The 72,089-nt window shown below is 37.4% G+C and overlaps 1 protein-coding gene across 2 annotated transcripts; it reads right to left on the reverse strand.

Moving 5' to 3' along the window:
- Window positions 1–504: 504 nt before the first annotated feature.
- Window positions 505–46,462, reverse strand: LOC127643588 (RING finger protein 24). 2 transcript variants are annotated; one of them, XM_052126374.1, is made up of 6 exons: window positions 46,067–46,462; window positions 23,573–23,722; window positions 16,302–16,344; window positions 16,072–16,113; window positions 8,438–8,517; window positions 505–2,069 (listed from the first exon to the last, which is right to left on the reverse strand). In XM_052126374.1, the coding sequence occupies exons 2-6, from the start codon at window positions 23,713–23,715 to the stop codon at window positions 1,928–1,930; spliced, it is 450 nt and encodes a 149-aa protein (XP_051982334.1). In that variant the 5' UTR covers window positions 23,716–23,722; window positions 46,067–46,462; the 3' UTR covers window positions 505–1,927. The 2 variants fall into 2 exon arrangements, with proteins under 2 accessions (XP_051982334.1, XP_051982335.1); XM_052126375.1 differs by lacking the exon at window positions 46,067–46,462 and adding an exon at window positions 41,204–41,312.
- Window positions 46,463–72,089: the final 25,627 nt, after the last annotated feature.

Consider the following 72,089-nt stretch of genomic DNA (forward strand, 5'->3'; position numbering starts at 1 on the left):
AAATAAAAAAATGAAAAAATATCTTTTCATTTTTTTCTTTTTAGGTAATATTAGTGTAGTTTTTCCACACACGCAGCAAATGTAAAAACATATTAAATAACATAAATAAAAAAAAAAAAAAAAAAAAAAAAATATATATATATATATATATATAAACACTGTCACATTAAATAAGCTTAACTTAAAATTCACAATCTGAACCGCCTCTCTAAAAAACACAAAGATATATTGTGGAACTTGGTGGGCAGTTTGCTTGACAAAGAGTACACCATTCAAACCATGACCAGACAGCACTTAGTTTGGATTCATTTAAAACATTACTTGTCAGATAATTCTACTTGGCAACAATATGAAAGGGCTGTTCATTGCCAGTCATCATTTATGACCCACTAATTTTTTATGATCAATCCCTGACCACCATTCTATATCCAAATACACAAACGTTTTTCCTATTGGCCTGCCATAACACGGAGGCCACAGAGACCCAGCATGACCCATGGGGGGGCTCTGAATGAATGCAGTACAATAGAGCAGAGAGTGGGGAAAGAGCCAGAGCTTCCATTATATTATACAGAATAAAGAAAGCTCCAACCTGCTGTAGAGCAGTGCTGTCTGTATGAGTGGTGTCACTGCTCTTAATATCTGAGGATTCTTTGTGTCTATGTGTAAAAATTGCAGGACTGATATACTGAAAGATGCTGGAATGATACTAGACTAGACATTCTACAAACCTAATACTAAGTATTCTGTTGTCCCAATGACTTCAGCTCAGACTGGACTTTGTTTCTGTAGTGTGTATGAGAATTATTAAGCATATCTAATAAAGTGTACCAGTCCACTTGTTTATTTTGTTCAGATTGTGTCTACAAGTCATTGCTAATTTGTTCTCTTGTCTTAACCTGTTTGGTTGCTATCTAATTAAATATCGCCAAAAATTGCAGACAGCACAGCCTAAGACCAAAAGCTCCCAGAAGTGTGTGTGTGTGTGTGTTTGTATGTAACACATCCCTAACTTAAAAGCAGTTCAAACAGAAAAATTACACAGGAAACAGGTCATATACTGCCGGGTCACATCCTGACTATGATGTAATGTAAATGTTCTTACTAAGACAAGCTCTGTATTAAAATTTTTTTTTGGCCACAAGCTACAAGTTCACAATGAACCATATCTACCAATATACCCCTATAGACACTTCCTTTTTTTCCTCAAATGTACACCTTATATGTATACAAATACGATCCGCTGTGTTTTTAGGGATCTGTTTTGTTCATGTGTGAAACTAAGTTTCTTTCCACTGACCGTCAATATACAAACAATCACGCAAACAAACATACACAATGGAGAGCTGCTGTCCCTTTAATATACAGTATTAATGAAACCCTTTGAATAAAATAAAAGCATTGGTTTGCTCTGTGGCTGTGTACATCAACTAAAAAAGATTGAAATCATAAAATACAAAATAAAAATCTCACTACCATCACACGCAACTAGGCTTGAGTTCGCGTAAAGTGCTTGTTAAAACAAACTTTAGCTTTAAAAGTAGCTGTTTTTGTTTATTAATGCGTTATGTTATGTTAATCCTTGTCTTTTTTTGCCTCACACTGGTGTCCCTTAAAAAAGTGCTTTGGTGTGGAAAGGATACTATAAACATGGCTTGGCCATGTATACTCACATCTTCATTATCCCACAGGAAAAAAAATGAAAAAAGCCAAAATCAAATAGAAGAGATTGTGTAATTCAATTATTATTGTAATTTGAAGGAATCCTTTGTAAAGTCACCAAGGCAGAACATGAACACAGGCGGGTCACAGGTCACCATGTATCCGGGCGCAAATCCTGCACTCTGTCCTTGGATATGAGCATGTACCTGTACAAGTGGGAGTGTGAAGGTAGTGGTGGTCGCAGTTTTAGGAGAAACAGGAGGGATTACACCAGGTTTTCCACCCCTGGCAGAGGCTGCTGCATGGGTGGTACAGGCTCGAGCATGCTCTGCTGCTGTGCCAGCTGCAAGACGGGCATGTTGCACAGCGGGCATACCTTCCTTACCTCCAGCCATTTAATAAGGCACCTGAAAGAGAAGAATATGGAACATAAAATGGCTAATTAGACCATAATATTCTCAAAATTTCTCAGATTAGCCAATAGAGGAGCCCTATGGCTGTACACTACAGCTTGTACAGTACAAGAGTCTCTCTGCTATTGTGAAACTGCCTACTATAATGTGACTACCGGCTCACTCCGACTCTAATGGCTCACTAGAACCTGAGCATATAAAAAGAGACAGTAAAGGGGCTTTTTCACTGCAAGGTACAACTCGACTCAGCTCGACTCTGCTCTCTTTTTTGGGGTTTTTCACTGTGGATAGTTCCTGGTACCTGATACTTTTTTAGTACCAGCTCGGTCGAGGTTCCAAGCGAGTCGAGCTGATACTAAATGTGAAGTCAAAATCCTGCAGATCACTGATTGGTCAGGGAGAATCGTCACTACTAGCGTAACTGGATTTCCGAATGCGACATCAACCCGCTAGTTTTAAAGTTAGTAACAGCGATAACAGTATCATTTGTTCACACAACTTTCGAATTGTGAAAAAAAGAAATGGCTGTGCACAAAACCACGCCGTGGTCAATAAACGAGGTGCAGACAGTCCACTCGTTAGCGTTGAGCGAAACAAAAAAGTCTCTCAGGAAGTGTCTCAGCTGTTGGCCGCACACAGCTACCACCAGTGTAGGGAAAAGTCAAAAAAAAAAATTTAAAGTGACTACAGAACCATCAAGGAAAAGTGGAAGTGGTTCGACCAAATGGAGAGTGCCCTGGACTGGCGTAGATCCACGATGGAGGATGGTATGTTTTGTTATGTTAACTCTATACTCTGCTTGAAAGCTTTACTTTATTTAGTTGACCAGCTACTGGAAGCTTGCTTCTAAAACAACCAGGTCAATTTAACTGTTACACTTGTGTAAAATCACCACGCAACAACTGCTTTATGCAGCACAATGAGCTAGTAGCTAACACACATTTTGTATATCTCCCTATTCTGACACACCCAATTCAGGTCTTGGAGTCTGTACTAATGAGCTAATGAGAATCAGGCGTGTTTGATTAAGGAGATATCCAAAATGTATAGTGTTGGGGGGCCTCCAAGAACAGGGTTGGGGACCAATGCTCTAGCTTATAAGTAAATATTATTTATGATTGATTGTTATCTTTACATTGCGTCATTATGTATGAATCCTAAAGGATAAAACCATGTCAAAATTATTTGCTTATTTGAGTAAATTTCACTTAACTTTTTGAAGCTGGCATTCCCAGCATGCACTAGGCTTGAATAATTAATGAACTTGCATAGCTTCACTGTTTGAAAGTTTATTTACACCAATTATTTGTTGATTTTATTGTTACGTTTGTTGCTATCTCTATTAAAGCAATGCGATGTTGTCAAGCATGCAATAAGCCTTCCAATGGAAAGCTTCCATGTGTCATGTGATTAAGTAAGTTTAAAAAACAAAAAAGCATTGAAATGTCAGTATACTTAATTTACATATGTATATTATTTAAAGGTGCAATATGTAAAATTTTTCATGTAATATTCGCCTTTTTTTGCCAACGTGTGAACGGCTTGTAACACAACTTAAAAAACGAGCCCTTCCCGGACTTCCTAGGTTGCCTATTAAAGCCTGTAGACTGATTTTCACGTGAAGAGAGTGGCCACTTTTGCAGGGAAAATCCAAAGGTTGTGATGTTTATGTGCGCTCCCGAGAGCCTTGCCTCAGTGCTTTTCTTCCACTATTCAACAGGGACAACAAACAGTTTGCAGCACTAGGTAATGTTATCTTAGAGATGGAATCCAGCAAACTTCCAGCTCCCAGCACAATACAGACTCAGAGTAAGCCAAAAAAAAAAATGTTTTTTTAAAAATCTACGGAATCCTGTCTGGCTAAGCGGGAATGTGATCGTGGTTGAGTGACAACTAGAGTGAACATCGACAGGGCATTTGGTTCCTGGAGGGACCTTCATTCGGTTTTGGGGATCAAAACAGACACTGAATTGGCGTTCTTCTTATTGGACAGGTAAGCTTACATAACTGCAAAGCATGTGAAATATAGCGCCATAAGGATTGATCTGTGTAATTTTAGCTAAACTACAATAACACATGAGATGAATGCTAGACAATGTTCAAGATAGTGCAAAAAGACCCATTCATTATTGTAACGTAACTTGGTTATACAGAAAAAAATATACATTCTATTATAATATAACAATAGTGCATTGATGTATCAAAATGACAGTTGTGATGAAATCACATCAATACTGAATTGTGTCAACATATTTATAATGTACAGTCTATTTTATAAACAGCTACTGTCATCATCCAACAAACAGCTACTGATAAAGTTGGCTAGCTAGTTAACGCCGACATAGGCTATCGTATAAATGCAGTCAATGTATCATGCAAAGAAAAGTGATTACTTTAAACTACAGTCTTGCATAGTCAGACATATATCTACACTTTGTTTTAGCCCTGTTCCAGGACTGGAGAGTCAAATATAATATACAGTCTCAAAGTTTGTAGTAAAACAATCATAACTGTGTCATTTTAATTATGCTACCTCATCTGTCAGCATGATGCCGGTGGATCACGCTCAGCCTCATTGTTTTGGCCAATGCTCACGTCCATATAGAGTGTGTGCATGAGCATCAGTTAGTTTTAGGCACAAAACAAAATGTTGCATAGTGAGGATGTCTTAATAAAATAATGAAATAAATACGTTTTCCTTTATTAATGAATGTCATACAACATCCAGTAAACATAAAAAAGTTAAATCAATATTCGGTGTGACCACCTTTGCCTTTAAAACAGCACCAATTCTCCTAGGTACACCTGAACACAGTTTTTCTTGGTTGTTGGCAGATAGGATGTTCCAAGTTTCTTGGAGAATTGGTTCTTCTAACTATTTAGGCTGTCTCAATTGCTTCTGTCTCTTTATGTAATCTCAAACTGACAATGTTCAATGGGGGGCTTTTCTTATCTATTTGCAAAAGTAATGTTTGGGAGTCTAACCTTTATATTTCCTATTGACACTCAAGCTGAAGATATAAATAACCATCTTAAGACACATGTTTTTGTGAAACATCTTATGTGCCCAAGACATTTTTGAGCTTCACTAGTTCATTTTAAAAGGTCCTGCGGTTACACGTGAAGTTTTAAAAGTATACATACTGTATAACATGTAGTCTTTCTTCTTACTTTAGAAGAAAAATACCTAGAGTGAAATCTGTCAAATTAAACTAACACAACTTCTGGACATCAGCTGCCTGTTACAACAGTCAATTATACCGTTTAGCGGTCATTATACCAATATAATAGACTGAAGAATGCTGCGATTGTCCAATCAAAATCACGTCCACCACACTAATCCATTTGAGAACCCTAACGTCAACGTTTACCAAAGTATGCACTATGCTGTTATGGAGAGCATTTTCAAAGGTTTCCCTTTTCGGTGGAGGAAGACACTTTTCTAGTGTGGTTGAGGGGTGTAAATGTGTATCAATGCGTTTTCAAATGAAAATGTATTAATGTGGACTTAACCTCAGAATCATGTATTCCAGAAAGCCATTAAAACACTTTAAAAGTGTTGAAATAACACTGCAACTTTCATCCCAACTACCACAACTATGTTAATGGAAGCAACCCTAAATGGATAACAGTCTCATATGATGTGTGTTTTCGCAGGGTTGAGCTGGCAGTGTTAGCAGAGTGAGAGTCTCCTTGCAGGAAGCTCATGTGGAATGTGAGACTGAGTTAGAATCCTGGGTTAGTCTGAGTGAGATATTGCCATGTCTGCACTGATGAATAATTCACTGTAAGCACAGTTCTATTTCAGGCCCTGGCTCGCCCCCATCGGGAACACAAACAGATCTATGATACAGGAGTACCCATTTGATCACTGACAGAGTCTGGAGTTTTCTGAGGTTTAAAATGAGGGTGTTAGGTAATTTGCCCATCTGTGTTTAATAACACTTAATCTGTACTGTATAATCATAATGCATCCAAACTTATAACTTTTATGAATAAACATGCCTGCTAACCAGCTAAAAAAAAAACAATAAACGGTGATCTAAATACATTGCATATACAAACAGAAATGATCAGTACACAGTTTTCACTGCTCTATTTTGTCAATGTTATTAGTCATTTATTAATGGCCTTGATACATTCTGTTTTCCTGAGGATAGACTGAATTCCTTTCCTTCATTATCTTTTTCTCTCTGCCTGTTACAAATTTATAGTATTTTTTATAGTATACTTTCATGTTGAAAAAAGATATTCATTTCAGGATTGGCTGAGAGGGGGATTTTAGGGGGATTCTTAAAAGGGAAATGCATGTGACTCATATTTCATACAGTGTGACATGCAAAATGATACGCCGACTCATCATGTGATTTAGTGACATATTATATTGTTTCATGAAGTAATGTCAATCTGGTAACTACATCTGTCTATTTTTAATCAGTTAGCACATATGTAGCATAACTATTGCCATATGTGAACAATGCTAAAGAGCTTTTATTTCATCACACTTATTAAATGTATGATGCTTATAAAAGTCATTTCAAAACCTTTAACTTATATTGTCTCATAGAATGTAATAAAATCCATTTAACCACTTACTTAACTCTTGCTGATCAACTAACATGCTTAAAACATGTTTGAATATTTAAACAAAAGCTCAAAAAGTTTGATATACAGTAAATGTGTGTGTAACACATAAAGGACGGGCACGGAGGAGGTGGGAACCGGCTGAACAGTAAACATAAAATGTTATGATTTAAATTAACTTAAAACAACATAATACATAAGGACATAGACACACACATTCATTGCGGCAGCGTGCGTCTCTGTCTGCCCCATATCTCACTCTCCCCCTGATTGGCTGATTCAGCGCCAGCCGTGTTCCATCACGGCCCGGCCACGCCCACCTCCTTGTCACAGTGTGGAACTGAAAATCCAATATCTTCTCTAAATCATTGCTATTAGCATTATAAATATACATTTAGACAGTTTCGGCCGTGTCACTTCAAACATTCATTTATTTTTAAGACCTGTCCTGGATGCCCACAGAGGCAAACTGAAATGTTTAGAAGGAACAGAGCACTACCAACCCCTGTGGTAAGTGTCCAAGCATAACTCTGACATTTACTCTGGCATTTACTGAGACATAAAGCCAGTGCTAATGTCTCACATATAGAAGAAGCAGAAGATGGACGAGGCAGACATATTTCCACAAGACTTCACACTCAATTACACATCGCAGTTATCCAGCTCACTTCAAAGCAACACCCACCAGGCAACCTGACATTGAGTGTACTATTTTTTTTTTAAAGATGACGTAATTTCTGCACCACTAGTGGCACCAAACAGAATGGCAGAAATGGTTTCAAACAAGTTCCAAACACTCCCCCCGTCTTCTTTTGTTCAGATAAACAGTCAGTCCATGAAATTACACTATATTGGTTGAGCAAATGTTGTTATGTTTGGTCAAAGTCCCTTTCAAGGCAAGTCAGACCACTGAGTGGCCATCTTGGGAATGCTCCCAGGCACCTATTTTCTATGAATACAAACGGCATAAAAGTACAGTTTCTATCTACTTGAACGGGGACGACCACAATCTCCAAATCTACTGGTCAAAATTACGATCAAACATCATATTACAGCCTTTTTTAGGCTGATACAGCTAATATGTATGCGCGTTCTCAAGTTAACTGACAGGAGATTTCTTTATCTAAAAGGAGAATGGCTATTTTCCCTGTAAGGCAGGGCTCCCCTTTATACATTTGCTATATTGGGTGTTCAAATTTCTCATTTACTTTAACACAAGTGCTCCATCTCAGGCTAAATCGTCTCTGGTCTGGTCCAGTTGGCTGCTCAAACTAATGTTTGGTGTGCTTGATACTAAATGACACTATTGCTGTCAGTCAATTAAATTCTTAAAATTATTAATTGCATAATTAATTGCATTATTAAATCGTGATTAATTGCATAACTTTTCATAGTTAATCGCAATTAATCACAGTTTTGAAAGTGCTGAAATTTGACTAAATACACTTTTTTTTCCAGTTAAAATGCATTTATTTCATTCTTAGGAAAGAAAAGAAAACAACATGTAACAATATAATGCTTTAAAAAAAATTCCAAACAAAGCCTTCCACAGTATAAATGTAGAAATGCACTAAAATAGCACCAATTCAAGTAACATCAAACGCTTCCCAAAGTATAAGTTGGACTTTGACTAACTGAGGAACTAGTCCCCACATTGGTTGCATATTCATTGCAATATTAATCAGCCATAATATAGGAGCTGGTGTGGTTTTACAAATTTTCACTCTTAAGAAGTGTTTTTTTTTTTATTAGGAACCAACAAATGCCAGGGTACTTACTTTCTGTGAAAGGCATGTTTGCAGGGGCAGATTCCCAGCTCATCTTTCTGCTTAAATTCCTCCAAACACACCGCACAAATCTAGGGAGAGAAAACAATACATTCTGATCAACTAACACAGATAAAAATGTGCACATAAATATGGTATTTCATCTCAAGAATTGGCAGTATTTTGTGGACACAGATGTCATTGGAAATACATTCTGATTCCTGCCTAATGTGTCTAGACCCAGTGCTATAAAAGGCAAGTCAAACACTTTGATTAACGACCTGTCTCACATCAGAGAGCAGAATACTGTGAACATTTGGACTTAATTAAACAGTGATGTAATTTGAAGGTAGGCAGAAGTCTGTAATGGCTACTCCAGAGAAGATTGAGAGTTAAAAGACTACTTTCAAAAAGTAGTCATGAAAATTCAGAAGAATGTAATAAAAAGAAGGAAAGTGAACTTGAGAGAGGAAGGAAAGCAAAGGGTCATCAAGAAAATGAACAAACTAAACCATACAAAGACTATTCTGCTGTTACTGTAATAATTGTCCATAGTTAGTGCTGATTTAGACAATGTTTAAAACCAGACTGATCCAGATTTGTGTACACTAGTGAACAAGTAAATTAGAGGCTATTCCAAATTCCAACTGTGATACAGATTTTGTAGAACTTAAAGGGATAGTTCACCCAAAAATGAAAATTCTCTTATCATCCTCAAGCCATCCTAGATTTGTTTGTGTTCGGCAGAAGAAAGGGTTAGGGTTAGATGAATATCTCAGCTCTTTGTGTCCAAACAATGCTTGAACGGTGACCTGAACTTTGAAAGTCCAAAAAGCACATACCTAAAGGCATCATAAAAGTAATCACACAACTCCAGTGGCTAAATTCATGTCTTCAGAAGCGATATGATAGGTGAGTGTGAAACAGATCAGTATTTAAGTCCTTTATTACTATAAATTATCCTCCCTTCCCAGTAGGTGGCGATATGCACAGAGAGTGTGAATAGCTAAAAACAAAAGAAGGATGTGAAAGTGAAGATTTATAGTAAAAAAAGGACTTAATTTTTTTTCTCACTCACACTATTATATCGCTTCTGAAGTCATACAGATTACTTTTATGCTGCCTTTCTATGCATTTTGGACCTTTAAAGTTCTAGCCACCATTCACTTGCATTGTATGGACCCACAGAGGTGAGATATATATTTTTTACATTTTCTTTTGTGTTCTGCAAAGAAAGAATGTCAAACACATCTAGGATGGCTGGAAAGGCGGGGAGAGTTTTTTTGAAGAACTAATCCTTTAATTAAATTTGTATGCTGTTAAAGCAAACCAATTATGACAGCAACAATTAATGTGCTGTCAATGAGATGTAATTACTCCCTTGAAAAATAAAAGAGAAATCAAGTTTGTAGCACCTTTAAGTAACTTAACGTAACATAGCATAATGTAAATTAACATAGTGCAATCCAACACGTCAAAGTAATGTAATGTTAAAAATAAGTTAACCAACAAAACGTTTTATTACTGGGTTGAAAAACTGGGCTTTTGATACTTGAAAGAACCACACTGAACGCTTGTCTTTTCCAACAATGTTTTATTATAAATTAAAATTAACTTTATAATCCAAGTGAAAGTTAAGACTGATACACATAATAATAGCTCACACTACCCAGGAGTCTAAATAACTTCCAGCACTGTGTACTAAGTAAATAATTAACATGCTTGTTGACAGTAAATAAAGGGGAAGGGAATGAACAACTATTGTAATTGTTAGAGAACAAAAGGGGTTTTGGACAAATGTGCCTAGACACTTCGGTGCTTGTCATTATAGTGCCATTAGAGTTCTGTACTGTGTATCATATAACAAGATATAGTTTTGTATACACTCAGAGTGCTTTAGGTGCCACTGACTTTGCACAGGGGGGTTGGCGAATGATGAGCCACAATGGTTCTCTGTATGAAACAAGCGTGTTGTGAGCAAACATCTCGGCATAAGAAAGTTGAATACACACTGTTGGGTTTTGTGAGGAAAGAATGGTATAAACAGGGTACGAGATGGGACAAAATGAGGCAATGTGTATGTTTGTGCATTTATTTATGCACAAAAAATAGTTGCATCCAGCACAAAATAGGCAATGACTTTACTTCACTATTGTTTTTATACTCCAAGCAAGGACAATCCAGTTATCCTCAATTACCATGTTCATTCTCTATATATAAAACAAAGACAACAAATAGACATCACATTTTTCTACCATGTTGTCACCACTGGCCGGACATATAGGCGAGCATACTATACACCAAAACCAGCGTAGTCTGATTAACAAACAAAAGTCTCATATGAGCTGTTTCCTTTAATGAATCAGTTAAAAGACACATGCATGCACAAGTTATCAGTCTGAATCAGTATAACGATTCATTCGCTGAATCTGTTCAGTTGTCACGGAATTAAAAGTGCACTCATTTTTTCCAACCTGGTCTGATTGAATCACATTACCATACCTACATTTTTGGAAAAAGATGTTTATGTGCCTAGTTGTACGAATCAAGGCAGTATTCTGGTAAAATAAACACCAGAGGCACTAAAACAACAATTAATTGTATTCCCTTTCGCACAAATCACAGGTAAAACAGCATATCAGTTATGCTTTTCGCTCTGTTCCTCACACAACCTTATCACATCAAAATACTTAGTATAGTGCATGACTTGCAAGGCGATATTTTTGACTTGTAAGTTCAATGTCAATGCCAATTTATTTATATAGCACAGTTAAAACAATGACAGTTGACAAAAGTGCTGTACAACCAATTGCTGTTCAGAAATAAAGTGCATCTAAGATTGAATAAAGCTAGTGAAAATAAATGAGATTTGAACTTTGATTTAAAATCATGTACTGTTGAGGCAGTTCTTGAGAAAACAGGTAGGTAGTTCCAAAGCTTTGGAACCACTACCGCAAAGGCACTGTCACCTCTGAATCTCATTTTAGACCTGGGGAACTGGGGAAAAGCCTCTGACTAGAGGACTTGAGCAATCTCCCAGGCTGGTGAGCAGATAATAGATCAGAGAGATATGATGGCGCTATTCCATTTAAGGACTTAAAAACAAATAGTAATATTTTGAATTCAATTATGTAACGAATCAGAAACCAGTACAGGGAAATTAAAATGTTCACATTTGCGTACACCTGTCAAAAGCCTCGTTAGGTTTAAGAAATTAAAAGACACCCAAGATTTTAGATCAGATAAACAGGCCAGTAAGTGTTCTAAGCCATACTTATCATTTTTCAAGGTGATAATGTCTAGATTTAAAAGCTTCTAAGTGTGTGATCAAGTTGCAACGTGATGGTGATTTTAATCCAGGAGAGCACGCAAGAGTCGACACATGAGCCCAAGGTGTCATCACATAATGTTGTTGCTTCAGCAGTTGGGTTTTCTCATACTGTATTTGCTGTTAGGTTAGGTTTAAGTTTAGATTTATGTTGAGGAGGTCGGTTTTGTTCATGTAAATCTCGATAAAGCATTTATCTTAAAATCTCTCCTGTTTCTGAGGAAATTGTACTCGCTTTTAGCACCACACAGTGGACGTTTCACTTTGGAATTGCCTTGATACTTCTAATGAACGATGTAATGCCATTTGCAAAAATGCTGCCACATTTATACAAAGAAATGAACAGTAATTTTATGAAAAGTTTACATTTTTGGTTTAGAAATGATTACACTTTCAATGCAGAATGCATAAATTATGACTTAGGATAGAGCACTTGGAGTAACTAAAAACATTTGTTTAAATAAGACTAGAACTGCAGAGGTATCTCAACATGGATCGCCATGAATTTCCATTTTATCAACATCCTGGCCCTCCATCTACACCCTTCTCTGCTGGGCTTTTTGAGTTCAAAGGGACACCTCTGCAGTTCAAACGAGACTCCCCAGGGTGTTTTTTTAACAGACAGAAATAAATCTTTACAAGCACTGCTTAGTCCTTTGTACACTGCCACTCTCATCTACATCACCTCTCACCTAGAGCATTGCAGCATTGTGGCATCTTATGCAAGTACTATAAAATACAAACCATGCAGCTTTATTTTCGTCAGACTGATTCACTGTGACAGAATTACACACAATCAATCTTACTCAGTGATGCTGTGATATTTATGTCAACGCTGTTCTCATTGGCTGCTAACCGGAGATCCATATTAACACTATCTAGGCAACTGACTGATACAGTATGTTAGATTCCTGCACCACAGTGCTAGCACATTCATTATCCATGCACAAGCTGTACAACATATCCATGTGAATATATAATCACCTTACAGGAACGTTACGTTATGTTCTGAGAGGTTGATTATATTCACTCATTTGGCAATGAGGGGTGCAGGGCAGGTCTACTCTTCCCATAGTTTATGTAAGATGGTGCACAGAGCTGACATAGCAGTGTGAAGCCTTCTAATTCTCCTCATGACATCATGAACCAACCAGATCACCTTTCTAACTCATGGCTTCAAGCTGTTGTCTGACATTCCTTAAAGGGATAGCTCACCCAGAAAATGAAAGTTTGGTCATAATTTACATTACTCACCCTAATGTTTTAAACCCCTGTGATGTTTTTGCATCCATGGAACACAAATAAAAGATGTTAGGCAGAATGCTACAGAATGGACTGACAACCTCTGTCACCAGTTACTTTTATTGTGTGGAAACAAAATATGAAGTGAAAGTCAATTATTATTGAAGCTAACATCTTTGTGATGTTCCCTTAAGGAAAAGTCATACAGATTTACAAACAACAGCATTTTTGGGTGAACTATTCCTATAAAACATAAAACAATATCACATTTTATTATACTTCAGAAAAAAACCTACACTCCTCGGAGGGAACAGTAGCTGTGGCATCAGATAGCTAAAGGTTTCTACAATGGTAACTTTGCAAGTGAAAAACTCTCATGCCTGCAGCACACAATCATAACATTGTTTTTCTCCCACTGGCTAGTGTGCACAGAACGGAGAGGCCAATCAGCTCGTAGCTCGGCCCACGCTCCATTATGTAAAATCTTGCTTTATGTCTCAGCACACATGGCAGGGCAAACCAAACTTACCAGTCAAGACAAGGGGACTACAGACTGCTCATTTCCACAAAATTTCCCTAGACGGTTGTTTGTGTGAACATATGCCTAAAAAGCCTTTTTGATGCTAGGGCTATAGTTTACATCACAAATAGAAAAAAATTTGTCAAAGCCTCGGTAAATTGACCCAATAGTTGGGTATACTATGTATTTCTGTGCCTGTAAGAGTACAGCACAGTTAGCTTAGCAACATGCTAATGCTAAACTCAATTAAATTCAACGATGCGAGAAGTCTCCTGTGCGTTTAGCGTGAAGAGTGTTATTTGAAGTGGGTGCCTATATGTACAGTTCAAAACTGGTAACTATTAAGTTCCGTTTCAGTTAGGATGCTGCCTTTGAAGGCAGCTGCATATGTTAACAATAGACATCAAAGCAGCTCACTAGGTTTTGAAATGAGCGACTGTGTACTTCTAGTTTATTAAAACGAATTATAACAAATAAATAAATAAAAATACAGTGTTTGAGAGAACTTTCATTCAATTTTCTGCAATCTGTTTGGTACGCACTTACTAACTGCCCTGTGCTCAAAGTTTTTAGAATAACAAGTATAATAAAAATGGTTGAAAAGCAGTCACAGTTTGGATAAAAAGTTCAGAACATCACTCAGGTGTATTAGTAGCCTCACAAAATGACACTGACTTCTTAAAACCGGCTTCTAGTTTACTACTTTTCCTACAGCGAACAAACGTGTGCTTCGCACCTCAAATTGCTGAACAGTTTTATCAAAAACAAATGAGAAGCCAGACATGACATGTAATGAAATGCAAGTCAATTCAGCACAAAACAATGTTTTTGTTATTTAGTATAAAGGTTATATGGTGCTTATACCAGAAGTGACATATTAATTCAGTTACATTTTAATTCATTTTTAATTTTTAATTAAATTCATTTAAATTATTCTTTAGTTACAATAACTGCCTGCTCTCTGTAGAGGAATATCCAGCTCTCCAAAGTAGTCAGTGCACTGAAAATACAACACAACCTTAGAGTGAAAACTATTCCTCAACAACAAAATAGCGAGGGAGTGAAGGGATTCAGGAATTTCCAGGACAGTTAGAGCTCTGTTGTCCTCACACCTCAGTATTGTCGCTAGCGTTTCATTAGCACTCACACATGAAGTTGGGACAGTGGCCCATTAACACCAGTGAAACGATGACATTCATGTACTGTATGATGCATTGAGGTGAAGGTGAAACATGTCATTGGCTCTAGTGCATGCTGTTATCAAACACAATAAGTACAGATGTCTTGTACAGGTCCTCTTATTCAATGTAGAGGCTTATTCGGTCATAACGGTCTATCTATATTCTGTAACCAATTAGAGGTTAAAAATGTAACTAATATTTGCCAATGTCAACTCAGTCGGTTACCGTGATTACTGTGTAACTAGGCAGTGATAAGGCTCATTCTCAATCTCAACTAACTGCTTGGTGCAGATTCAAATATGTTGTGTTGTGTGGCTTAACCAGTTAGACACCAGAAATATACCTACTAAAACCATATACTGTACATACTTTTCCAAAGAAAAATGAGCCCAAGAATGCTGTGTAGGTCTAATGGAAATTATTGCCAATAAAAAGGTCACCCACCATTTACTGAACATAATTTTAGTAAATATCAATATCAATATACTATGTTTAACAGCTCACATATTCTTGATTGAGCTTGTTCTCTAAAGCTTAACGTTTTGTAGTCATTTTTGCATCCTTAAAGGGTAGTTCACCCAAAAATGAAAATGTTCATCATTTACTCAACCTCATGCCATCCCAGATGTGTTTGACTTTCTTTCTTCTGCAGAACACAAACAAAGATTTTTAGAAGAATATCTCAGCTCTTTGGGTCTATACAATGCAAGTAAATGTTGACCTGAACTTTCAAGCTCCATAAATCACATAAAGGCAGCATAAAAGTGATCCAGTGGTTTAACATATGTCTTCAGAAGCGATTTAATAGGTGTGGGTGAGAAAGATTAATATTTAATATTTTTACTATAAATCTCTACCGTTACTTTCACTTTTACAATCAGAAAGTAAAAGTGAATGTGGAGATTTATAGTAAAAAAGGATTGAAATATTGGTCAGTTTCTCATCCAAAGTGATTGCATTGCTTCAGAAGACATATATTATACCACTGGGGTCATTTGGATTATTTTATGCTGCATTTATGTGATTTTTGGAGCTTCAAAAGTCTGGTCACCATTCACTTGCATTGTACGGATCTACAGAGCTGAGATATTCTTCTTAAAAACAACACTTGTGTTCAGCAGAAAAAAGTAATTATGTAAATAAATGGAAATAGAATTTTTGAGTGAACAGTCTACTTAACATTTTAAGGACATTTTTTTTACAATTAACATTAAAAGTCTGCTTTCAGCACATACTAAGATAGCATACAACAGTAAAATACATTATTCTTGCATTTAATATTATATATATTTTTTTAAATATAATTATACATCAATTGTCCTGCCACTAAAAGTCAATTTATGTACAGCTGAATGAAATGCAAGAGGGCACTCACCTCATGTAAGTTTAATTCTTTGACCTTTTCCTTTTGAATAACCTGTGGACAGAAAAGATAATGACATAATCAGATCAAATGTAGCTTTAGTAAAATCCTACCACATTTTGGAAGCTCATTCTATAACCTGAATGTTTGAAATTGCATGAAAAAGGAGTAGAAACATCCCTTGCGCCTAAACGGCATCATTCAGTAAAATTACCATAGGTTATAGTAAAATATGATATTACCTGCTTGTATGCATAGAGCTCTTTGTGTGCCTGGTGGCGTAACCTATAGAAAAGAAATCTTCATGTTAGTTTAAAAGGAATTTAAAAAGTTCAATGAGTGACAAAGAATTCTCAAGGACCTGTTTGGAGACATTAATGGCACCAAAACATCAACAAAGGCCAAAATCATCACCTTAAACCATGATTCTGAAATACAGGCACAGCTATAAACCATTTTAAATGGCAGCTATTTTCAGATTTCTTGGGTGTGTAAACACAGCCAAGGAAAAATTCAGTGCATCACCCTTGGTTCTGGACCTCTAAGTGCCATCTGTATAATTATTCCAGATGTATATGGTCAACACATGGATGGATCCTATTTTTCAGTCATAATCCGACGACAACAAATTGTAGCTTTCAGTACTCAAAAGGTCATGATGAACATTTACAAAGAATTTTGAATATTTTTTTATGTTCGCATTTTGTATTAAACATTTACTGAATGCCAACTACAAGTTTATCCTCCGAGCTTGAGCTTAATCATACAATCTCCTCCCTTTACATCCCCTTTAATCTATGTGGCTAACTTAATGGCTTTATCAAATGATAAGAACCTCCTTGAACCCTTTACATTGGCTGCATCCCGTTTGAACAGTACTACGATCTGCCATGTTAAAACTTCAGCTGAATCATTTTAACAAGCTTTGTGTCTTTTATTGTCTGATTAAGCTTGAGCTGACTTCAGATTTCAGCCTGCATGGATCAGATTGTCCAGGCTGGCATGACAACGTTTTACACAATGTGTGACATTCAAACTGGTGTTGTTTGAAAAAAAAACTGGAATGTGTCAGGCACGATGGAAAACTCTCTTAGTGTACGAAAAAAGGCTTTTTAAAGAAAATCAGCAAGCGCCATCCACACTGTTTAGTCTTTAACTTGTGTACATGCATACTGCACCATGAACACCATTAATGCCTGTTAGACTGTTAGAGCAGAAGTATTAATCTATTATAATACATTAGTCTTGGCCTTTTTTAATTGTTTCCTTTTCATTTTTGCATCCACATGACAAAACACATTTAACTATAAACACTTTAGAGTCAGAACCTGACCATTCAATCTATCAGTACATCGGAGAGACGCTTGTGAACACAGCATACAATACTGAAGCATCCTACAAAAGTCTCCTTGGCACAAAAATCAATATAGTTCATGTAAGAGAAAACACATTCAGGGGGAAAAACATCTATCAAATGAAGAAAGAAAACAGTTAGATAGATATGAGAATGGAGATGTGTTGTAAAATTTACCTCAATTACAAGTAAGCTTAACCTCTCCCAGCAGAGTGAGAGGGACCTGTAAAACAGGCAGCACAGTCTAGGAGAGAAACTGACATTCTGAAAAAGACCAGCAGGTAAGGTGCAGACACTCCCTTCAGTGGAGGAGGGGGATAAAGTGGTAGGAAGCAGCGCTTTTTTTCTGTTTTAAGGGGTGTTCACACTGACAGTGACAAAGCAACTGGAAGTCAATCATTCAGTATGTTTACATGTGCAGTTCTAATCGAGCTAAGCAGGTTTTTGAATAGTCAAGCTGCAGTCTTCATCTGTTTGTCCAAGAATACATGACACAATGAGTAATCGAATATGTGATGGCAGGACTTCAAATATGGCAGGTTAAATAAACGTTGTGCCTCACCTATGTCTTTCGGAGCATGCACACTATGCCAAGGCCAATTGTGGGCGGATTAACTTGTATTTATGCTGGACGAAGCCAATCTACAATTGCATCATCTAGGTCTGTTAGTCTGACTTCGCAAAACTCGGACTGTATGATATCAATCAGACTAATGCGTTTACGTGACATCTAGATATTGTTGTTGTCCCACTGAAATCAAACATTTAAATGCACTGAGCATCAGTCAGAGTTAGCCATTTTCAGTACCATGAGCGACAGCAACCACCGATGACCCGAAGTCCAGCGACTCGACAAAGTTAAGAAAAGTTACTTCTCACAAGTATGCATTGACGCGATGCAACTAACAATGGGAGTGAAAAATGTTAATATATACTCACTGAAACTTTATTAGGAACACCTGTAAACCTACTTATTCATGCGATTATCTAATCAGCCAATCATGCAGTGCAATGCATAAAATAACGCAGATATAGGACAGGAGCTTCAGTTAATGTTTACATCCACCATCAGAATGCGTAAAAAAATGGGTGATCTCTGTGATTTTTGACATTAACATGTTTTGGGTTTTTCTGTATCTGTTGATCTCCTGGCATTTTCATGCACAACAGTCTCTTAGTGGCTTCATCTGAGTGAAACTCAATTCCTCCTTTGCGATATATTATGCTGTATTCATTGTCACAGAAAGCTCACATCTCTCTGCACTGTCATTCTTTTTATTTTGAGTTTGAAACACTTTTGCATTGTAGATTCCTCAGGGTTTAATTTAGTTTGTTTGAAGCCATTAAACTATCAAGGCACACTGCATGTCGTTTACTCTTTGAGTGCGTTGTGAGACTTTCATGTTTAAAACCGCATGATCTTGTTACAAAGTATGTTTTACCGGCTAAAGCTAGGTTTTTTACTGCAGTACCTGCATATCGTCACCAGCCAACGAGTCTGGAACTTCGCTTTCCATGACACTTTTTGATGAATGCACAATCTTTTCCGCCACATTTGATGTGCTTGGCTGGGGTTCGCCGGCGCATACACAGTTTTAATTTTTTCTGGATGTTTTAATTAAATGTTATGATCAAAATCAAATGCATACTCTACAGCTGTAATCAGATGAAAATATAAAACACAAAATTCTGTCGTAATGTCTTCAATTTCACACAATCAGTTTAATAGAGCTCTCATTTCAGCAGGACTTTTATTTTGAAAGAACTTTGAAGTTTTCCTGTTTGTGAAGACTTCATTATATCAAGTTCTCTGTGACATGTGAGCTGAAATCTCCAAGCTGCAATGGAGAAAGAGTTAATCTGAGAGTTCGTAGCCATTTATACACTCAACACATTGATCTGTGGCTCTGTAGATGGATACTATTGGACACACTGCATGACAATCAAGCATTAGTGTTTGATGCTTTGTGTATGTGTTTGTGTGCATGCCTGTGTGTGTGTGAAGGAGATGACAGGGCAGATAGGCGCCTCTTATTCATACTGTGACGTGCAGCTCATGTGACCGTATAATATTTAATTAAATTACATCCTTCTGCTGTTTAAAGGTCACACGGCCATATAGAGGATTTTTTTATTATTATTTTCAAATGGTCTTTGATTACATTTAAAAACTCTCACATTATATTACATTTTGCTAATGGAAGCATACTTTAATATGTTTTAATTAACAACAAGAGGATACTGTACCATTTTAAATCCCATGCAACCCTAACCTGGTGAACTCCAGCGATAAAATCGTTGTCAGTGTGAACAGGCCTTTAGGGTGGCTAGGCCAAGATGAACTGCTGTTGGACAAGTTACAGGCAATCGTGACGTGGTCACTTTTCACACATTGTTAGTGTAGTGTTACAGTTCATCACACTGAAAACCACCTTGTGACCATTCCCCCAAGTTGTAAAATAACAAAGCACCCAGCATGACTTGTTAATAGCTGTACCAATGCCGGACGTGTGTGAATTTTGGCTGCGCTAGACAAACACTGCCCCTCTCACCCCTTTTCTCCTCTAAGTGTGTCTTCACCAGACACCAGGGCATTTCACATTCATGTGTTATAACTGGTGTGTTCTTGCTACGTGCCGTTTTGTGTCAGGCTATGTGTGTGTTCTGAATCACGATGTCCTTCACGAGTTTACTCGATCTCATCTTTCACATTTAGAATGCCCACAGAGTCGCACAACTCAACAATCTGGAGGTCCTTGATTCAGGCTCTGATGTTCCTTAATGAAATAGCTGTTTACAGCTACAAATAAATGGGGTCAAGAGATGTGCTCCACAGATCACTTCGTTATGATTTTTTAAAGAGCAGCCTTTTATAAACTGAAATGACTCTGTTCTGTCAAATGCAAAAGTGTGAATAAGCACTCTGCCTCCCCTATTGTTTCAGCGACTCGAAAGGTAAATGTAGTGGTGAAAAATAGCAATCTAAAAATATAGTGAAAAATTTAGCTAGGTGGGGTGGTACTAGTTTGGTACTTGCTGAATGTGCAATTGTTGCAATTTCCATTGTACTATGCTGGTCTACAGTATCAATATTTCAGTGCAGTTTGTTGGATTTACAATGAATGGCCCCAAAACTATGTGGATACTCAGGCCACTTTTATTAATGTATGATTTTCATTGCATGAGATAACAAAATATCATACATGTTTTAATATAAACAGTATTGAAGGAGTTCCCATCTATATGCTGGGCATTTCTTAATTATTCAGTCCAAGTGATCCATTTCAAATACTTTTTTTTTTTTTAATAAAATTTTTGTTTTCTAATTAAATTAATTAATATGTTGGCACAATTATATTTTTGTCTACAAAACTAATTTCAAACAATTAAGCACACACCTTTAGATCAAAAGGTCAGGCAAGTGACCCCAAACTTTTGAGGCAACGTCCACATTAATCTGTTTTTGTTTGCAAAATGGTGTTTAGTTTTTCAACGCAATGCCATTCATAAATTTGAAGTGTGTCTTAATTGTGTTAATAATTTTTGGGGCCATTGTGTGATATTTTTTAGTTATTTTTTGTGTGATTTTAGTTTAGTGTTGTGTGTTTTCGTGACGGGGACATATTCAATGTTAAGTGCTGGTTTACTGAACGAGGCAGTTGCGCATCTTTGTGAAATTATGGGATGCAAGGGAGACTGCATCTTTAGAAGTTTGAAATCTGGGCTAAATACAAACTCTTTTTATCAATGACTTAGTAATCTGACATTTTTTTTTTATTCAGGATAAGACTCTATATTAATATTAAAGGCTACTTGAATAAATAGTGAGGGGGAGGTTTTAAGTAAGAGATGCTACACAATTGCGTGTTAAAGCTGCTGCCAGGAATGACCTCATAGAAAAAGTTCTCAGGACAAATTTGTATGGATGACAGTAGCCCAGATTGCTTCAATAGCCAATGGGGAATGGGCTGCCCTTATCTATAACATAACCTTGACCTGAAGTCTTAAAGGGTTGCTTTACGTTCATGAAGGCCTTTAAAGATATTGTCTCGATTCAACAGTTTGACCTTCCAAATATAGCCAAATTCTATTTGTTAGCCTTAACCCATGAGTGGTCAATTTGGCTGTTTTTAATTACAGGGTTCATTCTAACTAGAAAGAAATTAAAGTCCAGCTATGCTCTTAACACGAGCAGCTGCTGTAGAGTTCACTCAATCTATAAAGGAAGTCTCTATAAGAATGTCACTTCCTCAAAGTAAAAAATGCAACGATGTGTGATTGTGCAACTAAGCCGCTTCGAGATCAGTGATTGTGCAACTAAGAAGTTTTAAAAACCATCTAAATGGAAACTACAGATCAATTTCAAGCAGAGAGAGCTTGTAATGGTGGGGGTTTTATTTTCATTTCAGATTATCAAGTCAGTAGTTCTCTTAGCTTCTCCAAACTGTGCTGTCTGACCTTCTCACTCCTAATGAAAATCTTTGTTAGACAACTTTGCATTGAAAACACATAAACCACCAAAAGTAACAACCCATATGGAAATCTCATATATGGCAATATCTCTAAAACTCCCACTTACACACACACACACACACACACACACACACACACACACACACACACACACACACACACACACACATATATAAACAGTATACATATATATATACATACATATATATATATATATATATATATATATATATATATGTATGTATGTCTATGTAAGGTTTTCACTTATAAAAAAGTCACATACATTTATATGCAACATATATTACAAAATACTCTATAAATGGCTGCTTTCGTATATGAAACATACTGTATATTTCCCATATCATCATGAACTTTGAATATGTACATTTATGCCAATATATAAACTATAATTTTATATAATATAAAATTCAAATGAAGTATTATGTAATTTTCCACTTGTTCAATGACATTCACTATGCTAATTTAATATAATACATATATGGACATGCATCAGATTTCTGAAAAGGAAAACCATTGCAGGCACAAGTAATTTATGAAATTCTTCCAAAATGCCATACAACTAACTTTTTATACAATTTGCAATGCTTAGGACTTTGTTTACAAGCTGAACACACTACCCCTAGTTGCCTGAGAAAATACTGCATTGCAGTAAGAAAAAAACAACAACCAAACAAACTTGGTGCTGTGTTAAATGTTAATGGGATTAGCATTAGCTTCCCATTAGCTTCTCTATAAATAAAAAGGTAGGAATAGAGCAGCTACTGCCAGTTTTATGCCCTATTTCAAAGCAAACCTTCTCTTTATTTAGCAAGCAATATTTGCTGTGGAATTCAATGAAGTTGCTCATTTTTCTCTTTTTACTTTTTTGAGCAAGTGCTAATGATTAAGGTATGGCTCTGAAATTCTAAGTTGGTTCAGACTTAAAAGTCAGCATGATAAATGCTTCCTGGTATGGCGTGAAGATGAAAGAGAACTTCTGTTTCTTCACCATCTGTCAGATTTCTTCTATACTCTCACGGACGTGTTTTAAACTCCCATCATTTTCTAAATTTTCCTTTAAATATGGTGCATGAAACATTTGACTGGATGAACAACGGTACTCCAGTTTTAACCCTAGTGTTTGTGACAAGATAGTGAATAATGTGATTTTCAGGTCAGCACATGACATTCCTAAATAACTATGTTCATTTTAGTTTTGTGGTACATTTGTTGAGGTAAATTAGCTATTTTTTTTTTCCAACCAAATTAAATCCCTTCTGAAAAGATCAGCTCATACCAGTATGAATTTCCATGCTGGTTTGGTGCTGGCTTAGCTTGTGGACCAGCACAGTCATTAAGTGTAGCTGGTTGACCAAGGAAGTCTTGTTAGTAAAACAAATGAAAAAGCATGGTAACATTTTCTGGTGACCAGGAATGCTGGTCATTTCAGCAGGGTTGATAGATTGGTTGGAAAAATGTTCCAGCAATCCTGATGCAAATTACGTTTCAATGTGCTTTGGCTATGAAATAATTCAGTTCTGTATTGTAGCCTGTATATTTAGGGAATAAAGCAAGGATTTTCAACCCAGTAACAGGCTGAAGAGATAAAAAGAAAATGTATTGAATTTTGGAGCTTGTTAAAACAAATTCTCCTGCCGCACAGAAAGAAGAACCTGGTTGACTTACCGAATCAAATAGCAGCAAAAGAGAAGACTGAGAATGAAGACAAAAATGGCCGTCCCAAACACGACGATGTAGATATTGAGGGGAAGGTTTTGGAACCCTATATTTGGCATCCTGAAACTGTAATGCTGAAAATCTGAGGTCATGGATAACCTGGAGAAAAGGACAGCAAGAAAAGGTTTCCAGGTAGGTGGGGAGGGGGGAACAAGTGAATGAGAGGGAGAGGACAGAGAGAAACATCAGAGAGTGATTCATCAATCAACAAACTAAATACCAGTGTGCAACCAAGCTGACCATGTGTCCATTAGTGCAGTAATTCTTCAATGCTGTGTCAATTCAATCTTAAGAGGTTTGATCCACATATATAGGGGAAATAATCAGCTTGCCTGCCAATGCACATATGCTCTCCTCAATATGACTATTATTTGATACTTGGCTAAGCTTGATTTCTGGACCGTTTCCACAACAACTGTTCATGCACCCAACAGACCAATGAATAAACTCATTAATGCATTTTGCTGTGCTATGGGCCCTGGATGTAATATTCCAGAGGAGAGAGTTTGAGAACATTGGTCCTGCTGGAGCTATTAAGCAATACCAACACTATCTATCTGTGGGAAATTAGTGTTAACTAATCTACTGAGATTCAGTGCAGCTTTGATTTGACCCAATCCCTTCTGAACGTTCATGTTTATTTCTATTACACAAGATATTCATTTCTGCCTTGCAAAACTCTCAAACTAAAACACAATCGAAAATATCTAGGGCTGTCAATTTAATATGTTAATTCAGAACAATTTATTATTTAAAAAATTACCACAATTAATCATGTCCCCAGACCATAACATAGAATATTCAAACACTTTGAGCATTTCAAGCTTGAAGTACCACCTGTTTTTAGCACTGGGCTGTAAGCTAAAATCCAGCTGTGAACACAACAGGACCTGTACAGAGAACAAATCAAACTCAGGCTTGATTGACACTAGTGTCAGCACAAGATGGCAACGCAGTCAATCAATCAAACAAAGCTGGATGAAGTGCTTTCCAAATGCAAATGGATCTCAAGATGTGATTTTCTATGTTTAAAACTACGTTTAACTTGGCACAGCGACATTAAAACGCTGTATGATGCGACACAGCCAAGGTGAGACGCTCCAAAAGGGTCGGTCCGACACAGGTGTATATTGACGAGTCCTTAGACAAGCCCTTATAATAAATCTATTTTGGACAGATTGATGAATTCAATTGCAAAATAGATTGCTGTGGATTGTAGGCAAATGATACACTTATGTTCGATAACATGAAAATAAACAACATATTGCCTTCTAAAGCCACTTTTTGATACTGTAATAATGTAATGCAGTGTAATTATATGAATTATTATTTTATATTGTATGTATTAGAATTATACTGTAATTATTGAACTTTTTAGCATGTGAGTTTTTCCAGCACTGATGGATTCCCCAGCGTGAAATCTTTAATGCACGCTGTAATTAGAAATGTTTTACCATACACAGCAGATGCACTGAAGATCATATTATACATTATAAAACATATGTGGTTTTAATTTGTTTATAATGATTGATTATGATAAATAAGATGGGATCGCAAAGTTGCTTGCCATCTATGCACGCCACCATTTTGTATATATTGCAATGCAGCATGGGATTCTGATTTCATCATAGCGTAGAAGCATAGAAGGTTCTAAAAGCCTATCCCTTCCACTTCCCCAGCACCTGAAGTGGCTAGAATGAGATGTGGACAGAATGGGATTAGCCTCAAGTGAACTAGTTTGTATATTCTTTGTTTGACGTCAGAAAACATGGCCACATAGCTACATCAAAACAGTCAGCTCTGAAGGTAACGGCTTAAACATTTTATTTAGTGATTGTTTGTAATACGTTCTTTGAACCTTGAATACATGAGAGTATAAACAATTTAATCAATAATTTCCAAAAGCTTTCAAACACATTTGTCAAGGTAAAGAAATTTTTTTTAAAACATTTTATGAATTTTTTAGTTAAGAATATCCTCCACATCAATTGAACAAAATATGACTTTTCATAAAAATGTCAAAATGAATATCAGATTTTTTTAAAACGTAATGCTCAGTCTTGAGGGTCAAAAGGTGTCCGCTCTGTTTTACGGTTTTGATGGACAACGATGGCTACCATCGACATGGACAAAAGCGTTTTTAATATGATTTAAATTTTAGAACACAAATGCACAAGTGCAAAAAAGTGGTTCTACACACAAAAGTATTTTATTGGCGAAACCATGAAAACTGGTTGAATTAAAAACATGTAGATGTTGTAACTGTACAATCGTCATAGCAATATCTTACCTTCTGTTCTCTTCTTTGTAATGAAAGACAAAATATTTTCTTGAACTATTGAACTTGAAATATTGTTCTCTTGGCCAGTTTTGAAATTGTGCGAAACTTTTGAAAACTTGCATTACTTTAGTGGCGTAAGTTTCACTGTCCTTTTCTGCATACCACGGCGCCATTTTGTGGCCCGTTCTGCATAACGTGGCTGCACTTCGTCCCGGTTCTCCTTGATCGGCCCCAAAGTGCGTCGGCCCACCGGGAAAATGCCCGGTATGCCAGATTACCAATTCAGCCCTGGCCATCACTAAATTTAAAGGTGCAGTATGTAAGATTCAGAAAACCTTGTTATTAATGACACATGTGGCCATTAAATGAACTGCAGCCAGCTACCGGTTGCTCGTGCACACACTCCAGAGGGACGCAAGTGAGTTAGCATCGACCAAAACAATGACGTAACGTACAAAGAGACTGAACCTGATCCACTGGCATAATGCTAACAGATGAGGTAGCATAATTAAAAATTACACAGTTATGATTGTTTTACTACAAACTTTGAGAATGTATATTATATTTGATGCTCCAGTGCCGTAACAGGGCTAAAACAAAGTTTGGATATAGGTCTGACTATACGAGACAGTAGTTTGAAGTAATCACTTTTCTTTGCAAATTGACTGCATTTATAAGATAGCCTATGTCGGCATTAGCTAGCTAGCCAGCTTTATCAATAGCTCCTATATAAATTTGGTGCATGATGACAGTAGCTGTTTATATAATAGACTGTACATAAATATGTTGACACAATTCAGTATTGATGTGATTCCATCACAACTGTCATTTTGAGAAGCACAGATGCAAGTCTATCGGGAGCACACATAAACATCACATCCTTTGGATTTTCCCGGCAAAAGCAACCCGCTCCCTTCGCATGAAAACAGTCTACAGGCTTTAATAGGCAAGCTAGGAAGTCCAGGAACTGCTCATTTTTTGAATTGTGTTACAAGCCGTTCACACATTGGCAAAAAAAAAGGTGAATATTACATGAAAATTGTTACATATTGCACTTTTAATAAAGAACTAAATAATAAACACCGATATATCATCTTTTTAGTCACCCACTACTAAATAATGACCATTTCAAATGTAAAAATTCTAAAGGGTCAGTCTACTATCTACAACCACAATTGTCACTACAATCTACAACAGTAATGAATACATGGTAATAAAAACATAAATTTGTTATTTGTAAATTATATTCACCCTTTGCTTTATTGAAAGCACTACAACTACACATTATATGATGTTTTGCCTTGTGAATTTATTATTATTATTATTTTTAATTTGACCATATTCCTAGAACCTTTTAACTAAATTGTGCACTATAGATGGTGAAATGGCCAAAATCCAAGTTCCAATTTGTCTTTGGGGAACATTGTTCTCAAAGTGCTGGATTATTTGCTGAAGATTGATATTCACATATAATGTTTAGTTGTAGTGCTTTCAACATAGCAAAGGGTGAATATAATTTACAAATCACTCCCTTTTGTTTTTATTAGCAATTCTTATACTATCCCAACTTTTTGTGAATTGGGAAAAATAAAATAAAATTCATAAAATTCATAATCGCTGTTAAAGCTGTCAAAGGAAGGTGCCCACCATAACAAAATAAGCAGAAATGTCTGTGTGTTTGTTAACACATGTGTGTGAAATTGAGTTTTCACTGGTTATTCCTCAGATGTGTGATTTCCCCAATATGGACATGTCTGGACATGCCTTTGGTAGATAAGAGCAGAGTTACAACCATGTGACACTGTGTGTGCAAACAAAGGGGGAGGTAGAAAATAACCATATGTGATGTAACATAAGCGCATCTGGGTGTTACCCTTCATACTTGTGTCTCAAACACATCCTTGGAATTTTACTGACCCTATCATCATTTCACTTTTTGTTCTAGATATGCCTGAATTTGGGTGCTTTTGACACTCAGGGAAACAACCCCACTTTTACACAGATTCCTACTGAACACCAACACATTGCTTACTCTCTCTCTCTCTCTCTTCCTCTCTGACACTAAATTCCAATAAAGCTCCACTCATTCAAAGCATGCTAGTGGATGAGTGTAAATATCCAAACAGAAAATCAATAACTAACTGCCAACAAACACTAAAATATCAATAGCAACTCAAAATACACTGGTAAACAGCACTGTCACTTTTCTTGGCTGTTGGAGGTCTGAATCTCTCCAGTTCATGCTGCTATTTTACCTTGGCACTATTCCAACTGCTACCCATTCCCATTAAAAACTGTTGGTTTACTGTCATCCATTACCTGAGCTCTTGTGGGCTGTTTTATGTCACTTCTCCAACCATATAGACTTATTGACATTTTAATGCCCTCTTACACAAAGATGTACATGCACACTCTAAACACACATGACAACATATGTTCGCATGGCTTTAGAAGAACCCTAAAGTTCAAGACAATGAAAAGAATCTGCAAAGACCTACATATTAAAAGAAAGAGGGGGTTGGGCAAGTTGAAAGAGTTCAGGCTGGGAGAGGCTCTTGGAGCAGCAGGCAATTGCATATACTCCTTTCCCTCTCAATGCCAGAGATCCTGCACTGATATTTCTTGTTTAATACCGGCCATTAAGCACTCGCACTAAGTATTGGTGTCATAATGTATTTATATTTATTGTTACATTAATGATAACCAATCATTTTCCTACTTACAATTATGGGGTCGTGTGGTGTAATAATGGCAAAAGCTCAGGATGCTGTTTTAAACCACATTCAGAACAAATTATGACCATTGTGATGTAAGTTTAAGCCGTAACCCAAACCTAAACCTAGGGCTGCACAATTAATCGAAAACGAATCGAGATTACGATTATGGCTGCCACGATTATGTAATCGTGAAAACCGACGATTACAGCGTTCAATTTACTGTCTGCTCCACTTGCGTCAATGGTTTCTATTTACAACATGATTTTGCAGCGGTTGAGTGTTCTAAACAATCACTAACATGTCCGTTGAGCAATGACATCGCAATGGCCAATCAGAGCCGCTTAGATTAGTCCTCCGTCCTATCTGTAATGACAACTGATCCTAATGCACAAGTTTTAAACCGTCTGAATGCCCACAAGCTCTCTGTTCATGCAGCACACGAAAATTCATACTGAAGAAACATCACCTGACACTTGAAAAGAAGCTGTAGAACAAGAGCGAAAAGCACTTTGTAATTATTTTGGATTCATTGCATATTGAACCGCTCGCTTTCAATGTAGATGTTAAATACACTGCAAAAATGAGCAACACGACAAAACTAAAACGATCCCGTTCTAATCAAGGCACAGACGCCGTGTAAATAATTGAGTTGTTAAGCTGATTAGACAGCTTTGTTTTTAATGAGAGCATTAGTGAGAGTGCAGAAAATTGTGTGGAACGTCACTGAGCTTGTGTCGAAATGCAGATCTCAAACTGTGTAAATAGTGCCATAGTTCCATAGTGCAACCGCTGAGGTCAAAAATGATCTAACGATGATCTTACATGAACAAGATCACCATTGAAGATCTAACGGGATGAATGGTTCCCTGTCTAGCCACCTAAGGGCTTACTGAACACAGTAACTTGGTTGATTCAAATTGGCTGTTAATAAGTTTAAATACTGAATAAGCCATATTATTTACTGTACATGGACAAATAATTTAAGCAGTAATTTAGCAATAATTCAATTTATTCTATACCATAGATCATTTTAATTTGCCTTACCATAACAAACATTATTACAATATAAAATACAATACAATACTTAATAATGCTTAAAAGATGCTTAAAAGAAACTGGAGCGCAGCTCATATCCACCATTGAAATCTGCTACTCTGAAGAACCACACGGTTGCTTACTTTGTGACGTCACAGTAATTAAACATTTTAATCAACATTAATAATCGAGATTATAATATCAAGAGCAATAATCCACAATTATGATTTTTGCTATAATCGTGCAGCCCTACCTTAACTTAACCATAAAGTCTAAGCCCTTACCCAAACCCTAAACCTATCATTTGTGTACTATGGAAGGAAGAAAACATTGGAGTTTATAAAGAAATGAGGGATGCATATTACAGGTGAACAGTCATGAGACATTTCTTTTCATAAAATAAAAGTGTTGGATAGAAGACTGGCTAAAATGTTATGCCTGTATCGATTTGTAATTTAGTTAATTGATTGGTTGGTCTCTATGGGAATAAAAGTCTCAAGAGCCAAGTCATGCGATATCTTTTGATTTCAAAATCTCGCACTAATTAGCCTATTACAAATGTAATAATGTTGTGTTTTCTTTGTAATTTCCTTTTTGTTGTGTATAAGCATTTTGATAAGAGCTATCTGCTCAATGACACCACAGAGATTGAAACTTCTGACTAGTCATTCAAAGAAGGAGAATATGTAAAATGTCTCAAAACAACAGCCACTGTAGCATGTTTTGACAAAATACTTGAACCGCCATATGGTGAGTACAGGTCTAAGTCACAAATCTCTTGTACAGAATGCATAAAAAACTGAGAAGGGAACCAGTTTAGATACTTCTTTCTGGGGACTTTTTCTGATTGTACTATGATCAAATGTACCAGAGCATCTTGACTGATGACCAGAGAAAAATACCCGTGACCAAACAATCCACATGGGAAAATAGTTCTGATTGGCACAGTGACCCTAAGCAAACAAAAAAGACAACAGTTCTCAGTAGCAGACGATGCCTTTTATGAGGTGTTCATTGTCTAAATGTTTTTGCTAGTTTTAACTGGTTTGCCTCTAATTTAAAGCAGTCAGTGTCAGGTAAGGTAACAGTGAGATGCTCAGAGAAAGTGAAACAAACAATCCGAGCTGGCCGCATTTGTCAAAACACTTTCACCACAATTCACAGTCATCGCATTCCCAATGGTTTTTGTGGTTGTCTCCATGACCAGTTGATCACATCAACCAAAATGAGGACAGACTGGCTCCACAAAGGGCTGTCCATCAATCTTGTTGTGTTAAAAACACTGCCACAATCATATTTAGAATACACAGTTTCAACATTGGATTGCTTATTTTACATTGTAGGTAATAAAACACAAATTTAAAAAGGTTTCCCTATTCAGACAGGGCTCCATGCTTCTGTAAACGAATTTCTGCCCAACTTGCCTGAGCTTTTGTTGTCGTCATTCAATTCTACTCTGGTATGAGCTTGAGCTATGAGCTTGAGCCAGCAATGAAATTGAAAGAACCAATCAGAAAACTTGCTCTTCCACATCTAGTTAGACATCTTCAGTGGGATATTTTTTCAGGTAATGACAGCGAGCATTATTGACTTTATAACCATGGGTTGTTTTAACAGATTTTAACAGCTGCAAATCATGCAGATGGAAGAACTGCAGAACTTATTTATTGCATAATGGTCATTGCTGTAATTAAGATACCAGTTTAGGATTTTATGGCACTGTTTGGAGAAAATCCCTAAACTGATTTTGGCATAATAACAATTTCCCTTGTTAGTGTGTTGTTGTGAGTCTGAGATGTTGTCTCTTAAATAAGCAGTAGATGCATTTCCTTCCTCTCTCATACACTGTGGATGGACTGCAGTAAAACAGTTACGTAACTTTGCTTCCATTTTTCCTCTGAAGGGAATCGCAGATATTGGATGGGTAAAACGGTCTAAAAGTATTTATAAATGGGGAGAGGAGAGAAAGCTTTCAAAGTTCACAGTGGGGACACTGTTTGGGAAATATTTTATTCAAACACCTCAATGTATTCCTAGGGAAAGTTTCCTTGGCCACCTTATGCAGATCCTCAAAAATGATCTACTGGGCAAGAAACCCACAGACATCAAATGTGTCTTGGAGACACTATCCCACTGAGATAGACAACCCCAACCACATAGAGAAGGGAAGTGAAACTATACAGCTTCTTTCCGGTACCATAGTGTGCAATGTCTCATCCTTTTCACCCCTGCTTCACCCATCATGCCTCTGTCACCAAACTTACTAGACATGTTCATTCTACTTGCTGCCAAATGGTAATTTCACCTCCACTGAGGAGGAAAAGCGCTTTCAATAGTGTATTGAGTCACTCTCATAGCCAAGAGAAAGTTCAGTCTAATACTCAAGTGGCACTCACTTATTAAAAATTAGTTGCCATTTTGCAATACTTATAGTAATCAGATGGATTGAGTCTTACATTTCTTCTGACTGAAAACACTGAATCGCATTCAGCGAACCTCATGTGCACTTAAGCATGGTTCGGGTTTTTTAAAATACAGCAACGATACCCACTTTTCAGTTCCCTTTCCACTATCTCTTTTCTCCTGTTTTCTAACTTTCAGGATATAAAAAGAGTGAGGCATATCAAGAAACTCAAGCTAGCGTAGCTAGAACACTTGAACTTTGGTAAAACACCCCGTCACTAGAGAGAACAAATCTACAACACAACTACAAAACTGAGAAATATCTATTGGTGATTAAACAAGAAACTGCCTGAAATGAAGCCACAACTGAAGCACATTTGAAGGTTATGCGCTAGTAACTAAATAGGGCACCAATCCTTAAAACAAACTGTTGCAGTTCTCTGTCTTTCGTTCTCTCTCCATATATTACATAAGATCATTGGCCACTATACCACATTCCAATATACGTGCGTTAGCTAAGCGCTGATCACAATTCCAGACTTTTGTGCCCTGTTGAGAACAATATAAACACTGACAGTAATCTAGGCAGCAGAGGAAAAGCTTGATTACCCCTAACCATCCTGCCCAAGGGAGCAAAAACCACCAGCATACAAGAAGAGTGGGAATAATGAAGCATATACACTACATACATTGACCTTTCCTGATTCAAGTCAATGCAGGCCTTCGTTCAACCCAACCTTGCTAACTCAAGAGTTATATCTTCAACCCTGTGTGTTCATCATTCACCTCAGCAGATCACAATCAGTATTTAGTCAGTGCTAATATACATAGTAAAGCTTTCAACACACCCAAGCTGTCCTGGGAAAACTTGTACAAAGCTCACTCGTGAATTCAGAGCTATTGAAACAGCCAGCCTTTAGCTAGAGAAGCCTCCATCAAGGGAATCTAAAAGGGATCAGACTTCTGTATGAAGTAGTCGGCTGAGATGACTCAAGGTCTTCAACTTGACACATACAGACAAGGACTGATGTTGAGTTTTACAGTTTCTAGCATGAAGATCAGAACCTTATTTTGCAGTCAACCCAAGACATCACATTAAAGGCCTAACCACACTAAGACATTTTCGTTGTTGCATTTTCAACACCAAGAACAAGCAAACTAGATTCTGAAGAAAATGAGTGGTGCTTCACTCAAAAAAAGTGATTTTGTGATCCTTACTTAAAGGAATGTCCCCGGTTCAATACAAGTTAAGCTCAATCGAAAGCATTTGTGGCATAATGCTGATTACCACAAAAAATTATTTAAACTCGTTCCTCCTTTTCTTTGAAAAAAAGCAAAACTCAAAATTCCAGTGAGGCACTTACAATGGAAGTGAATGGGGGCCAATTTTCTTTACTGTAAAATACTCACTTTTTCATAAGTATATTCACAAGACAAAGGATGTGTGTATAAACATGATTTTAGTGTAATAAAATCACTTCTAAAATCTTTTCTGTGTAAAGTTATAGCCAATTTTACAACTTCGTTAGATTGCGATGTAATGTCAACAAAAACTAAAACCCTAACATTTCTGTAAAATTATGATTAAACAACTTTACAGTTCAAACAATACACAGGTTTTAACAGAAGATTTAAAGCAAATGCTAAGTGCCTAATTAACATTATGACACAAATGCTGTTGATATAGCTTAACTTGTATTGCACCAAGAACATTCTTTTAATTAATTTGAGAATTGATTTACAAGCAACTTAATTTCGTTAAGTCATTTTCATTGAGCCAACATAATTTAGTAGTAGTTATAGTATAGTTTTAACTCAACTTCATTAGGTTAGTTTCTTATGTTGATCCAACTTAAATTATTTTAGTAATCATTAGTATATGCCAGGTGAGCAAGCGTAAGGACAGTGTAACCGTTGCACTCTCAATTTGATAGAACTACTTTTGTAGATGACACAAGCGCCACAACGGTAACCCCCAAAACTTCAGTCTAACAAACACTCTTTTTAAATACCAATATAACAGAACATTATACATTAAAAAACATCCTCCTATTATACTCATTGTGCTCAGAAGTACATAAAATAACACTTAAATTCAACATTTGTTCACCCCATCCAGTTCCATGCAAAGCATGCTGGGAAATGTAAATCCCCTGCCCAGTTTCATCAATGCTGCAAAAAGTATTCATGTAGTGCCATCATGGTTGGACGCGTTCACAGGGCCCTGGCTGCGAGTGCTCGGTGTCTGGTCACCATGACATCGGCGGTCATAAACACCTATTATGTGACCCAAGGAGTGAGGAAACCGCTCTTTTTGACAATGTGGGTACTGCAGCCTATTCGGGGTGCGGCGAACACAAAATAAAAGGAAACAAAGGATTTACCTTTCGGCCCTCCACCGGAGGATGGAGTGATCTGGGTACCAGCTCCGTAGCAGACTTCTCTCTCCCTGGGTCATCCATCTCAGGAGCGCTTAGGAGCCTTTCAGGTCCTTGTGCCAGACCGTGAGGCAGGTGGTGTCAGCTTCCTGCGGGGGGCTCTACACTGGGGCTGAGAACTGGGCTCGGGCTGTGGCAGAACCAGCTGGGCTTTCACCGGCACAGGGGGACGCCCTTGGCGAGCAGACAGGGTATGGGATATTGAGCCACGCCGGAGCAAGGTGTATTGTATGGCCTCTGTCTGTTTCTTCACTGCCGAGAACTGATGGGCAAAGTCCTCAACGGTGTCGCCGAATAGGCCGATCTGGGAGATGGGCGCGTTGAGAAACCGAACTTTGTCGGCGTCCCTTAGCTCGACCAGATTCAGCCACAGGTGGCGCTACTGGACCAAAAAGGTGGACACTGCCTGCCCGAGTGCTCGCGCTGTGACCTTCGTCGCCCGGGGGGCAAGGTCAGTCGCCGAGCGCAGCTCCTGCAGCACACCGGGATCAGGAATAACCACGTGCATCTCTTTCAGTGCCTTGGCCTGGTGTACTTGCAGGAGTACCATAGCATGCAGGGCGGAAGCACTGAAAGGGAAGCACTTGGGTAGTGAGCGGCGCCCCGAACCTAGGAACCAATCATCTAGCGGCGAGGGCTCAGGGGAGGACGGAGGGTTCCAGTCCAACCCGACACTCGCGGCGACCCGGGCAAGCATGGCGGTCAGCTCTGCATCGGCCTCACACTGGGAGGGCAGACCCGAAGGTGGCAGCCAAGTCGAGTCGTCGGCGTCCAACATCGGCAGTGCAGCCCCAAAAGAGATGTTAAGCTGGCCGTGAGGTGAGCTGGTCTTATCTCGGAAATAAACGGGGGCAAACGAGTGTGCTGGGGAACGGGAAGTCCGCGGGGAAATACCCAGTGAGACCGCGGCCATTGAACTCCCCAAAATACCTCCAGCACCAGCCATGCCGTCCACGTACCCGTAGGTAGAAGACGCATCGTGGTTGGGGCTGGAGTGGCATTCCCCCGGAAGAAGGAAAGCCACGAACGCAACATTGCCATCGTCATATTCTCGCAATGAGAACAGGTTCATGAGGCAGCGCCCGTGGCCATCGGAGGCGGAGACATAACGACCGCATCCAGGAATCACAAAAAGAAGGAAAGGCATCTTTAAAATGAAGCGTCTTTAAAAAGGCATTCACGTCAATGTGCTTCTCTAATATACTCTTTGCAGAAATATATACACTTTTAGTAGTGCTGTCGAAGCGCCCAGGAGTGGAATATGTTCTAATGGTGCAGAAGGAGAGAAAGCCGCTGGAATGTGCTGTATATCCAACAGCGTATACTTCTTCCAGAGGTGAATGGAACAGCAATGGGATTCAGCTCGCTGCTACACAACCACTCAGCTCTGAAGAAGAAATCTGAATGAGAGTGGGCATTCCAGCTGCTTTTATACCCATATATCCGGGGGAGTGGCATGCAAATTCCACTCGCCAATTCTCATTGGCCTTTTCTCAAAGATCTGAGGTGTTTTGGGGCTCTAAAGAGCGACCCCTAGTGTCACTACATCAACACAACATAGAGTGAGTGGAAGGGGAACAGTTAATTTTCCCACTTTTTCCATGTTTTGATGAAAAAAAAAAGTTATATTTCTGTCATTTAGTCACATTGTATTTGGTGTGAACAGGCCTTTAGTCTGACGATTTGATTAGGTTAGTACTCTAAACAAAAGTTGAACTATAAATGTGCGTCATGTGATAACATCTAAAAAAACTACTTTTATCCAAGTCAAAAGTATTATTTAACATCACTGAATCAACTGAATTACAATAGCAGAACTCATTTTAAGGGTTAGATTGGGAAGAATTAGCTCCTCAAGGTAACAACTGGTTACCACTTTTTACAATGTACTTTACAAGAACAAAACTGTGATTCTATTTTATCAAATTAGATTTACCATGCATATGTCTGACTAATGACCAGCAACATTGCAACACATACTTGTACTCTGGAAATGCCTTCAGTGTGGCTGGAACACAGTTATCCTGATTTCAAAAGCTGTAAATTTACTTACACAGGGCAAATATTCAAGTGTTTTTCCAGTAAGGGTAGGGAACTTTCTAAGGGTTAAAAAGTAGCACCCGGGTATTTTTGGAATAGAATATAAAGCTACTTTCTCTTTCTCTTTTAATCACAGACGCTAAAGTCCACAAACTAGGGTTATGCAACTTTCTGGAATTATCTTTCACTTTCAAATTTGCTCATGACTAATGTCTCACTTTAAGTAAAGAGAGGACTATAATTACATTACTCTGATTGCTAAAGTGTTTGCATTGTCAGTCATGTTTTGAAACCCAGTGAGGCAGACCATCAGCACACACCTTTATAATGGCCTGTTGTACGTTGTCTGGCAGCCAACGACCCAACAGCACTTTTCAACCAATGCATAGATGTTTCACACATCAACTGAGCAGCCACATCCTGTTTAAATATCAATTCTATTACAAGGACATACCACTTACATAGCTAATATCATTAAAACATCATCTGAAGAGCACTCATATTGAGCAAACTTTAGCATATCTACTTTATATATAATTTCTTCCCCCACTAGTGTTTATTCACATTCATTCCAAGACAGCAAAATCCATTCAACAACAACAAAAACACAAGTAAACTATAACTCATATTGCTCATACTGACACAACACTTTTGACCTCTCTACTACCTCTTAACCCCCCTCCCCCACCCCCCCAGAACAATAACTATACATCTGTATCTTTATTTACTCTGTCAAGATGCCACCACTGAGCAGAATTATGTTAACTAATCACCAAATTGTTATTAGTTGATCGTTCCACTTATATATCTGTTTAGCCCCACACATGATCAATACATTAGGGAGTAAGATGGTGATGTTGTGGTGTAAACAAACTGATACACATCACACTGATGAAAGAATGTCCGTTACAAGCTATCCACTTCTTAATTTCTGATGAATGTCAGTAAATGGGGTGAACCAATTGGAGTTGGTGAGCAAAACATTATGCTCATGCATTTGTTTCTAGAATAAATTATAGGAAGATAACCCTACTGACCATTCAAGACAGAAATCGGTATAAAACAGTGTGCATCGCTCAAGTCCATTTCCATTATTCACTGAAGACAGCCCTTTAAAAGCAGAATATGTTTTGAGAATAACTTGCGACAGCATTTTAGATTATAGATCTGTTACATGTTCTTTGTTTCTTGTTATTATTTTCAGGAAAAAGCTGCTATTTGCAATGTATTGCAACAGTGTCCCAAGCCAATTTCCAGCGACTTGCCAATGCACCAGAACAAAGGCTGCTGTCTGAATCTGAAGAGGAAATTTCCACTGAGCATTAAGCCCTGACTATCCCAGTTGCACATTTGAAATGTATTATTACAACAAAACTAGAGGGCCTCTAGCTTTGTGAGGGGAGCGGTGAGGGTTTTGACATTACCAGATTAGTTAGTAAATATATGTATTCACGAGTCTATTATCTCAGCTTACATATAGTTGGTATTAACAAGACTTGATTAGCTTGTAAAAGTGTGACAACAGTAGCAGTCAAATGAACAATTCAGCAATAAAACCTCAATGATACTGTAAAATAGTTGAACTTACAACCCTTTCAGCTCAGCTGAGAGATATTAAATAGTATCAGATGGAATCTGTCAACTTCTACATAAATAAACACGCAGAACACTTTTCTTTCAGTGTAATGAGTAAGTCCAACCCTTCACTACATTTCCCAACTCCAAAAAATATTGTAAGGTTTTTAAGATTTACTCATTTCAATTTCATTACAGTGCAGTGGTGGCTCAGTGGTTGAGGTTCATGGTTACTGACCAGAAGGTTGGGGGTTCAAGCCCCAGCACCACCAAGATGCCACTGTTGGGCCCTTGAGCAAGGCCCTTAACTCAGGTTGCTCTGGGGGGATTGTCCCTGTGATAAGTGCACTGTAAGTCGCTTTGGATAAAAGCATCTGCCAAATGCATAAATGTAAAAAAAATTGAAATATAGAACATTTCTCAATTTAATTTGATGGATTTTTTTTATTTTATTGGAATTTGTATAAAAACTTTGTCACAACTTTCAAAAGCTCAACATAAATGTGCATCGATTTGAATTATTATCGTATTTTAAAGGGCTTATATCTCTGTTCTTTTTGGTTTAATTATTAGATTGTAAAATGACTTTTACAGTGCCATCATTCTGAATGTTTAATGCCGTTTCGCCAATTTGTAGCCAAACAAACCACACACTTTGACATGGTAACTTTGCTTTTAATGTACCAATGACAAGCAATATGCAAGTTTAGGCATGTTTGTGTCACATCATTTACTGTAAAATATGCAATTTAATGCTAAAAATTAATCTTCTGATATGTTTGAGCATTGACTGAAACACCCGTCTGTGGCAGGGCGGAGGGCGGGGCCGGGTTGTGATCCTACACACCCGGTCCCGTATTAGGCTAATTATGCCTCCATGAGGGTTAAAGGTCGACTGCAGAGGATCGTGCGGGAGAGAGAGATAGTTTACGTACATGTCCGTCATGTGTGTGTTTATGTTGTCTTTTAAGTTTCTCATTAAAATATTATTTATATTGAAAAGCTGGTTCCCGCCTCCTGCTTTCCATTGAATACGTTACACCGTCTAATATACATTTTTATATACTCTTGTACAGTGTATACGTATGAAACCCTGTACAGCATTCCATAACAACTATCCACAGAAAAAACATACATTGCTGATGAACTTAACAGTTTGTTGTGGTTACAGTAAAACAAAAGGGTATTCTATAGGTTGTACAATGCAGAAAAGTCCTAACAATTGCTTGAATTCTAAGAATTTTTTAATGCCAGGACAACCTTGCCTTGTTTCATTGAGCAAAACCTCTCTGCTTCACATTTCTGTAGGTTGAAGTAGGTTGACTTTTCAAGGCAGACAAGCCAGTTTTGCCTCTTATAGATCTTTATCACATTACATCAGGCATTCAAATTGTGCAAGACAACAGCAGGAAGACACACCTTGTATCAATGCAACAACCTCTATTATAATATAAATAATCAAAGACATAAAAAATGGAAAGGTTCCAGCATTTGTCTTGGCTCAGTGTGCGGTCTGAAAGATTAATGTAGTGGTTAGGCCAGGCAATGGTGTTTTACTCCAAAAGTTAATTAATCCACTTTAAGGAGCAGCAGAGCTGCAGATCAGGGATAAGACAGGAAAGAGGACAGCCAGCTTTTATATATAGATATATTAATGCAGGTGGGGACAAAACTTGTGCCTTAATGGAAAATGTTCACCCAGAAATGTAAATGTCATGATTAAATCATCCTCATGTTGTAACAAAATTGTATGACTTTCTTCCACGGAACACAAAAGAAGTTTACCAGAACACTGATACATTTTTTTAACATATGCAAGCATGAATGGGTTTTGAGTGATGTGGCAGAAGGGAAGATTTTCAGCAACTTAAATTAAAGTCTGTTCCTCACACAAAGCATCATATAGACTCATTCTATGGTCCTGTATTGTTCTTTTTGGAGTTTGCCAGATAATGGTCACTATATGCTTTTTGATGAAATAGTGCAGCGTCAACATTCTGCAAAACGTTTCCTTTTGTGTTCTACAGAGGTAAGATCAGTAAAAACGGTTTGGAGCAAATAATGACAGAATGTTTATTTTTGGGCAAACTAACTTTTTAAGTGAATACATGTCAGCTTTAACTGCCTTGTCAGCATTTTATTTAAGAGAATGCGATTTAGCCTAAATGTTTTAAGATGCAAATGAATCCTGTACATGCAATAAACAGCATATCTTTTCATTACATCTCTACAGCTCTACAGGTGCAAGCTGATGTCTTGCAGTTACTTTGATTAGGAGGTATGTAATCCTAGATCTACACAAGAGGGCAAGTCTTGTGAGCTTAAACAGTAACATAAGATGACACAAACAAGCTGCAGAAGTGACACCAGCAGCTGATGCCCCCAGTTCACCCTCTAAGCCTACATTCCCCACCAGGCTTTCTCCTCTACCCCCATGCAGGCCTCCAACCCTCATAAACAACTTTTTTATTTATTTATTTTTTGCCATAGTTCTTCTTCTACTGGTCTTTATTTCTCATTTTCACATTCTGTACATCCTGTGATACCATGCATACCCACTGTCAGTGTCATCTGATTACAAAGTAATTTGTTACTATTCTAATTATTATATACGCATTCAATTTTGAATTCACTTTCAATGACTTGCAATGAAAGTAATTACTTTTCCTCAATAGGTAATAATATTTAAAGATAATATGTATAATACCTTTAAAATATGAATTCATATGTATGTCTGTTAGCGTTTCTGTGACTGCAGAATGGTGTGATCATTGCTGAACATTTGTAACAAATGTAAATATTTGCTCAGACTGTGAAAATATTTTCCTTTTCAAGCTCTCCTCTTCTACCAACTGGATTTATTCAGTTATGTAACACCCACTTTCATGATCCAATCAATTCCTGGTGGATAAAAGTCCCCATACATTTTTTGTTGAATTTCCTTTTTTAATCTTAAATATGTCAGGAAGTAAAATGGGATGTGAAAAACATTTCACATTGACTTTAAGAATATGGAGAATTCTGATAACTGCAATAATTGACTAAAGGGATAGTTCACACAAAAATAAAAATTCTATTATCATTTACTCACCTTTATGCCATCCCAGATGTTTATGACTTTTGTTCTTCTGCAGAACACAAACAAAGATTTTAGAAGATTATCTTAGCTCTGTAGGTCCATACAATGCAAGTCATCAGGGTCCAAACATTTGAAGCACCAGAAAGCACATAAGGGCAGCATATAAATAAACCATTTGACCTGAGTGGTTTAATTAATGTCTTCTGAAGCTATAGCTATAGTTTGTAAACCTCACTCCCCTGGCTTCAAGAGGCACACTCCCATTGACGCTGGAGGCTGTAGCCTTTAGCCTCCTCGTTAGCGCAACTGCCTCCCATGACAGCTGACGGCGGTTCGAATTCCGATCTGAGCAGGTCAAGCAGGATCAGCTAAAGATGCACATTGGAGATCTGGCCATAAGCAAAGATTAATAGTTAAAAGTTGAAATATAGATCTGTTTCTCTCATGCACCTGTTGAATCCCTACAGAAGACATTAATTAAACTGCCCAGCTTGTATGGATTCCTTTATGCTGCCTTTATGTGCTTTTTGGAGCTTCAAAGGTTTGGAGCCTAATGACTTGCATTGTATGGACCTACAGAGCTGAGATATTCTTCTAAAATTATTTGTTTGTGTTCTGCAGAAGAAAGTCATACACATCTGGGATGGCAAGAGGATGAGTAAATGATGAGATCATTTTTATGTTGGTGTGAACTGTTCCATTAGTTAATCTTACATGAACACGACCTAAGCTATCAAATGTGTTATAAAGCATAATAACATGTTCATTTGTGTTTGTGAGAGGTACATTTGTGCTCTAACACTTACACTGACAGATATGTAATCTCTGTAGGTTTTAGGCAAGATTCAGAATTCAGGAGGCTGCAAAGCATGATGACTAATTCACATCTGTGTCATTTTAAAGTTACCTTCTTTTTACATAAAAGAAGAGAACAAACAGGAAAATCCAGCTGATGAAAAAAAAAAAATAAACCCTCTCTATTCAGTCTGATCTTTTAATATCTGGTCTTTTAAAGAGAGGAAAACACTTAGGCTTTGAATTAACTACAGTTACCACAAATAACCCATGAGTCATATCTGACATGCGTAATACTAAAATCTGTTCAACAGTTCATTTGCATGTTAAGTAGCCTCCAAGTGACAAACTTAATGTATGTCAGTCATAAGCATACAGCTCCACGCAAGCACTGCGTACAAGGTTATTGGTTCTAAATGTCATCATGTTTAAAAGTTAATAAACTTGCATATGTCTAAATGTAGAGTGAATTCAGAGTGACTAAGATTGGAGGGTCAATTGCCCCTGAATAAACTGCTTTTAACTGTGAGTTAAAGGGCTGGGTATTGATACAGATTTACTGATTCTATCTGATTCAGATTCTGATATCGATTCATATGGGTTTATTTCTGTTATTATGTCCATTTTGCTTACACATGAAAAAAAAAGATCTCTCAGCTAAAGCTGTTATTTGCATGCAACCTTCTAACAAGGTGCATTAGGAAAATATTGATTTGTTTTTCATAATTTTGGTCACATTTAAGCTTTATTTAAAATGTACAAATCATTCCATCGAAAAAAAATATGATATTACCTTGCCTATATTATAGTTTGTTAAATGCATTATTTATCCTATTTACAAGAATTTGTTCATTTTTAGAACACATGCTAAAATAAAGTACTGTCTGTTTAAGAAAACCGGCAGCTCTGTAAAGAGTGTCTGTAAATGAGCGCATATTAACAAGAGAGGCCTCAAATGGCTTCTTTACCTCATCCTTGCAATTTGTGATTATAATTAAATGTTTATGTTTGTTGATTTAACCAATATACTTCTCAATCACTAGCAAGTGAAATCTGAACATTTATCAGCCAGTGGCTAATCACATATATTGTTAGTCACATAGAAATGTGGGCTCATATGCGAGTGATTTGTAGAGAGCTGAGCATTTAATAAAAGACTGATCTTTGGATTTATGAATCTATCTATCTATCATCGTAATCTTCATTGTTAAAATGAAGATTAAGATGCATCGGAAAAACGTTATCTACCCATTCCTACTGAGTTGTGGACAAAAGTTCATAGTTTTTAAGTACAGCTTCACATAAGGTCACACTGTTGACCCCTTCACCATAGGGGACTGTTCTTTTCATTGTCTATTTCCGAGCAGCCGGTATGGCATAAGGCAGACTGACATCTCTGGACATTGTGCACAAAACAATTCCCTGATTAGTTCTTAATAGATGCTGTACATGCCATTCAACTAGACTGAAAAATATTTTTATTGCATGGACCTGCCCACATGATGATGTTAGACAGTGAAGCAATTAAAGGAAGTTAATTTGCTACTTGCTATGACAATCTAAGAAGAATTCTGTGCTTTGGATTTCCTAAAAATGAGTTGCATGTCTGTTGCAGATAGGATAAAAACTAAAAATGCTAAATGCAAATAATATAAGTTAACAAATCATATGTTGTAATTGTGCATAGGTATGATAGCAAAAAACATGGGCTTAACAAAATATGTTTTTTTTCTTGTTGAGATCATTGGTGCAACCAATCAAACTCTATGGTATTTTGATGCAAATTCATCTGTTACATAGAAGCAAGCCAAATCAGGCAAATATGCCAGCAAAGACAGGTTGTGTTACATGTCATCCTCGAAAACCATGAACAAAATTAAGGTAAAAGAAAATATGGAACACCAGACCACATGAAATGGTTTGGGTTCATTTGCTACAAGAAAAAGTTGTCTGTGCCGACAGTATGGTTTGCATGGAGAACTAATGGGCGCTAAGAGTGTGAAACCAATGAAAACAAATGTAAATGTTTGATTTTAAGGACATTTATTTTCGGATCATTCAACATTTATACAGTTTTGGTTCGACACTTGATGTCCAATGCCTTGATGCAAAATAAGTTGAGATCCATTTATCTAAATTGACTTGTTTTAAGTAAGAAATATAATTTAATATGACTTACTACATTAGTTTACACCAACTGAGGTCACTTCTAAGGGTCAGGTCAGGCAACAAGTCTTCATCACTTTTTAACAGTGATAATGCAAGCTAGGTTTTCATTATTTTAGGTTATCGGTTTAACCTATTGGGGCATGGGTAGCTCAGCGAGTACTGACGCTGACTATGACCACTGGAGTCGCGAGTTTGAATCCAGGGGGTGCTGAGTGACTTCAGCCAGGTCTCCTAAGCAACCAAATTGGCACGGTTGCTAGGGAGAAGTGTCACGTGGGATAACCTCCTCGTGGTCAAGATTCGTGGTTCATGCTCTCAATGGGGCATGTGGTAATTTGGGCGTGGATCGCTGAGAGTAGCATGAGCCTCCACAAGCTGGGAGTCTCCGTGGTGTTATGCACAGCGAGCCACGTGATAAGATGCGCAGATTGATGGTCTCAGAAGCTTTTTATCAGATTGAGGCGAGTAACCACGCCACCATGAGGACCTAATAAGTAGCTGGAATTGGGCATTCCAAATTGGGGAGAAAAGGGGATAAAGATATTTAAAAAGTTATCGGTTTAACCTTATGATAGAATCTATCAAATCAAGTCTTAATGCACCACAACTATGCGTTATCCCACCTAGAGATGCAAATACAGATTCAAAATGCAGCAGCTAGGCTTTTGACAGGGTCAAGTAAGAGGGATCACATTATCCGTATATTAGCGTCTCTACACAGTTTTCCTTTTAAATTCAGGGTCGATTTTAAAATTCTACATTTTGTTTACAGGTCACTATCTGATCTCACACCCAAATATATTATCTTCTTGTCACTTACTCCCCCACCAGAGCACTCAGGCCTTCTCATCAAAGTCTTTTGAATGTTCCTCGTTGTCGCTATAGGTCTAAGGGTGATCGTGCTTTCTCTGTGGTAGGTCCTAAACTCTGGAATAGTCTCCCTTACCATGTGAGGTCAGCTTCTTCAATAGCCATTTTTAAATCCTCTTTGAAACTGTATTTATTTTATTTAGCATCTGAATAGAACTTTTAATATGTCAAGTAAATACTTGATTCAGTTTTTAAGTTGTATTCTTTTTATCTGTTATTATTATAATTTATTTTCTTTCTTCTTTTTTTGAATGCATATAACTATGTCGTTGTATATTTGTAATTGATTTGTAAAGCCCTTTGGGTCAACGTCTGTTGCTTTTAAATGTGCTATATAAATAAAGGTTGAAAGTTGAATAGCTAAACATTCTCCAGTGCTGGAGTACATAATGAAGTGAATAACTTACTATGTATTGTGTTTATACTGTGTAATAGGTGCACGTGTTAAATAAACATATGTGGTCGGTCCAGCGCGCGTATCGAACATTCTGCTCGCGCGCTTCCTTTTATTGTCATTATGACGTCGAGAAGTTTGACACCACACATGAATGAACGGATTCAGCAAAACAAAAACAAAAAGAAGCCCGTCGCAAAGAAAGCATGAAACACGTCAGCAGATATAAGGCTTTTAAGGTCGCATTAGATCATTGAATCCACTGCTGGATACATTATTCTGGGTTTTTTGTATTAGTAGGCGTTGTCTCTGCCGTCTCAGTCTATACAGAACAGCGAATGATATCTGCCTTCAGAACAAACTCAAATATATCTAACTGTAATTACAATAAACATGAGGTGTCTAACTCCACAAAACACTTAAAGAGACTGATATTAGCGCGCTAGGCACATCGCTAGCCATCAGTATGCTAACGGGAGTCTGTAACTGAACATAAAACCAGTGTAGGGCATTGAGATAGCACGATCAAACACGATAACTTCTGCACTACAATACACATGCACAATGAAGCAGTTATTACAGTGTAATAAAGATAGGACTGTGTTTATTATTATAGTTCGTGTAGAGGTGTAGTATTAGGGACTTACCAGCCTTTTCTCCGCCACACCTCCTGCTCGATCCGAAACCCAAAACGGATGAAAACAACTCAGATTCAGCGCTCTGTAATATTATTTTTGTTTTTTTACTCACAACTGACGGCAAATAAATAAATCACGTCCTGAACGGAGTGCATAAACTCTCGCGCGTTAATTAACAAATATATTGATCATATAAACACTAGCTTCGCAGACTGTTAAGTACTTAGATGCTAGTACAAATGAAACTAGCTTAAATGTACAGCGTTCGCTAATCAAATGGTGTGAGACTGCACTATTGAGGTGTATGAGCTCCTGACAACCGTCTGCATGGGGTAGCCAATTGAGATTTTTGGTGGTGGATGTGAACTCTGCACGTAGCTCACTACACTAGCAGATCCCTCCGCCTCCTCCTTCATCAGAGGGGAATGTCTGTCGTGTAGGGAGGGATGCGGATGCTTTCAGAAAGGGAGGGGTGATGCATACCTAGCTCCTGCTATATTTATCCTCATAGATAGACTGTAGATTACTGTGAGTTTTAAAGAGGTAATGACATGCCTTTTTTTATGCACAAAAAACAGTCATATATTTTTAAAACATGCTAATTTTCCACCCTCATTTTGAACCTCTGTCAGAAATGCTGGGATTTGCTGCCTCTTCTCCTTTAAGACTTGACAGTAAAAGCCCACTGTTATGATTGGCTTGCTGCTCTTGATTGACCTGCTCCTTCTACTTGCCATCTATGCAGGCATAGCTCCAAAGAGGGGCGGGAGCTCCAAACCACCAGCAAAGATATAGGGATCCCCTAACCCAACCCTTAACTTCAAGGCTTTTTCACACCAAACACAATGTGCCCCCCTAGGGAGTAGGTGCCATACCCAGACTGCATACAAAGGCCTTTAACCATGAGTGGAAGTACCGCCCCCTTTTGGAGTTGCTACAACCCCCTTTTAGATTAACTCCACCCCTTTCTGGAGGGAGCTTCCTGCCAGCAGCTATATGTACTTGGACTGCTCACCTCTGCTGGGTGGGATACGGAAGTGATAAGGTAAAGTAGGCGTTTATGTGTTGTTGTGGAAGCGGTCTGATGCAAATGTTTACCACAGTGTGACATCACAATGTGGAGGATGTAGAGAAACGAGTCGATTTGGCGGCTTGGTTTCAACAAGTGCTCTTTTTGCAGTGGGGAGAAAGTTTTGAGTTCTGAAACTTAGCATATGTTTTTGTAGTACAATGACCTCTTGTCAAAAGATTAAGGAAATTGTGATTCTTTATGTCATGACCCCTTTAAATATCCTTAAGTTCAAGCAATTCATTTTAGTCCAGTGTTGTGGACATTTTTTTATTTATGTTTTGACACAAATAAAACCAGGTCATTTAATTTTTCATATTTTTATTTTTTTGTTGGTTAGTGTACATCGATGTACAAAAGCAAAACGTTTTTTCATGTTAGTTGAACTTTTGGCAGTCTTAAAGAGTTCTAATCAACCGTCACTGTAAAGCACGGCAAGTGGGCACACTTGTTTGAGACATATATGCGCGTGTGCCAGTGCATGCCAATGAGGTGCAACTGACAGACACATATTGTACGGCAACCAAATGAGCGGAATCATAGAAAACAATGAATAGCCGTCTGGGGGTGGCTCTGGAGACCACCAATGCTTACAAAGCCCTATTCAGTCTGGCACACTGTGTGCTAGATTGGCACAGAACCAAGTGACATGTATGAAGAGTGTAAGCAGGCAGGACGCATTATGCTTGGTAAAAAATGAAAAAATAGAACCTAGGGTATTGCACCTAGAATTACATTTAAAGATGAATATTTGATAAAATCTCAACTTTTAAGTATTGGTATGCTGCATTTTAACCTGCAGTGATCAAACTCCCATGTTATATGCTTTTCTTTAAAAATGGCTTTGAGGCCCATTTGGTTGCATGTTAAGTGTGTTCTCTCTCTTTCTTTCTCTCTGTTTTTCTGTCCTTGCTCTTCTCATTAAGGCTATTAGAATGTTTGGAATCTGCCCAGTAGCCTATATGATTTCCCTATTTGATCGATTAATTAACATCCCCATTCAATATGCAGAGATTGAATTAATAAAGCCACAAAACAAATAAAGCAATTGTTGTGCTCTTTTGGACACATAAGTGCTGATTTCACATTGTACTTCAAATTACAAAGTGGGCAGACACTTATCTGTGAAACATTTTTGTGTCTTTTTCCTAGCTTAGGAATTCTATTACAGCACAGTGGAATAGGAGAAAAAGCACTACTGTTCAAACCTGCCTAGACCTCACCGAAATTACCGGCATATTGAACTGTGAAGCACCTCAATGATCTCGGCCTGCGTCACCTTGGTCTAACGATGGACTACACTCTTATAATGGAATACATAGACTATCAGTTAATTGCCAACAAAAGCCTTCTTCAGCCAACTAACAAAGGACAATTGCATCTATGTAAACTTCTGCAGTTAATCCAGGATGAACTTCAAAGACATTAGTCATTTATTTTACAGTTAATACAAAATCTTTGTTTAAACACTGGACCTTAACATTTATTTAGTTTAATCATTTTAAACTATGACTTACACTGCACATAAATAAGTAATATTTACATTATATTCATGATGTTAGCCAGAGGGGATCTGGCCCCACAGTGAGTCTGGTTTCTCCCAAGATTATTTTTCTCCATTAACCAACATCTTCTGGAGTTTTGTGTTCCTTGCCTTCAGCTTGGCCACTTAGATTCTAATTACAATTATTAATTAATTACTTATTTTTATACACACTTCATAATCGTATTTAATCAAACTATACAATGATGACTCTAAGACTTTATAGATATTATAGTATCATTGTCTGTTAAAGCATGATTTTCTGTAAAGCTGCTTTAAACGACGAGAGTTGTGAAAGGTGCTATACAAATAAAAATGACGACTTGACTTGTTTAAGTCAGTGTAAAGTTTACAGAAAGAGTATCCATTGACGCTGTTTCATCTGAAACACTGATCTCTAGCATTAACACATTTTTTAAACACACTAACAGACTGTGACGTAATTTTCTTCTTTTCTTTTTCTTTTTAATTATTTATAAGTGAGGTGTGTAGGTGGTGTGCTATGAATAATATTTTGAGCAATTACAAAGAGAACAGGAAATTGTGAGACAACAGGGGAGCTCTTTCTTTAGTCTATCTCCATGGTCACTAGAGAAACTGAAAGCAAAAGTTCAGATCATCCTGCAGGCCTGAAATTAGTCTGAAGACAATTTCAAACACAAACACTGTCCTCTAGTGTTTGAAAACTGCCAATACAATTGGGTTTTGCGTCACAGTAAACATCAAAGCCAACAGGATTGTTTACTAAACAGTAATTTTGTGTTGCAAAATGTAAAATTTCTGACTACTAGTAATATAGTCTTTAGAAACTCTATAAATATCCTTATGAATATTGTGCACTCATACACACATTTTATATATACATGATGTGCATATTAACATACTGTAGCCTAAAGAGCTAAGAAACTATCAAATGCAGAGCTATTTTCTTATACCTTAAGCAATTGAATTCAGATTTTTGTTTCCTACAAGAATGTCATTCAAGTAAAGAGGATTATAATTTCTGGAGATCACAATGGGGCATGGACTTATGGATGTTCCATGGAACGACAAACTTTACTTTATTGTTTTATGGGGAAAATCCTGTTGGTTAAATGTGACCCAAATGGACATTATGTTTGCCTTGTACTTAAAACTGCAAATATGGTACTCATTGTTATTAATGTTAATGGGTTTAATCAGCAAAAAGCAAACAAATATATTTTTGCAAAATAGAAGAGCTTAAACATTCATTGTTAAATAATCATCCCAACTCTTTCTTGGTTTTTGGAGGAGACTTCAATGTGGTTCTGGACAATAGCATTGATAAATGGTCGATAAAATGTAGTAACCCTAATCCTTATCTAATGATGTTCATGCAAAGATTTTAATTGGTTGATATCTGGAGGGAAACTCATCCATCTTTAAGGGAATTTACATGGAGCAATAATTCTCTCACACATCAATCCCGCTTTGATTTTTGGCTTTTTTGGATCATAAATGCATTACTATTTACATTCCTATGTCAGTTACTGATAGATTATGTAATATGCCTGCCTATTTGAAGCTAAATAACAAAATTCTTGCATATGATGCTGGGAATAAAGTTGACGTCATTATTGCAACTTTTTTTAATAAAACAAAGGAGGAAAATAACAATTGTAGCAATGGGAAACTAACTAAATATGAAATTGGCAAATAGGGGAGAGTGGGGTAAGATGAGCCAGTGGGTAAAATGACCCACCACAAAAAATTTTTTTTTTGGCATTTCAGGTATAATCAGTCTCACATCAAAAGCAATTTAGCTCAGTTTAAAAAGTGATATCGGATATGTTGATGAACTGGCAGTGTGTAAAAACATGTGAGTGAATTAGCTAAAGTGTAGCTCTGGGTTTTCCCCAAAATGGTTGCTGTGAGCATTGGGGAAAGTTCTACCAGTGGTTCATCTTACCCCCCTCATGTTTACAATAAGTTACATTCAAATATTTGGTGTTTAAAAAAGTGTTGCATCCTAACAATGAATAACTGACATTATATTTCATGTTAGCTGTAATCCCACTTACTTACAGTAGAAAAACAGATAGGGGCTCCACACCCCTAGAGGAGTTAAAGAGTGTGTTCTCTGAAGTCAAGGGAGGAAAATCCATCAGAAAAGTGCACGTTAAAAGAAAGAAAGATTGATAGTTCAAAAGATATCTACAAAAGGTAGAGGATGGGAAGACATTATCAGGGAGAATTCTTTGACAATCTTGCCAAAGTGATGGATAGATATAAGAACAAAACACATAGCCTACTTAAAGATTTAAATTTGTTCATTATTAAATAAAGTATAAGTAAAACAATCTGATTTCAACTGCCCAGTTGTATAGAATAAATGTTAGAAACTAGAGTGTAATAAATCAATTAAAAACAAAATTCTCTCACATTTCACTATTTTGTTTTCCACGAGGCTCACACGAGGTCAGTGGAAATAGCTAGGAGCAATGGTATCGTCATGTTTACTATCACATCTGCTTCAGCCATCGGATAAGAGTGTATTTGGGCCATTTAGACCTACTACAACCACGGACTTGATGGCTGGATGCAATCAGCCATGACACCTCGGAATATCTCTGGATTCAGGTCCACAGGGATTTTCCCATACAATAGAGATATTTTCTCTGATGCAGATTTGGAGTCATCTATGCTGTCTGACAGGTCGAACCCAGAGCTACCGTCTGCTGCTGAAGTGGATCCACTAGCTCTGGCTACGCTGCCATATTCAAGCCCCTCAAGCTTTGGATGTGCTTCAACCAGTGATGCAGATGAGCAGCCCAGCCGCAGTGGATGCACACCTACTGCTGACATAATTCCACTGCCTACTAGTCAGCATCCCAGGGTGCAAAAGAAACATAAGCATGTAAGAAACAGAATACTAACAAAAACACCTGAAAAGCAAGCCATGAAAAAAGCTCATGAAGAAAAGAAAAAGAAAGAGTAGCACAAAAAGGAACTTGCCAAAATAATGCAAGAAAAGTCCAAGCTAACTAAAAGGAAGGTCAGCAGCTCTGAGGAGAGTAATGATCCAATCCCACTGGCTAACACTTCAGATTCAGAGGGCTCTGAAGAGGACAGAGGTGAGCCAGAGACCTCAGCACTCTCAGTTGGTGACTTTGTAGTGGTCAACTTCGCGACCAAGTGTAAGAACAACCATTACATTGGCTTGATTGAAACTCTAGAGGGTGATGAAGTAGGGGCAAGATTCCTCAGACAACTCTACCTCTAGCACTCTCTAGGGACCACTAGCACTGAGAAATCAACCTTTGCATTTAAGGAGCTTGATGAAGGATTCTTCCCACGTGGGTGACATCCTGAAAAATATACCTCAACTTCAAACAGTAAGAGGAACTGCAAGGAGGGAGCAACACTTCATATTTCCCTGCAACCTAGAGGCATGGAATGTTGAATAATTCCTATAATCTTCTACATTTGATTGTTGTCGTATCCAAGTAGGCCTCATTTTTTTAAACTCCGATCCCTGCATGCAATTATGCGATAGTCATGTGCTTGTAGCTCTAGTTTTTGTTTACCTCCTTGTGGACGGCATTTTGAATAGCATTTTCTGTACATAAGTGACATGTTAGTGTTTGTCATTGCTACAAAGTTTGCAGTTATACAGATATTCCGAACAGTATGTGACATGTTGGTGTTTATGTTATGTTATGTTTATAGGCTAAAAAGTTTCATATTATGCCAAACATACTGTTGAGAGTCTACTCATAGTGTAAAACAAATAATACAAGTTTCATTCAATTTAAGACTTCCATCATGTCTATTTCTTAATCCTAGGGACTTGGCAAACCATCTTCAGGTTTAAGAACTGTAGTCAAATTAGTTGCAATATAAATTTCATAAACACTGATAATATCAGCAGAACGGGGGATTTAATTTTTAATATTTTATTGTTTTTAGTTATACTTTAAAATCTGGTTAATACAATAGTTTGTAATAGTTAGTAGGCCTAACTATTTTCTCAGATGGCTCATGTTACCCTGTCAGCTGGATCAACTTTTTTTGGGGACCCCATATTTTGTTGTCTATTTGAGTTAGGCACACATCCTGAAATTGTGGTGTAGGCCTATGCATTAGTTTTATTCCGGTCTCATATTCCCTTGGCTATAGGTCGACTAAAAAAAAAAACAGCTCATCTTACCCCACTCTCCCCTACCTTTGAAACTTTAGCAGAGAATTAGCTAAAAAGAGAAAACACAATGAATATATTATTATTAATAAGATTACCAATCTTTTAACTAAAAATGTGGAAGAGCTTACAGCTTCTGAAAAAGCTGATCTTGCTGAAAAACAACTTCAATTTCTATGCACCCTTTATATTACAGGTATTCAAAGAGATTAGTGAGAAGACATTGCTTCCACCTTCTTTATATCAAGAAGTAATTACTTTCATTCCAAAACCAAATAAAGAACCTCTATTAATAGATAATTAGTGTCAGATCACCTTATTAAATAATGATTACAAAATAATTGCTTTAGCTTTGGCGAAAAGATTAAAGCGCATCATAAATTCCATTATTGATGAGAAACAGTCAGGATTTTTGCCAGAGAGACATATCAAACCACGTACTGTACATTTAATTGTAGACATTTTAGACTACTCATACTTAATTAATAAAGAAAGCTTTATTTTATTTTTAGATTATTATAAAGCATTGGACACACTAGAACATGGATTTTTGTTTGGAGCTCTACATAGAATTGGTTTTGGGGATTCATTTTGAATATTGATAAGGAAATAACTATTACTCAGTTAGCTGATGACTCTTTTTATTTTTATTTTTTCATGCAAATACCCCAAAATCTCTGCAGCTCAAGGAATTCTTCAATTTTTCTCTCAGGGTTATGTCTTAACCTTAACAAATGTGAATTGCTCCCAATTAAAAATTGTGCATTTTCCACAATTAATGGTACCACTGTCAAAAATTGTGTTACATATTTGGGTATACAGATAACTAAGGATAAGTTTCGATACATTTTATCCCAATTATAGCAAAAACAAAAAATAGACTTTGTTGTTGGTTACAAAGAGATCTTTCTTTGAAAGGTTGGGGTATGCTTATTAAAGCAGAAGGTTTGCCTCATCTAACCTATGCTGTCCAATTACTGTATGTTGATAAGCACATGTATAAAACAATAGATGGAATTTGAACTACATTTCTTTGGAAAAACAAATGTCATTATATAAAAAGAAATCAGTGATACTAAATTCTTACTCCAAGGGTGGTTTGAATTTTATTGAATTTAGTTCCTTAAATAATACACTTAAAATAAATTGGCTTAATCAATTTCTTAAACATCCAACATCTATCTGAAATAGTTCCCCTCAATTTAATTTCTCACAGCTTGGAGGCATTAAGTTTGTCTTAATGTGTATTTATGACATTCAAAAACTTCCCGTCAAGCATTCTAATTTCCACCACTCATGGCATGGCACCTTATTTACAAGCATAACTTTTCTCCTCACAGATATTATATATGGAATAACAGACATATTTTATTTAAACAATGGAATGGTTTAACAATGGAATACTTCATGTCAGCCAGCTGTTTAACAGTGACAGTCAGCTCTTCAGATATGCGGAATCTTTAGCGGAGTATAATATCCCAGTGACTCCCAGAGAATTCGCTATAGTCATGGATGCAATCCCTTTGGCCTCTATATGTTGTGGTGCGAGTGGTGGTGGCATAGTGGGCTTAAAAGCACATAACTGTTAATCAGAGGGTCGCTGGTTCGATCCCACAGGCACCACCATTGTGTCCTTGAGCAAGGCACTTAACTCCAGGTTGCTCCAGGGTGATTGTTCCTGTAATAAGTGCACTGTAAGTCACTTTGGATAAAAGCATCTACCAAATGCATAAATGTAAATGTAAATATGTTTTTAAAAATGATTCACTCTTTAAGGCCAACATTTTCCTATCCTATTGACACACCAATTGGTAATATGTGTTCCCTTTACAAAAAGCTTCACTTTGATGCTGCGCTGCTAATTGCTACGGGGAACAACTCTAGCTGTGAACCGAGCTGAAATAGTGTGTGTAACACGTCAATGAACATTGACCGGAATTTATAGCCTCGGCTGATGTAATCATTAGATGCAATTACTCTCTTGATGTAAGGATGCATGGATGGAACCAGGCAAGATCTGTGGTAAAAGCCAGCCAAGAGAAGAGACAGAAGAACTGATTGGGGATTGAAAAATAGATTTAATTGGAGACACATGAAAAACAGGGTGGACACAATGAAGGGACAGCGGGGGCCTGAGACGCACTGCTGCCAGACTGAGGACCTTAGCAATAGGGTATGGCCCAATGAACCATCTTCGAACGACATCTTCTTGGCTGGCACCTTGAGAGGCAGGTCCTTAGTGGAAAGCCATACCATTTGCCCACAAATGTACCTAGGAGCCAGAGTCAGCATCACCCCAAGCATGCTAGCCCAAAACAAAGCCTCCCTAGCCCTCTTCCAGTTGTGTCGCCACCGCATGGGCTGAAGGGACTGCATTCTCAGGCTCCTGTGAAGGCTGGTAATATGGGCATATTCAGACCACGTGAGCTGTTCTGAACAGGAGGAGGATGCAATCCATCCAGAACAAGAATGGCTCCTTGAGCACATCCAACAATGCATCAATCCATCCAAGGCAAGCTTGACTGCCTGCAGTTCCCTGTTACCAACATAATAGTTCCTTTCAGCTGGGGATAGGTGATGTGAGAGGTTGGCACAAGGGTGCACTTTCCCATCCTGAGGGGGCTGCTGGGAAGGACCACTCCGACCTCGACATAAGAGGTATCCACCTCCACAATAAACTGCTGTTCTGGATCTGGGAAAGAGAGAATGGGGGCAGAACAGAAACAAGATTTTAGCATAGGCAGTTTGGGTCAGGGAGGACCACCAGAAGGAAGGTGAGCAGCATTAAGGGTGCAGCAGTTTGAATGTAGTTGTGCACAAAGCAGTGAAAAAACACAGGAACCGCTGCAACACCCTGTAAGAGTCAGGAGTCAGCCATTCAGAGATGGCCCTTACCCTGGCTGGGTCTACCCAGATCCCCTGTGCTGAGATGATAAACCCAAGGAACAGAACTGAAATCATATGGAACATGCACTTCTCAGCTTTGACAAATAGCTGATTCTCCAGCAGCTGCTGTAACACCTGCCTGGCATGCTGGATGTGTACCTGGAGAGGAGAGAAAATCAAGAAGTCATCCAGGTATGAAAAGATGAATGTTTTGATCATATCCCTCAGCATGTCATTAACAATATTTTGGATGACGGCTGGGGCGAGGTCCCCTAGATCGTCGAACTGGGAATGGAGTTTGTGTGTAGAGACTTCATCCTGAATCTCATCAGAAAGGCTGTTGAAAAAGATGTCAAATTGAGCTGTAGCATTCCATGTGCAAGAGAAATCCAGGTTGCGGGACTGAATAGTGTAATACAAGAATGAATGATCACCCTGGTGGAGAGTGGAAAGATGATGTTTGTCCTCCCTCCCAATATACGGAAAGATGATGTTTGGCCTCCCTCCCAATATACATAAAGTTGAAGATCTTGATCATATCAGCCTCTAAATATTTGAAGGAGGAGCAACGGGGGAATTTAGCCTGCCACACTGTCATAGCCCAATATCGAGCTCGCCCAGTAAGGAGGGTGATTACATAGGTCACCATGGAATCCTCTGAGGCAAAAGTGGTTGATTGGAGGGACAAAAACACAGAGCACTGGGTTAGAAAAGCATGACAGACAGCTGGGTCCCCATTGTAACAGGGCAGGGTGTTCACTCGGGGCTCCATCTGTCATTTTTTAGCCGAGATGTGGGTAGCATCCTGATCTGACCACAGCTGCTGGAGTTAAATGGTGAGGTCAGAAATCTGGAAAGTCATCATCTCCATGGCTTGACTGGAAATGGAGAACTGACTCTCATGATGACACAACAGGGCCCCCTGTTGAGCAATGGCTGACCTCACCTGCTCATCACTTGCTGAGTCCATACAGGCCAGATTGTACTGTCATGACCAGTGAGCAAGAGGTCTTTATTTAGATAAATGGCAAACAGGTAACAGAGAAGAGAAAACTAGGACTATATGAGTCCCGGAGAGCCTTTTAACTGTCTGGCTGGAGAGAAGGCTAAAAGAATAGTCCCAAGGCAGGTAGCCAGAGGCAGTGGCAAAGACCAGTCAGGCTGAACAGGGGTTGAGACCAATGAAGCCAGACCAGGGTAGCAGAAATGGACAGAGGCAGACAGAGGTAAACAGTATCACCAGGGAAAACAGTATCAGCCAGGGAATTGGCAGCAATCAATCACCAGGAATACTAGGCAGTAGGGCAAACTGAATCAGGCAGGGGCAGGTAACTAGGATATCTCAACAGGGCTGGAAAAAGAGACTGGAGCACAGGCACAAAACAGAAAGAGACATCAACCAGGCAGGAGAAAAACCAAAACCAACAGGAAACAGACTAACTGACAGAATGACTAGAGCTTGATGCTGAAAACACAGAGGCAAATTATGATCTGGCACAGGACAACACACACAAGGAGAATAAATAGAGCGCAAACCAATCAGGGAAATGAGAAACGGGTGAGGCTGATCGTGCTGATGAGCAATCACTGAGTTTGCCCCTTTTGGGAAACACCATGATACTGCCAGTACATGGCTGTCAAAACAAAACACAAAAGGGAAGAGGAAAAACACAAAGACAGACAGAACAGAACAAAAACCTGAGCTGATCAGACTGGGGTCCTGATAGGATGGATTGATTATTGCACTCTAAAATCAATAGATACTGAATATGAATGGATGATGGATTGGTGCAAGTATGGATGGATGGCTTATTGCTCTCTAAAAATAAAGATAATGCATATAAATGGATGATGGATGGGTGGATGGGTTATTGCTTATTAAATCTAATAGATACTGTAAATTGATTAATGGATTATTGCTTTCTAAAATGAAAAGATACTGGTTATGGATGGATGGATGGATTGATGAATGGATGGGTTGATTGATTATTGCTCCCTAAAATCAACAGATACTATGGATGGATGGATTATTGCTCTCTAAAAACAATTTATACTGTGGATAGATGGATGGATTGATTATTGCTCTCTAAAATCAATAGACACTGCATATGAATGATGGATGGATGGATGATGAATGGATGGATAAATTAATGAATGGATGGGTTATTGCTCAATAAATTTAAAAGATACTGTAAATTAACAGATGGAGAATTGTTCTCTAAAATCAATAGATACTCCATATGAATGAGGGAATGGATGGATGGATAGATGGATAAATGAATTGATGGATGGATTATTGATCTCTTAAATCAAAAGATACTGTAGATGGATGGATGGGTGGGTGGATGTATTGATTATTGCTCTCTAAAATCAATAGATAATGTATATGGATGGATGGATGGACTGATTATTGCCTCTAAAATAAATAAATACTGCATAGGAATTGATGATAGATGAGTGGAAGGTTGGTAGGTTAAATTAATGGATGGATGGGTTGTTGCTCTCTAAAATCAATAGATACTTTAAATAGATGGATGGATTATTGCTCTCTAAATTTAATAGATACAGTATATGGATGGAATGATGGATGGATGGGTGGGTGGATTATTACACACTAGAATCAACAGCTACTATGAATGGATGAAATGATGTATGGATTATTGTTCTCTTAAATCAATAGATATTGAATAGGGATTGATGAGAGATGGGAGAATGATGGATAAATGAATGGATTATTATTGTCTAAAATCAACAGACACTGTAAATGGGAGGATGAATTATTGCTCTCTAAAATCAATAGATACTGTAGATGGACTATCTAAAATCAAAAGTCAGTGTAAATTGATGGATGCATTATTGTTCTCTAAAATAAATAGATAATGTAGATGGAAGGATGGATGGATAGATGGATTATTACTGTCTAAAATCAATAGACACTCTAAATGGATGGATTTTTGCTCTCTAAAATACATAGATATTATAGATGGAATGACGGATAGATGGATAGATGTATGGATGGATAGATTATTACTGTCTAATCTCAACAGACACTGTAAATGGATGGATGGAATATTGCTCTCTAAAATAAATGGATTCTGTAGAGGGAAGGATGGATATATGGATTGATGGATTATTACTGTCTAAAATCAATAGGAACTGTAAATGCATAGATGGATTATTGCTCTCTAAAAATAGATAATGTAGATGGAAGAATGGATATATGGATGGATGTGTTATTATTGTTTAAAATCAATAGACACTGTAAATGTATGGATGGATTATTGCTAAAATAAATAGAGACTGTATATGGATGGATAGATGGATAGATGGAAGGATGGATTATAACTCTCTAAAATCAATAGATACAATGAATGGATGGATGGCAATTGCTCTCTAAATCCAATAGATAATATGGATCGATGGATGTATGGATAGATAGATGGATGCTCTCTAAAATCAATAATGTATCCCAAAATGTCACATAAATCTTTGAATAAAAGTACTTTGTCCTCGTGAGACATCTTACTGTGTTTTCTTAATTATCATTTTTTCAACTCACTAGAAATTAGCAGAACTTGTCAGTGTCCATTGAAGACAGCTATAACTATGGATGGAGCTAAATGGAAAATCATAGTGTGTACATATGCAGTGTGTTTTTCTTCTGTGATCTGAGTCTGTTTGGAAATCATTGCCAAACAGATAATAACAGCAGGTATCTGTGAGACTCACAGATGTTGGCCCATATGCTGTGTGACAGACAGGTCTGTTAGAAAAATATGAATGACCATGTGCACTCATTAGATAATTATGCACTGATCTGAGACCGGCCCCACCAAACCACCAATTACATTCATGACTGTATGAAAGAAGCAGCATGTTTAGTTGTTAATCAATGTAAAATAAGTAACAGCAGGTGGTCCAATTGACAAGTCTGCAACAATCTGGTTAAACTGACATGTAAAAAAGAAACTAACCAAAATTATTTTTATTTTTGTGTGTTTTGTATGTGGATACATAAAAAGCTGGTTCTTGTGGATATAACACCCAAAAACTGTCTCTGATTAAGATTCAAATGAAAACCCACAGGGTTTTGGTCAGTGTGTTTTTACTCTTTGTTTTGGCTTGTACATCTATTGTTAAATGATTGAGTGCAATCTCCTAGAGAAAATATTCTTTACACATGAATCCACTAAATCCCCACGGTGGTCCAGAGTGTCTCTGTGTGTTCTTTAGGGCTTAACTGATCACTAATCTCAGGCCTCAGGCATTGTGTGTGTGTGTGTGTGTGTGTGTGTGTGTGTGTGTGTGTGTGTGTGTGTGTGTGTGTGTGTGTGTGTGTGTGTGTGTGTGTGTGTGTGTTTGATTGTATATCCTGTGTATAATATGATCCTCATCTCCCAGTTGGGATCTTTCTGTCTGGCAGTGAAGGTATGCTGACTAACCCAGCTGATGGACTGTTTACAGTATCATTTTACAGCATGCTATAGAGGCAGGGGGGCTAGATCGACCTGTAGCCTCTGATGTTAGTTACAATCCATATGCATAATCTTCTGACTTTTGTTGTTTATGAGCAAAGATAGCAAAAAAAAAACATAAATCACTTTTTATTTTCTAGATATCAAGTGTTTATTTACTAATTCCAAAGTAATGGTTTGTACATGACCCAAATCAATTATGTGGATTAGTAATACATTTGTATACAGTATATAAACATTACAGAGTGATACAATCCTGTTAATTTATCCACTTTGGAATCAAACCCTAATTTATTTAATGTTTTATTACATATTATTGCTCAACCCAACTGATTTGGGACTTGAGCAGAGCTAAAGTATCAGTGGGTAATACGGCTGAGGTTGAGCTATGTTGTGGGAGAGCGGTGACCTATTTGTTGGTTTACAGTGTTCATATTCCTGATCTGTTGCTGTAACAGACCTGGAAGGGAACCCATATCTGCCAGTATTACAGCACTGCACTGATTTAGGCTATTGGCTAGCATATTGATGTTTACATTTTGGTTAAAAATCTATTTTGACAATTGCTAGAATAGTTTCCCTAAAGCACACAGACTGTACTGTACTGAAAAACACTGGATGGGTCCTCCTAATTTCAGATAGGTTTCATGGAGCCACTTGATATTTAGATTTGATCTTCCATCTAGCACCATGACCTACAGGACAAGTTTAAAGCTAGTTTAGCCCATTGTGCCCAATGGGGTTTTCTGCTGTTGTAGCCCATCCACCTCAAGGTTTAACACATTGTGCATTCTGAGATGCTATTCTGCTCACTACAGTTATACAGAGTGGTTATCTGAGTTACCATAACCTTTCTGTTAGCTCGAACCAGTCTGGTCATTCTCTGTTGACTGGCTGATTAGATAATCACATGAATAAGTAGGTGTGGTGTTCCTAATAAAATGCTCAATGAGTGTATATTTAAAATAATGCAATGTAATTAAATTGGCAATACAAATATGATGTAACTTTGTTATTATGTAAGCCACAAAGACATACTTGATGCTTATGAACACCCTGAACCAGATTCTTGGTGTGCAGAGGCTTTGAACTTACCCCAGGACAAATTTCCAAAATTAACCGGTGTCCTGTCCCCCACAGAGACCCAAGAGCTCAGAAGGTAATCAGATCCTTCCTGCCCGTCATGTCTTTTTCCATTATGATGAAAGACCTAAGAGTATCAGAGTCTTCCTTCCCAAGATTCAGAGAGCAGGATATCGGACATGCTATTACAGACACACCCAAGGTGAGACAGGACAGAGGGACAGACGCCTGGTGTCACCTCGCCCAGGCTACTACAGCCCAAGAATAGCAGGGCGGAAGGAATGAGGAAAATTATGGGTGTTGGAAGAAGAGGAAGCAGCCTTCAAATATTCACTAAATGGACAGCATACAAAAAAAAAAGGAAAAAAAAAGGAATACACACCCTCTCAGATTCACACAAACTACTGCGATCTTTCTTATTTGTATTAAAAAGCTAAAAAAGGCTTAAGATATACAGTGGCCCCAAAAAGGCAATATATTGTTTGTTGTCATGGTCATAGCCACGTCATTAGCCTATAATTCACAGCAATCCAGTTTACAGTTAAGTTAGACTTAAAGAGATATTTTTGTAGGATGCGTTCTTGCATCTGTGCATGCTTCAGATAGACACTTTTGATTTGTCTCAGTGTGGCTACAATTGATTAATTGGGTTACACTGAATTAAGTTGAATACAGGTGAAACTCGAAAAATTTGAATATCGTGCAAAAGCATTAATTTCAGTAATTCAACTTAAAAGGTGAAACTAATATATTATATAGACTCATTACAAGCAAAGTAAGATATTTCAAGCCTTTATTTGATATAATTTTGATGATTATGGCTTACAGCTTATGAAAACCCCAAATTCAGAATCTCAGAAAATTTGAATATTACATGAAATCAATAAAAAAAAAGGATTTTAAATACAGAAATGTCGGCCCTCTGAAAAGTATAATCATGCATATGTACTCAGTACTTGGTTTGGGCCCCTTTTGCATTAATTACTGCCTCAATGCGGCATGGCATGGATGCTATCAGCCTGTGGCACTGCTGAGGTGTTATGGAAGACCAAGATGCTTCAATAGCGGCATTCAGCTCTTCTGCATTGTTTGGTCTCATGTCTCTCATCTTTCACTTGGCAATGCCCCATAGATTCTCTATGGAGTTCAGGTCAGGCGAGTTTGCTGGCCAATCAAGCACAGTAATACCATGGTCATTGAACCAGGTTTTGGTACTTTTGGCAGTGTGGGCAGGTGCCAAGTCCTGCTGGAAAATGAAGTCAGCATCTCCATAAAGCTTGTCTGCTGAAGGAAGCATGAAGTGCTCTAAAATGTCCCGGTAGACGGCTGCGTTGACTCTGGACTTAATAAAGCACAGTGGACCAACACCAGCCGATGACATGGCTCCCCAAACCAACACAGACTGTGGAAACTTCACACTGGACTTCAAGCATCTTGGATTGTGTGCCTCTCCATTCTTCCTCCAGACTCTGGGAACTTGGTTTCCAAATGAGATGCAAAATTTGCTCTCATCAGAAAAGAGGATTTTGGACCACTGAGCAACAGACCAGTTCTTTTTTTCTTTAGCCCAGGTAAGACGTTTGACATTTGAAGCCCATGTCCAGGACCCGTCTGTGTGTGGTGGCTCTTGATGCAGTAACTCCAGCCTCAGTCCACTCCTTGTGAAGCTCCCCACACATTTGAATGGCCTTTTCCTGACAATCCTCTCCAGGCTACGGTCATCCCTGCTGCTTGTGCACCTTTTTCTTCCACACTTTTCCCTTCCACTTAACTTTCTATTAATGTGCTTTGATACAGCACTTTGAGAACATCCAACTTCTTTTGCAATTACCTTTTGAGGCTTTCCCTCCTTGTGGAGGGTGTCAGTGATGGTTTTCTGCACAACTGTCAGGTCAGCAGTCTTCCCCATGATTGTGAATTCAACTGAACCAGACTGAGAGACCATTTAAAGGCTCAGGAACCCTTTGCAGGTGTTTAGCTGATTAGATTGTGACACTTTGAGCCTACAATACTGAACCTTTTCACAATATTCTAATTTTCTGAGATTCTGAATTTGGGGATTTCATAAGCTGTAAGCCATAATCATCAAAATTATATCAAATAAAGGCTTGAAATATCTTACTTTGCTTGTAATGAGTCTATATAATATATTAGTTTCACCTTTTAAGTTGAATTACTGAAATTAATGAACTTTTGCACGATATTCTAATTTTTCGAGTTTCACCTGTATATCAGTGGCATGCAGTCAGCCCTTTCAAACACCTTCAAACGGGTGACGTAAATGGAGCTGGAATTTTTTTTTTAAACTATGAAACGTTCTTTATTATTATTTTTGTTTTTATAGTAAATATAACTAATTATTTAAGCTACCTGACAACATTTTTCACAGTGATTGGTGAATATAATCTGCCAGCTCATTTAGCATCTCTTTTATTATATATAACATACAGTACTTATAACAAAGAAGATGTGTGATTCCAGTTCTGAGTTAACCAACCAACAATTGTCTAGTCCTTATTGTACTTAAACTAAGTCTTGAAGTATTATTAGACAGATTATTGTACATTTTACATGCCAGGAAATGCAAAAATTGGTTTCGGGTTCAGCAACAGATTTGTTATTTTATTGTCATGACTTTACGTAAGCTTATAATGGGAAGGTGTGTGAAATTACACATTGGTGGATGAGATTTACTCGTAACAGCACTGTCACATAACCGCTTTCCAACCAAAAGTCTTGCGCAACCAAGGCTGTGAGGCCCATCGTACAAAAGAGGTGAATGGGAAGAAAGATAGAATTAGCAAGAAAGAGAAAGAGGGAGAGAGAAAGGCAGTGCAGGGTGATGTGACTGTATTTGCTTATCTGGTCAGACTGGAACTCGTATATTCTTGTTGGTGAGAACAGAGTCTTTATATGCTGTCAATTCAAATTCCCCTTGCATAAAGTAAAAAAACGAAATCCCCTTACGTAAAGTAAAGTGTGTTAAAGCCGGCTGTGTGTATACATCATTCTTCACCTACCTCAAACATTCTTTTACACTTTGTGTTTCACTCGCACATTTCATTTTATATCATGGAGAGAACCTTCCATTGACCAATATTCTTCTTAAAGGGTAACTAAACACCTGCTCAGAGTCTGACTCCACCCACTAGAATTATTTGAAAATGCTGGAAAAGTTAATTGACAGCTGCTGTCAGACTCTATGTTATTATTATTCCTCACACGGTCACAAGACGACATGTACATGAATCCGGCGTGGTGAGCTGGAACCTGCTTACGTCAGCTGTCACCGCTTACGTCACGAAGTACCGCAACAGCCAATAGGAAAATTCAACTGCAGTAGCCACCTTTCAACCTGAAGAGGGCAGCACTCAGACGTTTTTACACCATATATTGTAGAATTAAAACACTTTATACAGAAATGTCAAAAAAATTACTTGAATCAATGACCAGTACTAATAAAGCCTTGGTTTAGGGTTTAGTTACCCTTTAACCCTTCTGTTTTGGAGAAAATCCCAAAGAAACGTTTTGTTTGGTTCAACAAAGACCCGGTTGAGTATAGTAGATATACAGCTCCTCCTTTTTTATTAAAAACATGAACATTGCTTTCATGAAATGATTTTTTTTAACACTAAATAAAAAGGATTTATTATAGTATTTTTTCAGGAAAGAGAGAAAAAATGCTATTCTATTATTTTACATTAACCCTTCATTTGGTGTGAAAACAATGATAATTAGAATACCTAGTATCTGTTTAAAACAAATGCAGAGTCATGTTTTTTATTCAACAGCATTTTTATTTCAGAATATAAATGCTGCACTCTTTGAGTATCATATTACTCAAAGAGTGTACATGGAAAGATGTGCTTAGCACTCTCAAGCACCCCGTTGAACCGGGACTGATGAGGCGAGGGATAAAGGGGTTCAAAGGGAAAAGAAGGAGGTGATAACCGGCTTCAAGGTGCAACTCATAATTTAATAGTGAATTAAAGCAAAAACCAAAGAACAACCAACAACATGCAGTACTCTAACTTTCTCGAACTGACTTCTCCGGCCGCCTTTACAGTATCCTTCGCTGGGCTCATCAGGGTGATTGGGGTCCAAGCGTGCGTCATTCCGGCCTGCGTTACGCTGCTCATCTAAAGGATTGAGATGCTCCTGAACACTTAATATTTCTGTATTTTGTAGTCTAATCCATTCATTTCTTATGGCTGGTCATTTTTGACCAGGGACACAACAGGTGTAACAAAGTGACATAAAAACAATAAAATGTAACGAAAATGGTCAGTTGTGTTTCTGTGTGTGTGGGGGGATGTTTATGTGGTTTATGAGAACACTTTTTTAGGTTACAAACTGGTAATTACAAGGTTATTATGCTTTAAATGTAGTTTATGAGGACATTTCTAGTGTCCCCATAATTTAAATAGCTTAAACATATTAAACAATGTTTTATTGAAAATTTATAAATGCAGAAAGTGTGAGGGTTAGGTTTAGGGGTTGTGTTAGGTTTAGAGGATATAATCTATAGTTTGTACAGTATAAAAATAGTTATGTCTATGGAAAGTCCTCATAATGATAGGTAGACCAACGTGTGTGTGTCTGTGTGTGTGTGTGTGTGTGTGTGTGTGTGTGTGTGTGTGTGTGTGTGTGTGTGTGTGTATGTGTGTGTGTGTGTGTGTGTGTGTGAGTGTGTGTACAAATACTTAGGTATACATTTGTATCATCAATTTGGGAATGTCCTCTTTTGGGGAAATGTATTAAAAAAAATAATAAAAAAATAAATGCAGAATGTTATAGGGTTAGGGTTCGTCTATAGTGTTTATAATTAGCTTGATGTTAAAATAGAAGTATGTCTGAGTTACAGTAAATGGCTAAATCAACGTGTGCGTGTGTGTACCAACAAACTAAAAATAAATAGGGAAAAGGGTAATGACTTGTCTATTGTAATAATAATTAGATTAATTTAACAATTCTGTTATGTTCAGATCATTATTGGCCTGTTTAAGTATAAATAAATAAAATAAATAAATACAAAAACTAGCCTTAACCCTTATGTTGCGTTCCAGTCATTGTGACTCGAACAATATTTATTTGTTTGTTTTCTTTACTTAATCCAATTGGAATAAAATTCCTTGACTTTTTTCACAAATGGTATCTGAAAAGCATGCGCACACACACACACACACACACACACACACACATCTCTCTCTCTCTCTCTCTCTCTCTCTCTCTCTTAGCCTGTGTTTCTTGGAATTTGTAGTAGAAAAAATGGTCTGTTCCCAGCAGAGTCTTCATAGCTGCTGGAATTGAACTTAAATATATATTTCTTCAACATGTTGGTGAGCATGTCTCTTGCTTTTACTGTTACTTTAAGTGGGCAGTTGGACAAACCTAAAAGTCTTAAGGAGAACTTTATATAAATATGCTCTAGTGTTTTCATACAAAAGACAAAGACCACAAGGAGGGTTATTGTCAGCTTTCCCAGGTTGATTCTGGACCAAATGGATATGATGAAACCTTACTGGGAACTGCATTTAAGTTTGACCTACATTATTATTCTTTACCAAAAGCTTTCTAATTCAGACAAAAAAAAATTATTCAGTGTTGCTTGAAAAAGTAACTTCAAGGACTGAACATTTTACAACCTGTAATCAATGTCAAAGTCCATGACAGGGATTGTTCTGGTTGAAAGACCTGCCACACCATCAAATTATATTCTTCTAGTTCACAATTATAAACCTTAGTCAAGTTTAGGCTGTGTTAATCTTTGTCAGTGTGCAGTATGATTCAGTGTTTGTGTTTAAAAATATAATTTTTGAGCTGCATTCTGTGGTCCATAGATAGAGACTTACAAAAAACTCCCAATATTATCACTTACCACTTTCAACAATTTATTAAATGTTATTCGCTATCCAGTCTGCTTTCTGTGCCTTTATTCCTGGAGGTACTGTGAGTACTACAAGGTATTGCAAATTTGTACCCTGTTGTAACTTTTTGAAATTTCTTTGGAGAAAAGCCAACAAACCAGCATTGTTTAGCAAATACAAAAAAGTCAATCACCATTATGAGTAAATGATTACAGATTTTTCATTTCTGGGTGAAAAATGGCTTATGAAATATATTCTTTAAAAAAAAAAAAACAGATCCATTATGTGTCTAAGAATGATGTGTTGTATAACCGTATAGCTTCAGGACTAGCCTCCCCTTTCCACACATAATTATATCATAAATCATAAAAAGAGAAACCACAACACTATTACATCAGTTCACAAGTCAGCCATGGCCAAAAACCTACCACAGCCAGTTGAAGCCGGCTGATGAGAACTTTTCCACCCAGTTCCTGTGCTTGCTTTCATTTCACATTAATGAAAAGACACTTTCTTCCTCCTCTTTTGTGCTGTTGAGGCACATGGCCAGTGCTAGTGTCAGTTGGACTGGTAGAGAATACGGAGGCTAGGCAGGCAGCATTCACAATGTGCAGTCAATGCACCCCACTGAAGACACTAACAGAAGAGTCATTCTGGTAGACCGGGCCACTGGTGAAGGCCTATTACCACATTCCACTGCATTCCACTTATTCAGCAGGCTCATGTCAATTCATGTGCTGGCCACATAACAGCAGCTATTCTGTGTGGTCCAGCTTGCTTTGAAATCATTAAGATAACAAATACAAAGTAGAGAACTTGTGTGACTTTTCTGCTATCAGGCTAACTTGCTACACGTAATGAGATTTAAGTGTTGTATATTAAAATGAGTGGGTGATTTTAGCAAAGTCTGGAAAAACAAATAGGCTCATTGTGTGGATATGTAATCCTGCCTGTGTGTGATCACTGTCCAACAACAGCATTTTCCATCTCAATTCAACACTAATTCTGAGAATTTACAAAACAGCACAATAACCATGTCTAAGATGTTTAAGATGTGGATGTGAGTGAAATATTTTGCATGCTAATGCCCTACTTTTCCAAGGTAAACAGAGGATGTTAATGTGGTACTGTATGTAGTGTTGTTTTAGGAATTTGACCAACCTTTTCATTAGAAGATTACACCATCCACAAGCATCTCTGCTTACATGCACCTACCTTTATGTACCTTGTATCAGACTGTTCTTTGCCTCTTACTACACTAAGACAAAATCTTGTGACTTGTGCAGTAAAACTTCAGGACATATGTACTTTAATGGTGCACTGGTTTACAAAGACCTCTGACATTTTTTGTAAATGTCATCAGAGGGTCAAAAGCACAGAGGTGACCTTGATAACATGTTGCGGCAATTTTGCGTGTGGTATTTTAGTGCAATAAGTATTAGCAACAAAAAGCATCTTTGCACTAAGTGTAAATAGCACCTGCCACATAGTGCAGCTATCTGCAATTTTAGTGTTGCTGCAATAGTGTAGCATGTAATAAAGGTGTTAATGTGCTTTTTTCATGCTGACAACCAGGGTTCAATTCCCCCTTTTGTCCCACTATTTCCCCTTTTAATATTTAATTTCATACTACTTACAATTATAAATAAAAAAATATATATATATTTAAAGGTTGATAGCCTTGCAGTGATATGGTCACGTTGACAATTGGGGAGTTGTGAGAAAGGTTTTATCCAGGCAAACATAACCATGGTTTTACTATAGTAATAATGTAGTAACCATTTTTTTTTTTTTTTTTGGCAGAAGCCATTGGTTTAATGCAGTGTTACTATGGTGTTAATGTAGTAACCATGTTTATTTTTGTGGTTATTATGATTTTACTGCAAAATACCATGTTGATACTATGGTTAATGTAGTAAAACCTTGGTAAATGTTTGTAGAGAAGGTTAGGGTTAGGTTGAGGGGTGGGACTCTAAATAAACACAATAACCACACTGCAGTTAAGCCACTATACTGTGTGTTAGTATTTAATTCAAAGTGCAAATAGTATCTGCCACTATTTGCTACGGGTTGCAAATAGCATCTAACTCTATTTGCATCTAGTGCAAATAGTCACACCAAATCTAAAAATCTTAGGTATCACACACTTACAGAGTCCGACTATGTAAATGGATATAGACAAAAACTGGGCATCACACATAAGAGGATTACTTCAATCAAGTCGATTCAATCACAAACTTTCATTGAAACACGCAGCTGTTTTAGGACACGCATGACAGATGTTACCAAACAAGGATGGATGGAAGCGCTGCCATTAATGTTGCAGTTAATCTGTTTCGAGTCGTGAAACAAATGGGTCGAACGCATTTGTGTGCGGTCTTGGGTGGAAAGACACAGACTGCGACCCGAGTTGGAGGTTAGTGGCTTTAAATGCTTTCTCCACTTTGAGCGCTTGTTAAAATCCATTTTACAACTGAGTTCATTAATCTGTCTGAGGTAGACATTCACAAAGGATGCATTATTGCATTACGTGTGTTGAACACATTTGTCAGACAGACACTTTTGGTCTGTCTCACTGTGGTTGAGTCACATTTAACATGTTTTCAGCATCTCTAGCCATAAACGTGCCATTCTTAGGATGATGTGTCAAGGTAAATGTAGTTGATTCAGTTTGTTGTCTGTGCAGCTGCACGTTGCCTGGAAAGCAGTAGCTGCACTTACTGCCCCCTGCTGACTGAGACTTGCAAAAACATGGAAGTGGCACTTCAATCTTGAATTGACCATAGATTGTGCTTTTTTTTTTTACAGAAGTTATCGCTATCCTGGCACAATTAATATTTTTGAGTTGGGGTTTTGCTGTTTTATTCAATTTCTGTAGGCTTTTAGGTCATCCATATGCTAGTGTACTCCTTAACGTTGACAAAGTATACTTTTAGCAGATATACACATTTAAAACTCACTCAGTTTGTTCAGGGGGGGTCTATGTGGTGATTTCTCATGAGAAAATACAAATTTGAAAAAGAAATGGAGATGCATACAGAGTAATGAATGCTATAGAAAGTTGTGAAAAAATATAAATACATATATGATTTACAAAGAACAGTCTTGATGTAAAAAAAAACATTAAATAAGTGGATACATTATAGCATCCAGAACTAAAAATAAGAAAATAAAAGACAATTCAAATCATGTAACTCTTTTTATTTATTTTTATTTCAAAGATCTATTCATGATTAATAATATAAGAACATGAATTGCAAAAGACATAACAAAACGAGTAACCCAGCCATACAGGGACACAATGTTCATAATGTATGACTTAATAAACATGAAAGACTTATCCTCCAAATGTTCTCCTTTGGTTGAGAACAGTTGTCAGTCTGATAAGATAAAAAGATTATAATATTTAGACAACAGATTCCTCATCTGATGGGTTATGGGTTGATTGCTTGAGAAATTAAAGAAAGAAACAGATTGATGGGAATAAGCCTTTAAAGATACAGTACACATAAATCTTTCAGCATTTTATGAAGCGATTAAATTAGTCTTAAGTGAAATCTGTATTACCCACCTTTTTTAATAAAACTTATTTTCAACAATCAATGTGCTGGCTATTTAGAATTGAGAAACAGTAAATTGTTACTGTAACAAAAAAAAATTGTTAATAGTAAATGTCTTTTTACAACTGTGTACAATCAGGCAAAAGATGAAGCAATGGTGTTCTAAAAATGTTGAACAAATCACAAAGGTGATTTAGTCACATCAAATGTTCTGTGAATATTGTGGGAAGTCCTGAAACATGACATTGTGTGTCATTATGACCTTTATCTTTAAGGAGCAAAAGAAAAAGAAAATTATTTGTGGAGTGATTTAATCTTTGGCATCTAGCTGTGTTTTATAGTTTGAACATAATTTACTCTTGTGTGCTGCTCTGATATTCACAATCCAATATCTATGTACAGATCACTATCAAATATCATTGGGTGGAGAGTGGCTTTTTAAAGAGCTTAATAAATTAATAAACAGTTCTCCTTATAATCATAGTCAGTTGTAATTATAAGTGAATTGGTACTTCTGTGTTCTCAGGCAGAGAGAAAGGCAGAAATCGTATGCAAAGTAAGTGTTATCTTATATTGGAGTGACCATGTAAAAATGTCCCATATTGTCCCCCAGTGACATATTAGTCCAATAAAATAAAATTAGCAGGAGGCCTTAGTTACCTCACTTCAAAACAATTTGGTCACTTTTATACTAAAAGTTAAACTTTTACTTTTTAAACTTTTAAACTTGCTTTTGATTGCTATATGCACCTTATGCGCCAGAGAAATTAGCACGCAGCCATCTTGAAAATGTTGTCTTTTAACTTCCATTCTAGTGGTTGCTGTTTAGATGTTTAAGATGTTGATGTCAAAGTGTAATTTGTTAGCGAAGTGAATTTACAGGTGAATTTATAGAGTTTGCCAAAAGCTATTATGAGCATTTTAAAGTGTTCAGGGGATGTCAGAACAACTGGAAGCAGAGCGGGAAGATTTTAAAATAAGAGTATTACATTCATAAATCAGATCATACCTTCACGCTGTGGACGTATTGATATTATTCTGTGCTCATGAAACTCCAAGAGACAACACAAAGTCATTAAAAACATCTCTGTACAACACCTCTGGCCGTCTTTTCGTGTCATTCACCTATTGTGTTATTGTTAAGGTGCAGATGTTTTGAGTGTTAAACCGGGACAAAAAAGTGGTGTAACTATATATATATTTATACACGCACACACATATACATGTAAAAGTGTATGTTTTGTTTTATTTTGCGTTTACAACAATTTGAATCACATTTAAGCCTATAAAAATGTGGGGTGAAAAATTCTGTCATATAGTATAGTAATAGTGTCATAGCTGCCTATGGTCCAATTTACCTCCACGGGTGTCGTAAAAAACAAACATTTAC

Source organism: Xyrauchen texanus, chromosome 5 (assembly GCF_025860055.1).
Source record: "Xyrauchen texanus isolate HMW12.3.18 chromosome 5, RBS_HiC_50CHRs, whole genome shotgun sequence".
Taxonomy (NCBI): domain Eukaryota; kingdom Metazoa; phylum Chordata; class Actinopteri; order Cypriniformes; family Catostomidae; genus Xyrauchen; species Xyrauchen texanus.

Coding starts and splice junctions, on each gene's coding strand:
- LOC127643588 (XM_052126374.1), bottom strand. CDS start 23,715: ATGACCTCAGATTTTCAGCATTACAGTTTCAGGATGCCAAATATAGGG. Junction 16,345..23,572: donor TTTTGCTGCTATTTGATTCG/GTAAGTCAACCA, acceptor TCTTTTCTATAG/GTTACGCCACCAGGCACACA. Junction 8,518..16,071: donor AAGAATTAAACTTACATGAG/GTGAGTGCCCTC, acceptor TTCTCTCCCTAG/ATTTGTGCGGTGTGTTTGGA.